Below are 72089 nucleotides of genomic sequence, written 5' to 3'. Positions count from 1 at the left end.
ATTGCTCTCAAAAGGTAGATTTGGTGCCCTTTACTGGCAAAAAAGAAGAGGCATGAGAGATGGTTCAGTGCTTAAGAGCATTACCTGCCCTTAGAACCTCCTGAAATCAATTGCAGGCAACCACATAATGATTCACAACCATCTGCAATGAGGTCTTGTGCCCTCTTTTGGCTACAGTAAGAAAAGCTGGAGAGATAGGTCAGTGGTTAAGAACATTGGCTGCCCTTCCGAAGGTCAGAAGTTCGATTCCTGGCTACCAAATAATTGCTCTCAAAGAGGTTTGGCGCCCTCTAGTGGCACCACAAGGAAGAGGCAAGAGAGATGGCTCCTTGGTAAAGAGCTTTGCCTGCTGAGTTTGATGAGACCACATACAGACATAGAGTCAGGGCCAAGGGCCAGGGCCCGCGTTGTTGTGACTGAATGAGGCAAAAGCTTTTGTTAGGATGTTAAAGGCTCACAGCTCTATCACCACGAGCCAGCGTGCTTCAGAGACAACACCAAGGAGAGTAAGGCAAGATGACTAGAAGAAGAAAATACAGGCATGTTCATGTTCCTGAAGAAGAACTCACATCCAAGACATCCAAAGGACGACAAACACCAGCAAAAGGTGTACCAATTTTAAGCCAGAGAAACAATTTATCTAGACCTCCTCTATGAGGTACACGAACGGCCAATAGGTCCACGGAGACCCCTGTACTCCACATGTTAGGGAAATGGAGATGTGATCCACACACCACATTGAGTAAACCTGGTTTAGTAAAAGAAGTTGAAAAACGGGTTGGAGAGATGGCTCAGTGGTTAAGAGCATTGCCTGCTCTTCCAAAGTTCAGAAGTTCGATTCCTGGAAATCACATAGTTGCTCTCAAAATGAGGTTTGGTGCCCTCTACTGGCAACAGAGGGGAGAGGCAGGGGAGATGGCTCAGTGGTTAAGAGCATTGCCTGCTCTTCCAAAGTTCAGAAGTTCGATTCCTGGAAATCACATAATTGCTCTCAAAATGAGGTTTGGTGCCCTCTACTGGCAACAGAAGGAAGAGGCAGGAGAGATGGCTCAGTGGTTAAGAGCATTGCCTGCTGAGGTTGATGAGGCATAGTGGACACATACAGCCAGGGCCCCCGTTGTTGTCTCAGAATCAGGCAAAACATTTTGTTAGGATAATAAAGACTCACAGCTCTATCAGCATGAGCCTGCATGCTTCAGGGACACCACCAAGCAGAATGAGGAAAGATGGTTAGAAGAAGAAAATACAGGCATGTTCATGTTCCTTAAGAAGATCTCACATCCAAGACATCCAAAGGACGACAAACACCAGCAAAAGGTTTACCAATTTAAAGCCAGACAAACAATTTATCTAGACTTCATCTATGAGGTACGCGAACGGCCAATATGTCCATGGAGACCCCTGTACTCCACATGTTAGTGGAATGCAGATATGATCCACACACCACATAGAGTAAACCTGGTTTAGTTCAAGAAGTTGAAAAACGGGTTGGAGAGATGGCTCAGTGGTTAAGAACATTGCCTGCTCTTCCAACCTCCTGAACTGAATTCCAGCCATCCACATAATGGCTCACAACCATCTGCAATGAGGTCTTGTGCCCTCTTTTGGATACAGAAAGAAGAGCTGGGGAGATAGCTCAGAGGTTAAGAGCTTTGCCTGCCCTTCCAAAGGTCAGAAGTTCGATTCCAGGCAACCACATAATTGCTCTCAAAAGGAGGTTTGGTGCCCTCTACTGGCAACAGAAGGAAGATGCAAGAGAGATGGCTCAATGGTTAAGAGAATTGCCTGCTCTTCCAACCTCCTGAATTCAATTCCAGGCGACCACATAATGGGTCACAACCATCTGCCATGAGGTCTTGTGCCCTCTTTTGGCTACAGTAAGAAGAGCTGGAGAGACAGCTCAGTGGTTAAGAGCATTGGTTGCCCTTCCAAAGGTCAGAAGTTCGATTCCTGGGAACCACGTAATTGCTCTCAAAAGGAGGTTTGGCGCCCTCTAGTGGCACCACAAGGAAGAGGCAGGAAAGATGGCTCTGTGGTAAAGAGCTCTGCCTGCTGAGTTTGATGAGGCCAAGAACAGACATAGAGTCGGGGCACAGGGCCAGGGCCCACGTTGTTGTGACTGAATGAGGCAAAAGCTCTTGTTAGGATGTTAAAGACTCACAGCTCTATCACCATGAGCCAGCGTGCTTCAGAGACAACACCAAGGAGAGTAAGGCATGATGGCTAGAAGAAGAAAATATTGGCATGTTCATGTGCCTGAAGAAGAAGAACTCATATCCAAGACAATCTAAGGACTACAAACACCAGCAAAATGTTAACCTATTTAAAGCCAGAGAAACAATTTATCTAGACCTCCTCTATGAGGTACATGAATGGCCAATAGGTCCACGCAGACCCCTGTACTCCACACGTCAGGGAAATGGAGATGTGATCCACACACCACATTGACTAAAGCTGGTTTAGTAAAAGAAGTTGAAAAACGGGTTGGAGAGATGGCTCAGTGGTTAAGAGCATTGCCTGCTCTTCCAAAGGTCAGAAGTTCGATTCCTGGAAATCACATAATTGCTCTCAAAAGGAGGTTTGGTGCCCTCTACTGGCAACATAAGGAAGAGGCATGAGAGATGGCTCCGTGGTTAAGATCATTGCCTCCTCTTCCAACCTCCTGAATTCTATTCCAGGCAACCACATAATGGCTCACAACCATCTGCAATGAGGTCTTGTGCCCTCTTTTGGATACAAAAATAAGAGCTGGGGTGTTAGCTCAGTGGATAAGAGCTTTGGCTGTCCTTCCAAAGGTCAGAAGTTCCATTCCTGGCAATCCCATAATTGCTCTCAAAAGGTAGATTTGGTGCCCTTTACTGGCAAAAAAGAAGAGGCATGAGAGATGGTTCAGTGCTTAAGAGCATTGCCTGCCCTTAGAACCTCCTGAAATCAATTGCAGGCAACCACATAATGATTCACAACCATCTGCCATGAGGTCTTGTGCCCTCTTTTGGCTACAGTAAGAAAAGCTGGAGAGATAGGTCAGTGGTTAAGAACATTGGCTGCCCTTCCGAAGGTCAGAAGTTCGATTCCTGGCTACCAAATAATTGCTCTCAAAAGGAGGTTTGGCGCCCTCTAGTGGCACCACAAGGAAGAGGCAAGAGAGATGGCTCTGTGGTAAAGAGCATTGCCTGCTGAGTTTGATGAGACCACATACAGACATAGAGTCAGGGCCAAGGGCCAGGGCCAGCGTTGTTGTGACTGAATGAGGCAAAAGCTTTTGTTAGGATGTTAAAGGCTCACAGCTCTATCACCACGAGCCAGCGTGCTTCAAGGACAACACCAAGGAGAGTAAGGCAAGATGACTAGAAGAAGAAAATACAGGCATGTTCATGTTCCTGAAGAAGAACTCACATCCAAGACATCCAAAGGACGACAAACACCAGCAAAAGGTGTACCAATTTTAAGCCAGAGAAACAATTTATCTAGACCTCCTCTATGAGGTACACGAACGGCCAATAGGTCCACGGAGACCCCTGTACTCCACATGTTAGGGAAATGGAGATGTGATCCACACACCACATTGAGTAAACCTGGTTTAGCAAAAGAAGTTGAAAAACGGGTTGGAGAGATGGCTCAGTGGTTAAGTGCATTGCCTGCTCTTCCAAAGTTCAGAAGTTCGATTCCTGGGAATCACATAGTTGCTCTCAAAATGAGGTTTGGTGCCCTCTACTGGCAACAGAGGGGAGAGGCAGGAGAGATGGCTCAGTGGTTAAGAGCATTGCCTGCTCTTCCAAAGTTCAGAAGTTCGATTCCTGGAAATCACATAATTGCTCTCAAAATGAGGTTTGGTGCCCTCTACTGGCAACAGAAGGAAGAGGCAGGAGAGATGGCTCAGTGATTAAGAGCATTGCCTGCTGAGGTTGATGAGGCCAAGTGGACACATACAGCCAGGGCCCACGTTGTTGTCTCAGAATCAGGCAACACATTTTGTTAGGATAATAAAGACTCACAGCTCTATCAGCATGAGCCTGCATGCTTCAGGGACACCACCAAGCAGAATGAGGAAAGATGGTTAGAAGAAGAAAATACAGGCATGTTCATGTTCCTCAAGAAAAACTCACATCCAAGACATCCAAAGGATGACAAACACCAGCAAAAGGTTTACCAATTTAAAGCCAGACAAACAATTTATCTAGAATTCATCTATGAGGTACGCGAACGGCCAATATGTCCATGGAGACCCCTGTACTCCACATGTTAGTGGAATGCAGATATGATCCACACACCACATTGAGTAAACCTGGTTTAGTTCAAGAAGTTGAAAAACGGGTTGGAGAGATGGCTCAGTGGTTAAGAACATTTCCTGCTCTTCCAACCTACTGAACTGAATTCCAGGCAACCACATAATGGCTCACAACCATCTGCAATGAGGTCTTGTGCCCTCTTTTGGATACAGAAAGAAGAGCTGGGGAGATAGCTCAGTGGTTAAGAGCTTTGCCTGCCCTTCCAGAGGTCAGAAGTTCGATTCCTGGCAACCACATAATTGCTCTCAAAAGGAGGTTTGGTGCCCTCTACTGGCAACAGAAGGAAGATGCAAGAGAGATGGCTAAATGGTTAAGAGAATTGCCTGCTCTTCCAACCTCCTGAATTCAATTCCAGGCGACCACATAATGGGTCACAACCATCTGCCATGAGGTCTTGTGCCCTCTTTTGCCTACAGTAAGAAGAGCTGGAGAGACAGCTCAGTGGTTAAGAGCATTGGTTGCCCTTCCAAAGGTCAGAAGTTCGATTCCTGGGAACCACGTAATTGCTCTGAAAAGGAGGTTTGGCGCCCTCTATTGGCAACAGAAGGAAGAGGCAGGAAAGATGGCTCTGTGATAAAGAGCTTTGCCTGCTGAGTTTGAAGAGGCCAAGAACAGACATAGAGTCGGGGTACAGGGCCAGGGCCCACGTTGTTGTGACTGAATGAGGAAAAGCTCTTGTTAGGATGTTAAAGACTCACAGCTCTATCACCATGAGCCAGCGTGCTTCAGAGACAACACCAAGGAGAGTAAGGCAAGATGGCTAGAAGAAGAAAATATTGGCATGTTCATGTGCCTGAAGAAGAACTCATATACAAGACAATCAAAGGACTACAAACACCAGCAAAATGTTAACCTATTTAAAGCCAGAGAAACAATTTATCTAGACCTCCTCTATGAGGTACATGAATGGCCAATAGGTCCACGCAGACCCCTGTACTCCACACGTCAGGGAAATGGAGATGTGATCCACACACCACATTGACTAAAGCTGGTTTAGTAAAAGAAGTTGAAAAACGGGTTGGAGAGATGGCTCAGTGGTTAAGAGCATTGCCTGCTCTTCCAAAGGTCAGAAGTTCGATTCCTGAAAATCACATAATTGCTCTCAAAAGGAGGTTTGGTGCCCTCTACTGGCAACAAAAAGAAGAGGCATGAGAGATGGCTCCGTGGTTAAGATCATTGCCTCCTCTTCCAACCTCCTAAATTCAATTCTAGGCAACCACATAATGGCTCACAACCATCTGCAATGAGGTCTTGTGCCCTCTTTTGGATACAAAAATAAGAGCTGGGGTGTTAGCTCATTGGATAAGAGCTTTGGCTGCCCTTCCAAAGGTCAGAAGTTCCATTCCTGGCAATCCCATAATTGCTCTCAAAAGGTAGATTTGGTGCCCTTTACTGGCAAAAAAGAAGAGGCATGAGAGATGGTTCAGTGCTTAAGAGCATTGCCTGCTCTTAGAACCTCCTGAAATCAATTGCAGGCAACCACATAATGATTCACAACCATCTGCCATGAGGTCTTGTGCCCTCTTTTGGCTACAGTAAGAAAAGCTGGAGAGATAGGTCAGTGTTTAAGAACATTGGCTGCCCTTCCGAGGTCAGAAGTTCGATTCCTGGCTACCAAATAATTGCTCTCAAAAGGAGGTTTGGCGCGCTCTAGTGGCACCACAAGGAAGAGGCAAGAGAGATGGCTCTGTGGTAAAGAGCATTGCCTGCTGAGTTTGATGAGACCACATACAGACATAGAGTCAGGGCCAAAGGCCAGGGCCCGCGTTGTTGTGACTGAATGAGGCAAAAGCTTTTGTTAGGATGTTAAAGGCTCACAGCTCTATCACCACGAGCCAGCGTGCTTCAGAGACAACACCAAGGAGAGTAAGGCAAGATGACTAGAAGAAGAAAATACAGGCATGTTCATGTTCCTGAAGAAGAACTCACATCCAAGACATATAAAAGACGACAAACACCAGGAAAATGTTTACCAATTTAAAGCCAGACAAACAATTTATCTAGACTTCATCTATGAGGTACGCGAACGGCCAATATGTCCATGGAGACCCCTGTAATCCACATGTTAGTGGAATGCAGATATGATCCACACACCACATTGAGTAAACCTGGTTTAGTTCAAGAAGTTGAAAAACGGGTTGGAGAGATGGCTCAGTGGTTAAGAACATTGCCTGCTCTTACAACCTCCTGAACTGAATTCCAGGCAACCACATAATGGCTCACAACCATCTGCAATGAGGTCTTTTGCCCTCTTTTGCATACAGAAAGAAGAGCTGGGGAGATAGCTCAGTGGTTAAGAGCTTTGCCTGCTCTTCCAGAGGTCAGAAGTTCGATTCCTGCCAACCATATAATTGCTCTCAAAAGGAGGTTTGGTGCCCTCTACTGGCAACAGAATGAAGATGCAAGAGAGATGGCTCAATGGTTAAGAGAATTGCCTGCTCTTCCAACCTCCTGAATTCAATTCCAGGCGACCACATAATGGGTCACAACCATCTGCCATGAGGTCTTGTGCCCTCTTTTGCCTACAGTAAGAAGAGCTGGAGAGACAGCTCAGTGTTTAAGAGCATTGGTTGCCCTTCCAAAGGTCAGAAGTTCGATTCCTGGGAACCACGTAATTGCTCTGAAAAGGAGGTTTGGCGCCCTCTATTGGCAACAGAAGGAAGAGGCAGGAAAGATGGCTCTGTGATAAAGAGCTTTGCCTGCTGAGTTTGATGAGGCCAAGAACAGACATAGAGTCGGGGCACAGGGCCAGGGCCCACGTTGTTGTGACTGAATGAGGCAAAAGCTCTTGTTAGGATGTTAAAGATTCACAGCTCTATCACCATGAGCCAGCGTGCTTCAGAGACAACACCAAGGAGAGTAAGGCAAGATGGCTAGAAGAAGAAAATATTGGCATGTTCATGTGCCTGAAGAAGAACTCATATACAAGACAATCAAAGGACTACAAACACCAGCAAAATGTTAACCTATTTAAAGCCAGAGAAACAATTTATCTAGACCTCCTCTATGAGGTACATGAATGGCCAATAGGTCCACGCAGACCCCTGTACTCCACACGTCAGGGAAATGGAGATGTGATCCACACACCACATTGACTAAAGCTGGTTTAGTAAAAGAAGTTGAAAAACGGGTTGGAGAGATGGCTCAGTGGTTAAGAGCATTGCCTGCTCTTCCAAAGGTCAGAAGTTCGATTCCTGGAAATCACATAATTGCTCTCAAAAGGAGGTTTGGTGCCCTCTACTGGTAACATAAGGAAGAGGCATGAGAGATGGCTCCGTGGTTAAGATCATTGCCTCCTCTTCCAACCTCCTGAATTCAATACCAGGCAACCACATAATGGCTCACAACCATCTGCAATGAGGTCTTGTGCCCTCTTTTGGATAGAAAAATAAGAGCTGAGTTGTTATCTCAGTGGATAAGAGCTTTGGCTGCCCTTCCAAAGGTCAGAAGTTCCATTCCTGGCAATCCCATAATTGCTCTCAAAAGGTAGATTTGGTGCCCTTTACTGGCAAAAAAGAAGAGGCATGAGAGATGGTTCAGTGCTTAAGAGCATTACCTGCTCTTAGAACCTCCTGAAATCAATTGCAGGCAACCACATAATGATTCACAACCATCTGCAATGAGGTCTTGTGCCCTCTTTTGGCTACAGTAAGAAAAGCTGGAGAGATAGGTCAGTGGTTAAGAACATTGGCTGCCCTTCCGAAGGTCAGAAGTTCGATTCCTGGCTACCAAATAATTGCTCTCAAAGAGGTTTGGCGCCCTCTAGTGGCACCACAAGGAAGAGGCAAGAGAGATGGCTCCTTGGTAAAGAGCTTTGCCTGCTGAGTTTGATGAGACCACATACAGACATAGAGTCAGGGCCAAGGGCCAGGGCCCGCGTTGTTGTGACTGAATGAGGCAAAAGCTTTTGTTAGGATGTTAAAGGCTCACAGCTCTATCACCACGAGCCAGCGTGCTTCAGAGACAACACCAAGGAGAGTAAGGCAAGATGACTAGAAGAAGAAAATACAGGCATGTTCATGTTCCTGAAGAAGAACTCACATCCAAGACATCCAAAGGACGACAAACACCAGCAAAAGGTGTACCAATTTTAAGCCAGAGAAACAATTTATCTAGACCTCCTCTATGAGGTACACGAACGGCCAATAGGTCCACGGAGACCCCTGTACTCCACATGTTAGGGAAATGGAGATGTGATCCACACACCACATTGAGTAAACCTGGTTTAGTAAAAGAAGTTGAAAAACGGGTTGGAGAGATGGCTCAGTGGTTAAGAGCATTGCCTGCTCTTCCAAAGTTCAGAAGTTCGATTCCTGGGAATCACATAGTTGCTCTCAAAATGAGGTTTGGTGCCCTCTACTGGCAACAGAGGGGAGAGGCAGGAGAGATGGCTCAGTGGTTAAGAGCATTGCCTGCTCTTCCAAAGTTCAGAAGTTCGATTCCTGGAAATCACATAATTGCTCACAAAATGAGGTTTGGTGCCCTCTACTGGCAACAGAAGGAAGAGGCAGGAGAGATGGCTCAGTGATTAAGAGCATTGCCTGCTGAGGTTGATGAGGCCAAGTGGACACATACAGCCAGGGTCCACGTTGTTGTCTCAGAATCAGGCAACACATTTTGTTAGGATAATAAAGACTCACAGCTCTATCAGCATGAGCCTGCATGCTTCAGGGACACCACCAAGCAGAATGAGGAAAGATGGTTAGAAGAAGAAAATACAGGCATGTTCATGTTCCTTAAGAAGAACTCATATCCAAGACATCCAAAGGATGACAAACACCAGCAAAAGGTTTACCAATTTAAAGCCAGACAAACAATTTATCTAGACTTCATCTATGAGGTACGCGAACGGCCAATATGTCCATGGAAACCCCTGTACTCCACATGTTAGTGGAATGCAGATATGATCCACACACCACATAGAGTAAACCTGGTTTAGTTCAAGAAGTTGAAAAACGGGTTGGAGAGATGGCTCAGTGGTTAAGAACATTGCCTGCTCTTCCAACCTCCTGAACTGAATTCCAGGCAACCACATAATGGCTCACAACCATCTGCAATGAGGTCTTGTGCCCTCTTTTGGATACAGAAAGAAGAGCTGGGGAGATAGCTCAGTGGTTAAGAGCTTTGCCTGCCCTTCCAGAGGTAAGAAGTTCGATTCCTGGCAACCATATAATTGCTCTCAAAAGGAGGTTTGGTGCCCTCTACTGGCAACAGAATGAAGATGCAAGAGAGATGGCTCAATGGTTAAGAGAATTGCCTGCTCTTCCAACCTCCTGAATTCAATTCCAGGCGACCACATAATGGGTCACAACCATCTGCCATGAGGTCTTGTGCCCTCTTTTGCCTACAGTAAGAAGAGCTGGAGAGACAGCTCAGTGTTTAAGAGCATTGGTTGCCCTTCCAAAGGTCAGAAGTTCGATTCCTGGGAACCACGTAATTGCTCTGAAAAGGAGGTTTGGCGCCCTCTATTGGCAACAGAAGGAAGAGGCAGGAAAGATGGCTCTGTGATAAAGAGCTTTGCCTGCTGAGTTTGATGAGGCCAAGAACAGACATAGAGTCGGGGCACAGGGCCAGGGCCCACGTTGTTGTGACTGAATGAGGCAAAAGCTCTTGTTAGGATGTTAAAGATTCACAGCTCTATCACCATGAGCCAGCGTGCTTCAGAGACAACACCAAGGAGAGTAAGGCAAGATGGCTAGAAGAAGAAAATATTGGCATGTTCATGTGCCTGAAGAAGAACTCATATACAAGACAATCAAAGGACTACAAACACCAGCAAAATGTTAACCTATTTAAAGCCAGAGAAACAATTTATCTAGACCTCCTCTATGAGGTACATGAATGGCCAATAGGTCCACGCAGACCCCTGTACTCCACACGTCAGGGAAATGGAGATGTGATCCACACACCACATTGACTAAAGCTGGTTTAGTAAAAGAAGTTGAAAAACGGGTTGGAGTGATGGCTCAGTGGTTAAGAGCATTGCCTGCTCTTCCAAAGGTCAGAAGTTCGATTCCTGGAAATCACATAATTGCTCTCAAAAGGAGGTTTGGTGCCCTCTACTGGTAACATAAGGAAGAGGCATGAGAGATGGCTCCGTGGTTAAGATCATTGCCTCCTCTTCCAACCTCCTGAATTCAATACCAGGCAACCACATAATGGCTCACAACCATCTGCAATGAGGTCTTGTGCCCTCTTTTGGATAGAAAAATAAGAGCTGGGTTGTTATCTCAGTGGATAAGAGCTTTGGCTGCCCTTCCAAAGGTCAGAAGTTCCATTCCTGGCAATCCCATAATTGCTCTCAAAAGGTAGATTTGGTGCCCTTTACTGGCAAAAAAGAAGAGGCATGAGAGATGGTTCAGTGCTTAAGAGCATTACCTGCTCTTAGAACCTCCTGAAATCAATTGCAGGCAACCACATAATGATTCACAACCATCTGCAATGAGGTCTTGTGCCCTCTTTTGGCTACAGTAAGAAAAGCTGGAGAGATAGGTCAGTGGTTAAGAACATTGGCTGCCCTTCCGAAGGTCAGAAGTTCGATTCCTGGCTACCAAATAATTGTTCTCAAAGAGGTTTGGCGCCCTCTAGTGGCACCACAAGGAAGAGGCAAGAGAGATGGCTCCTTGGTAAAGAGCTTTGCCTGCTGAGTTTGATGAGACCACATACAGACATAGAGTCAGGGCCAAGGGCCAGGGCCCGCGTTGTTGTGACTGAATGAGGCAAAAGCTTTTGTTAGGATGTTAAAGGCTCACAGCTCTATCACCACGAGCCAGCGTGCTTCAGAGACAACACCAAGGAGAGTAAGGCAAGATGACTAGAAGAAGAAAATACAGGCATGTTCATGTTCCTGAAGAAGAACTCACATCCAAGACATCCAAAGGACGACAAACACCAGCAAAAGGTGTACCAATTTTAAGCCAGAGAAACAATTTATCTAGACCTCCTCTATGAGGTACACGAACGGCCAATAGGTCCACGGAGACCCCTGTACTCCACATGTTAGGGAAATGGAGATGTGATCCACATACCACATTGAGTAAACCTGGTTTAGTAAAAGAAGTTGAAAAACGGGTTGGAGAGATGGCTCAGTGGTTAAGAGCATTGCCTGCTCTTCCAAAGTTCAGAAGTTCGATTCCTGGGAATCACATAGTTGCTCTCAAAATGAGGTTTGGTGCCCTCTACTGGCAACAGAGGGGAGAGGCAGGAGAGATGGCTCAGTGGTTAAGAGCATTGCCTGCTCTTCCAAAGTTCAGAAGTTCGATTCCTGGAAATCACATAATTGCTCTCAAAATGAGGTTTGGTGCCCTCTACTGGCAACAGAAGGAAGAGGCAGGAGAGATGGCTCAGTGATTAAGAGCATTGCCTGCTGAGGTTGATGAGGCCAAGTGGACACATACAGCCAGGGTCCACGTTGTTGTCTCAGAATCAGGCAACACATTTTGTTAGGATAATAAAGACTCACAGCTCTATCAGCATGAGCCTGCATGCTTCAGGGACACCACCAAGCAGAATGAGGAAAGATGGTTAGAAGAAGAAAATACAGGCATGTTCATGTTCCTTAAGAAGAACTCACATCCAAGACATCCAAAGGATGACAAACACCAGCAAAAGGTTTACCAATTTAAAGCCAGACAAACAATTTATCTAGACTTCATCTATGAGGTAAGCGAACGGCCAATATGTCCATGGAAACCCCTGTACTCCACATGTTAGTGGAATGCAGATATGATCCACACACCACATAGAGTAAACCTGGTTTAGTTCAAGAAGTTGAAAAACGGGTTGGAGAGATGGCTCAGTGGTTAAGAACATTGCCTGCTCTTCCAACCTCCTGAACTGAATTCCAGGCAACCACATAATGGCTCACAACCATCTGCAATGAGGTCTTGTGCCCTCTTTTGGATACAGAAAGAAGAGCTGGGGAGATAGCTCAGTGGTTAAGAGCTTTGCCTGCCCTTCCAGAGGTCAGAAGATCGATTCCTGGCAACCACATAATTGCTCTCAAAAGGAGGTTTGGTGCCCTCTACTGGCAACAGAAGGAAGATGCAAGAGAGATGGCTCAATGGTTAAGAGAATTGCCTGCTCTTCCAACCTCCTGAATTCAATTCCAGGCGACCACATAATGGGTTACAACCTTCTGCAATGAGGTCTTGTGCCCTCTTTTGGGTACAGTAAGAAGAGCTGGAGAGATAGCTCAGTGGTTAAGAGCATTGGTTGCCCTTCCAAAGGTCAGAAGTTCGATTCCTGGGAACCACGTAATTGCTCTGAAAAGGAGGTTTTGCGCCCTCTATTGGCAACAGAAGGAAGAGGCAGGAAAGATGGCTCTGTGGTAAAGAGCTTTGCCTGCTGAATTTGATGAGGCCAAGAACAGACATAGAGTCGGGGCACAGGGCCAGGGCCCACGTTGTTGTGACTGAATGAGGCAAAAGCTCTTGTTAGGATGTTAAAGACTCACAGCTCTATCACCATGAGCCAGCGTGCTTCAGAGACAACACCAAGGAGAGTAAGGCAAGATGGCTAGAAGAAGAAAATATTGGCATGTTCATGTGCCTGAAGAAGAACTCATATCCAAGACAATCAAAGGACTACAAACACCAGCAAAATGTTAACCTATTTAAAGCCAGAGAAACAATTTATCTAGACCTCCTCTATGAGGTACATGAATGGCCAATAGGTCCATGCAGACCCCTGTACTCCACATGTCAGGGAAATGGAGATGTGATCCATACACCACATTGACTAAAGCTGGTTTAGTAAAAGAAGTTGAAAAACGGGTTGGAGAGATGGCTCAGTGGTTAAGAGCATTGCCTGCTCTTCCAAAGGTCAGAAGTTCGATTCCTGAAAATCACATAATTGCTCTCAAAAGGAGGTTTGGTGCCCTCTACTGGCAACAAAAAGAAGAGGCATGAGAGATGGCTCCGTGGTTAAGATCATTGCCTCCTCTTCCAACCTCCTAAATTCAATTCTAGGCAACCACATAATGGCTCACAACCATCTGCAATGAGGTCTTGTGCCCTCTTTTGGATACAAAAATAAGAGCTGGGGTGTTAGCTCATTGGATAAGAACTTTGGCTGCCCTTCCAAAGGTCAGAAGTTCCATTCCTGGCAATCCCATAATTGCTCTCAAAAGGTAGATTTGGTGCCCTTTACTGGCAAAAAAGAAGAGGCATGAGAGATGGTTCAGTGCTTAAGAGCATTGCCTGCTCTTAGAACCTCCTGAAATCAATTGCAGGCAACCACATAATGATTCACAACCATCTGCCATGAGGTCTTGTGCCCTCTTTTGGCTACAGTAAGAAAAGCTGGAGAGATAGGTCAGTGTTTAAGAACATTGGCTGCCCTTCCGAGGTCAGAAGTTCGATTCCTGGCTACCAAATAATTGCTCTCAAAAGGAGGTTTGGCGCGCTCTAGTGGCACCACAAGGAAGAGGCAAGAGAGATGGCTCTGTGGTAAAGAGCATTGCCTGCTGAGTTTGATGAGACCACATACAGACATAGAGTCAGGGCCAAAGGCCAGGGCCAGCGTTGTTGTGACTGAATGAGGCAAAAGCATTTGTTAGGATGTTAAAGGCTCACAGCTCTATCACCACGAGCCAGCGTGCTTCAGAGACAACACCAAGGAGAGTAAGGCAAGATGACTAGAAGAAGAAAATACAGGCATGTTCATGTTCCTGAAGAAGAACTCACATCCAAGACATATAAAAGACGACAAACACCAGGAAAATGTTTACCAATTTAAAGCCAGACAAACAATTTATCTAGACTTCATCTATGAGGTACGCGAACGGCCAATATGTCCATGGAGACCCCTGTAATCCACATGTTAGTGGAATGCAGATATGATCCACACACCACATTGAGTAAACCTGGTTTAGTTCAAGAAGTTGAAAAACGGGTTGGAGAGATGGCTCAGTGGTTAAGAACATTGCCTGCTCTTACAACCTCCTGAACTGAATTCCAGGCAACCACATAATGGCTCACAACCATCTGCAATGAGGTCTTTTGCCCTCTTTTGGATACAGAAAGAAGAGCTGGGGAGATAGCTCAGTGGTTAAGAGCTTTGCCTGCCCTTCCAGAGGTCAGAAGTTCGATTCCTGCCAACCACATAATTGCTCTCAAAAGGAGGTTTGGTGCCCTCTACTGGCAACAGAAGGAAGATGCAAGAGAGATGGCTCAATGGTTAAGAGAATTGCCTGCTCTTCCAACCTCCTGAATTCAATTCCAGGCGACCACATAATGGGTCACAACCATCTGCCATGAGGTCTTGTGCCCTCTTTTGGCTACAGTAAGAAGAGCTGGAGAGACAGCTCAGTGGTTAAGAGCATTGGTTGCCCTTCCAAAGGTCAGAAGTTCGATTCCTGGGAACCACGTAATTGCTCTCAAAAGGAGGTTTGGCGCCCTCTAGTGGCACCACAAGGAAGAGGCAGGAAAGATGGCTCTGTGGTACAGAGCTCTGCCTGCTGAGTTTGATGAGGCCAAGAACAGACATAGAGTCGGGGCACAGGGCCAGGGCCCACATTGTTGTGACTGAATGAGGCAAAAGCTCTTGTTAGGATGTTAAAGACTCACAGCTCTATCACCATGAGCCAGCGTGCTTCAGAGACAACACCAAGGAGAGTAAGGCAAGATGGCTAGAAGAAGAAAATATTGGCATGTTCATGTGCCTGAAGAAGAAGAACTCATATCCAAGACAATCTAAGGACTACAAACACCAGCAAAATGTTAACCTATTTAAAGCCAGAGAAACAATTTATCTAGACCTCCTCTATGAGGTACATGAATGGCCAATAGGTCCACGCAGACCCCTGTACTCCACACGTCAGGGAAATGGAGATGTGATCCACACACCACATTGACTAAAGCTGGTTTAGTAAAAGAAGTTGAAAAACGGGTTGGAGAGATGGCTCAGTGGTTAAGAGCATTGCCTGCTCTTCCAAAGGTCAGAAGTTCGATTCCTGGAAATCACATAATTGCTCTCAAAAGGAGGTTTGGTGCCCTCTACTGGCAACATAAGGAAGAGGCATGAGAGATGGCTCCGTGGTTAAGATCATTGCCTCCTCTTCCAACCTCCTGAATTCTATTCCAGGCAACCACATAATGGCTCACAACCATCTGCAATGAGGTCTTGTGCCCTCTTTTGGATACAAAAATAAGAGCTGGGGTGTTAGCTCAGTGGATAAGAGCTTTGGCTGTCCTTCCAAAGGTCAGAAGTTCCATTCCTGGCAATCCCATAATTGCTCTCAAAAGGTAGATTTGGTGCCCTTTACTGGCAAAAAAGAAGAGGCATGAGAGATGGTTCAGTGCTTAAGAGCATTGCCTGCCCTTAGAACCTCCTGAAATCAATTGCAGGCAACCACATAATGATTCACAACCATCTGCCATGAGGTCTTGTGCCCTCTTTTGGCTACAGTATGAAAAGCTGGAGAGATAGGTCAGTGGTTAAGAACATTGGCTGCCCTTCCGAAGGTCAGAAGTTCGATTCCTGGCTACCAAATAATTGCTCTCAAAAGGAGGTTTGGCGCCCTCTAGTGGCACCACAAGGAAGAGGCAAGAGAGATGGCTCTGTGGTAAAGAGCATTGCCTGCTGAGTTTGATGAGACCACATACAGACATAGAGTCAGGGCCAAGGGCCAGGGCCAGCGTTGTTGTGACTGAATGAGGCAAAAGCTTTTGTTAGGATGTTAAAGGCTCACAGCTCTATCACCACGAGCCAGCGTGCTTCAGAGACAACACCAAGGAGAGTAAGGCAAGATGACTAGAAGAAGAAAATACAGGCATGTTCATGTTCCTGAAGAAGAACTCACATCCAAGACATCCAAAGGACGACAAACACCAGCAAAAGGTGTACCAATTTTAAGCCAGAGAAACAATTTATCTAGACCTCCTCTATGAGGTACACGAACGGCCAATAGGTCCACGGAGACCCCTGTACTCCACATGTTAGGGAAATGGAGATGTGATCCACACACCACATTGAGTAAACCTGGTTTAGTAAAAGAAGTTGAAAAACGGGTTGGAGAGATGGCTCAGTGGTTAAGAGCATTGCCTGCTCTTCCAAAGTTCAGAAGTTCGATTCCTGGGAATCACATAGTTGCTCTCAAAATGAGGTTTGGTGCCCTCTACTGGCAACAGAGGGGAGAGGCAGGAGAGATGGCTCAGTGGTTAAGAGCATTGCCTGCTCTTCCAAAGTTCAGAAGTTCGATTCCTGGAAATCACATAATTGCTCTCAAAATGAGGTTTGGTGCCCTCTACTGGCAACAGAAGGAAGAGGCAGGAGAGATGGCTCAGTGATTAAGAGCATTGCCTGCTGAGGTTGATGAGGCCAAGTGGACACATACAGCCAGGGTCCACGTTGTTGTCTCAGAATCAGGCAACACATTTTGTTAGGATAATAAAGACTCACAGCTCTATCAGCATGAGCCTGCATGCTTCAGGGACACCACCAAGCAGAATGAGGAAAGATGGTTAGAAGAAGAAAATACAGGCATGTTCATGTTCCTTAAGAAGAACTCACATCCAAGACATCCAAAGGATGACAAACACCAGCAAAAGGTTTACCAATTTAAAGCCAGACAAACAATTTATCTAGACTTCATCTATGAGGTACGCGAACGGCCAATATGTCCATGGAAACCCCTGTACTCCACATGTTAGTGGAATGCAGATATGATCCACACACCACATAGAGTAAACCTGGTTTAGTTCAAGAAGTTGAAAAACGGGTTGGAGAGATGGCTCAGTGGTTAAGAACATTGCCTGCTCTTCCAACCTCCTGAACTGAATTCCAGGCAACCACATAATGGCTCACAACCATCTGCAATGAGGTCTTGTGCCCTCTTTTGGATACAGAAAGAAGAGCTGGGGAGATAGCTCAGTGGTTAAGAGCTTTGCCTGCCCTTCCAGAGGTCAGAAGATCGATTCCTGGCAACCACATAATTGCTCTCAAAAGGAGGTTTGGTGCCCTCTACTGGCAACAGAAGGAAGATGCAAGAGAGATGGCTCAATGGTTAAGAGAATTGCCTGCTCTTCCAACCTCCTGAATTCAATTCCAGGCGACCACATAATGGGTTACAACCATCTGCAATGATGTCTTGTGCCCTCTTTTGGGTACAGTAAGAAGAGCTGGAGAGATAGCTCAGTGGTTAAGAGCATTGGTTGCCCTTCCAAAGGTCAGAAGTTCGATTCCTGGGAACCACGTAATTGCTCTGAAAAGGAGGTTTTGCGCCCTCTATTGGCAACAGAAGGAAGAGGCAGGAAAGATGGCTCTGTGGTAAAGAGCTTTGCCTGCTGAATTTGATGAGGCCAAGAACAGACATAGAGTCGGGGCACAGGGCCAGGGCCCACGTTGTTGTGACTGAATGAGGCAAAAGCTCTTGTTAGGATGTTAAAGACTCACAGCTCTATCACCATGAGCCAGCGTGCTTCAGAGACAACACCAAGGAGAGTAAGGCAAGATGGCTAGAAGAAGAAAATATTGGCATGTTCATGTGCCTGAAGAAGAACTCATATCCAAGACAATCAAAGGACTACAAACACCAGCAAAATGTTAACCTATTTAAAGCCAGAGAAACAATTTATCTAGACCTCCTCTATGAGGTACATGAATGGCCAATAGGTCCATGCAGACCCCTGTACTCCACATGTCAGGGAAATGGAGATGTGATCCATACACCACATTGACTAAAGCTGGTTTAGTAAAAGAAGTTGAAAAACGGGTTGGAGAGATGGCTCAGTGGTTAAGAGCATTGCCTGCTCTTCCAAAGGTCAGAAGTTCGATTCCTGAAAATCACATAATTGCTCTCAAAAGGAGGTTTGGTGCCCTCTACTGGCAACAAAAAGAAGAGGCATGAGAGATGGCTCCGTGGTTAAGATCATTGCCTCCTCTTCCAACCTCCTAAATTCAATTCTAGGCAACCACATAATGGCTCACAACCATCTGCAATGAGGTCTTGTGCCCTCTTTTGGATACAAAAATAAGAGCTGGGGTGTTAGCTCATTGGATAAGAGCTTTGGCTGCCCTTCCAAAGGTCAGAAGTTCCATTCCTGGCAATCCCATAATTGCTCTCAAAAGGTAGATTTGGTGCCCTTTACTGGCAAAAAAGAAGAGGCATGAGAGATGGTTCAGTGCTTAAGAGCATTGCCTGCTCTTAGAACCTCCTGAAATCAATTGCAGGTAACCACATAATGATTCACAACCATCTGCCATGAGGTCTTGTGCCCTCTTTTGGCTACAGTAAGAAAAGCTGGAGAGATAGGTCAGTGTTTAAGAACATTGGCTGCCCTTCCGAGGTCAGAAGTTCGATTCCTGGCTACCAAATAATTGCTCTCAAAAGGAGGTTTGGTGCGCTCTAGTGGCACCACAAGGAAGAGGCAAGAGAGATGGCTCTGTGGTAAAGAGCATTGCCTGCTGAGTTTGATGAGACCACATACAGACATAGAGTCAGGGCCAAAGGCCAGGGCCCGCGTTGTTGTGACTGAATGAGGCAAAAGCTTTTGTTAGGATGTTAAAGGCTCACAGCTCTATCACCACGAGCCAGCGTGCTTCAGAGACAACACCAAGGAGAGTAAGGCAAGATGACTAGAAGAAGAAAATACAGGCATGTTCATGTTCCTGAAGAAGAACTCACATCCAAGACATATAAAAGACGACAAACACCAGGAAAATGTTTACCAATTTAAAGCCAGACAAACAATTTATCTAGACTTCATCTATGAGGTACGCGAACGGCCAATATGTCCATGGAGACCCCTGTAATCCACATGTTAGTGGAATGCAGATATGATCCACACACCACATTGAGTAAACCTGGTTTAGTTCAAGAAGTTGAAAAACGGGTTGGAGAGATGGCTCAGTGGTTAAGAACATTGCCTGCTCTTACAACCTCCTGAACTGAATTCCAGGCAACCACATAATGGCTCACAACCATCTGCAATGAGGTCTTTTGCCCTCTTTTGGATACAGAAAGAAGAGCTGGGGAGATAGCTCAGTGGTTAAGAGCTTTGCCTGCCCTTCCAGAGGTCAGAAGTTCGATTCCTGCCAACCATATAATTGCTCTCAAAAGGAGGTTTGGTGCCCTCTACTGGCAACAGAATGAAGATGCAAGAGAGATGGCTCAATGGTTAAGAGAATTGCCTGCTCTTCCAACCTCCTGAATTCAATTCCAGGCGACCACATAATGGGTCACAACCATCTGCCATGAGGTCTTGTGCCCTCTTTTGCCTACAGTAAGAAGAGCTGGAGAGACAGCTCAGTGTTTAAGAGCATTGGTTGCCCTTCCAAAGGTCAGAAGTTCGATTCCTGGGAACCACGTAATTGCTCTGAAAAGGAGGTTTGGCGCCCTCTATTGGCAACAGAAGGAAGAGGCAGGAAAGATGGCTCTGTGATAAAGAGCTTTGCCTGCTGAGTTTGATGAGGCCAAGAACAGACATAGAGTCGGGGCACAGGGCCAGGGCCCACGTTGTTGTGACTGAATGAGGCAAAAGCTCTTGTTAGGATGTTAAAGATTCACAGCTCTATCACCATGAGCCAGCGTGCTTCAGAGACAACACCAAGGAGAGTAAGGCAAGATGGCTAGAAGAAGAAAATATTGGCATGTTCATGTGCCTGAAGAAGAACTCATATACAAGACAATCAAAGGACTACAAACACCAGCAAAATGTTAACCTATTTAAAGCCAGAGAAACAATTTATCTAGACCTCCTCTATGAGGTACATGAATGGCCAATAGGTCCACGCAGACCCCTGTACTCCACACGTCAGGGAAATGGAGATGTGATCCACACACCACATTGACTAAAGCTGGTTTAGTAAAAGAAGTTGAAAAACGGGTTGGAGAGATGGCTCAGTGGTTAAGAGCATTGCCTGCTCTTCCAAAGGTCAGAAGTTCGATTCCTGGAAATCACATAATTGCTCTCAAAAGGAGGTTTGGTGCCCTCTACTGGCAACATAAGGAAGAGGCATGAGAGATGGCTCCGTGGTTAAGATCATTGCCTCCTCTTCCAACCTCCTGAATTCTATTCCAGGCAACCACATAATGGCTCACAACCATCTGCAATGAGGTCTTGTGCCCTCTTTTGGATACAAAAATAAGAGCTGGGGTGTTAGCTCAGTGGATAAGAGCTTTGGCTGTCCTTCCAAAGGTCAGAAGTTCCATTCCTGGCAATCCCATAATTGCTCTCAAAAGGTAGATTTGGTGCCCTTTACTGGCAAAAAAGAAGAGGCATGAGAGATGGTTCAGTGCTTAAGAGCATTGCCTGCCCTTAGAACCTCCTGAAATCAATTGCAGGCAACCACATAATGATTCACAACCATCTGCCATGAGGTCTTGTGCCCTCTTTTGGCTACAGTAAGAAAAGCTGGAGAGATAGGTCAGTGGTTAAGAACATTGGCTGCCCTTCCGAAGGTCAGAAGTTCGATTCCTGGCTACCAAATAATTGCTCTCAAAGAGGTTTGGCGCCCTCTAGTGGCACCACAAGGAAGAGGCAAGAGAGATGGCTCCTTGGTAAAGAGCTTTGCCTGCTGAGTTTGATGAGACCACATACAGACATAGAGTCAGGGCCAAGGGCCAGGGCCCGCGTTGTTGTGACTGAATGAGGCAAAAGCTTTTGTTAGGATGTTAAAGGCTCACAGCTCTATCACCACGAGCCAGCGTGCTTCAGAGACAACACCAAGGAGAGTAAGGCAAGATGACTAGAAGAAGAAAATACAGGCATGTTCATGTTCCTGAAGAAGAACTCACATCCAAGACATCCAAAGGACGACAAACACCAGCAAAAGGTGTACCAATTTTAAGCCAGAGAAACAATTTATCTAGACCTCCTCTATGAGGTACACGAACGGCCAATAGGTCCACGGAGACCCCTGTACTCCACATGTTAGGGAAATGGAGATGTGATCCACACACCACATTGAGTAAACCTGGTTTAGTAAAAGAAGTTGAAAAACGGGTTGGAGAGATGGCTCAGTGGTTAAGAGCATTGCCTGCTCTTCCAAAGTTCAGAAGTTCGATTCCTGGGAATCACATAGTTGCTCTCAAAATGAGGTTTGGTGCCCTCTACTGGCAACAGAGGGGAGAGGCAGGAGAGATGGCTCAGTGGTTAAGAGCATTGCCTGCTCTTCCAAAGTTCAGAAGTTCGATTCCTGGAAATCACATAGTTGCTCTCAAAATGAGGTTTGGTGCCCTCTACTGGCAACAGAGGGGAGAGGCAGGGGAGATGGCTCAGTGGTTAAGAGCATTGCCTGCTCTTCCAAAGTTCAGAAGTTCGATTCCTGGAAATCACATAATTGCTCTCAAAATGAGGTTTGGTGCCCTCTACTGGCAACAGAAGGAAGAGGCAGGAGAGATGGCTCAGTGGTTAAGAGCATTGCCTGCTGAGGTTGATGAGGCCAAGTGGACACATACAGCCAGGGCCCCCGTTGTTGTCTCAGAATCAGGCAAAACATTTTGTTAGGATAATAAAGACTCACAGCTCTATCAGCATGAGCCTGCATGCTTCAGGGACACCACCAAGCAGAATGAGGAAAGATGGTTAGAAGAAGAAAATACAGGCATGTTCATGTTCCTTAAGAAGAACTCACATCCAAGACATCCAAAGGACGACAAACACCAGCAAAAGGTTTACCAATTTAAAGCCAGACAAACAATTTATCTAGACTTCATCTATGAGGTACGCGAACGGCCAATATGTCCATGGAGACCCCTGTACTCCACATGTTAGTGGAATGCAGATATGATCCACACACCACATTGAGTAAACCTGGTTTAGTTCAAGAAGTTGAAAAACGGGTTGGAGAGATGGCTCAGTGGTTAAGAACATTGCCTGCTCTTCCAACCTCCTGAACTGAATTCCAGGCAACCACATAATGGCTCACAACCATCTGCAATGAGGTCTTGTGCCCTCTTTTGGATACAGAAAGAAGAGCTGGGGAGATAGCTCAGTGGTTAAGAGCTTTGCCTGCCCTTCCAAAGGTCAGAAGTTCGATTCCTGGCAACCACATAATTGCTCTCAAAAGGAGGTTTGGTGCCCTCTACTGGCAACAGAAGGAAGATGCAAGAGAGATGGCTCAATGGTTAAGAGAATTGCCTGCTCTTCCAACCTCCTGAATTCAATTCCAGGCGACCACATAATGGGTCACAACCATCTGCCATGAGGTCTTGTGCCCTCTTTTGGCTACAGTAAGAAGAGCTGGAGAGACAGCTCAGTGGTTAAGAGCATTGGTTGCCCTTCCAAAGGTCAGAAGTTCGATTCCTGGGAACCACGTAATTGCTCTCAAAAGGAGGTTTGGCGCCCTCTAGTGGCACCACAAGGAAGAGGCAGGAAAGATGGCTCTGTGGTAAAGAGCTCTGCCTGCTGAGTTTGATGAGGCCAAGAACAGACATAGAGTCGGGGCACAGGGCCAGGGCCCACGTTGTTGTGACTGAATGAGGCAAAAGCTCTTGTTAGGATGTTAAAGACTCACAGCTCTATCACCATGAGCCAGCGTGCTTCAGAGACAACACCAAGGAGAGTAAGGCAAGATGGCTAGAAGAAGAAAATATTGGCATGTTCATGTGCCTGAAGAAGAAGAACTCATATCCAAGACAATCTAAGGACTACAAACACCAGCAAAATGTTAACCTATTTAAAGCCAGAGAAACAATTTATCTAGACCTCCTCTATGAGGTACATGAATGGCCAATAGGTCCACGCAGACCCCTGTACTCCACACGTCAGGGAAATGGAGATGTGATCCACACACCACATTGACTAAAGCTGGTTTAGTAAAAGAAGTTGAAAAACGGGTTGGAGAGATGGCTCAGTGGTTAAGAGCATTGCCTGCTCTTCCAAAGGTCAGAAGTTCGATTCCTGGAAATCACATAATTGCTCTCAAAAGGAGGTTTGGTGCCCTCTACTGGCAACATAAGGAAGAGGCATGAGAGATGGCTCCGTGGTTAAGATCATTGCCTCCTCTTCCAACCTCCTGAATTCTATTCCAGGCAACCACATAATGGCTCACAACCATCTGCAATGAGGTCTTGTGCCCTCTTTTGGATACAAAAATAAGAGCTGGGGTGTTAGCTCAGTGGATAAGAGCTTTGGCTGTCCTTCCAAAGGTCAGAAGTTCCATTCCTGGCAATCCCATAATTGCTCTCAAAAGGTAGATTTGGTGCCCTTTACTGGCAAAAAAGAAGAGGCATGAGAGATGGTTCAGTGCTTAAGAGCATTGCCTGCCCTTAGAACCTCCTGAAATCAATTGCAGGCAACCACATAATGATTCACAACCATCTGCCATGAGGTCTTGTGCCCTCTTTTGACTACAGTATGAAAAGCTGGAGAGATAGGTCAGTGGTTAAGAACATTGGCTGCCCTTCCGAAGGTCAGAAGTTCGATTCCTGGCTACCAAATAATTGCTCTCAAAAGGAGGTTTGGCGCCCTCTAGTGGCACCACAAGGAAGAGGCAAGAGAGATGGCTCTGTGGTAAAGAGCATTGCCTGCTGAGTTTGATGAGACCACATACAGACATAGAGTCAGGGCCAAGGGCCAGGGCCAGCGTTGTTGTGACTGAATGAGGCAAAAGCTTTTGTTAGGATGTTAAAGGCTCACAGCTCTATCACCACGAGCCAGCGTGCTTCAGAGACAACACCAAGGAGAGTAAGGCAAGATGACTAGAAGAAGAAAATACAGGCATGTTCATGTTCCTGAAGAAGAACTCACATCCAAGACATCCAAAGGACGACAAACACCAGCAAAAGGTGTACCAATTTTAAGCCAGAGAAACAATTTATCTAGACCTCCTCTATGAGGTACACGAACGGCCAATAGGTCCACGGAGACCCCTGTACTCCACATGTTAGGGAAATGGAGATGTGATCCACACACCACATTGAGTAAACCTGGTTTAGTAAAAGAAGTTGAAAAACGGGTTGGAGAGATGGCTCAGTGGTTAAGAGCATTGCCTGCTCTTCCAAAGTTCAGAAGTTCGATTCCTGGGAATCACATAGTTGCTCTCAAAATGAGGTTTGGTGCCCTCTACTGGCAACAGAGGGGAGAGGCAGGAGAGATGGCTCAGTGGTTAAGAGCATTGCCTGCTCTTCCAAAGTTCAGAAGTTCGATTCCTGGAAATCACATAGTTGCTCTCAAAATGAGGTTTGGTGCCCTCTACTGGCAACAGAGGGGAGAGGCAGGGGAGATGGCTCAGTGGTTAAGAGCATTGCCTGCTCTTCCAAAGTTCAGAAGTTCGATTCCTGGAAATCACATAATTGCTCTCAAAATGAGGTTTGGTGCCCTCTACTGGCAACAGAAGGAAGAGGCAGGAGAGATGGCTCAGTGGTTAAGAGCATTGCCTGCTGAGGTTGATGAGGCCAAGTGGACACATACAGCCAGGGCCCCCGTTGTTGTCTCAGAATCAGGCAAAACATTTTGTTAGGATAATAAAGACTCACAGCTCTATCAGCATGAGCCTGCATGCTTCAGGGACACCACCAAGCAGAATGAGGAAAGATGGTTAGAAGAAGAAAATACAGGCATGTTCATGTTCCTTAAGAAGAACTCACATCCAAGACATCCAAAGGACGACAAACACCAGCAAAAGGTTTACCAATTTAAAGCCAGACAAACAATTTATCTAGACTTCATCTATGAGGTACGCGAACGGCCAATATGTCCATGGAGACCCCTGTACTCCACATGTTAGTGGAATGCAGATATGATCCACACACCACATTGAGTAAACCTGGTTTAGTTCAAGAAGTTGAAAAACGGGTTGGAGAGATGGCTCAGTGGTTAAGAACATTGCCTGCTCTTCCAACCTCCTGAACTGAATTCCAGGCAACCACATAATGGCTCACAACCATCTGCAATGAGGTCTTGTGCCCTCTTTTGGATACAGAAAGAAGAGCTGGGGAGATAGCTCAGTGGTTAAGAGCTTTGCCTGCCCTTCCAAAGGTCAGAAGTTCGATTCCTGGCAACCACATAATTGCTCTCAAAAGGAGGTTTGGTGCCCTCTACTGGCAACAGAAGGAAGATGCAAGAGAGATGGCTCAATGGTTAAGAGAATTGCCTGCTCTTCCAACCTCCTGAATTCAATTCCAGGCGACCACATAATGGGTCACAACCATCTGCCATGAGGTCTTGTGCCCTCTTTTGGCTACAGTAAGAAGAGCTGGAGAGACAGCTCAGTGGTTAAGAGCATTGGTTGCCCTTCCAAAGGTCAGAAGTTCGATTCCTGGGAACCACGTAATTGCTCTCAAAAGGAGGTTTGGCGCCCTCTAGTGGCACCACAAGGAAGAGGCAGGAAAGATGGCTCTGTGGTACAGAGCTCTGCCTGCTGAGTTTGATGAGGCCAAGAACAGACATAGAGTCGGGGCACAGGGCCAGGGCCCACATTGTTGTGACTGAATGAGGCAAAAGCTCTTGTTAGGATGTTAAAGACTCACAGCTCTATCACCATGAGCCAGCGTGCTTCAGAGACAACACCAAGGAGAGTAAGGCAAGATGGCTAGAAGAAGAAAATATTGGCATGTTCATGTGCCTGAAGAAGAAGAACTCATATCCAAGACAATCTAAGGACTACAAACACCAGCAAAATGTTAACCTATTTAAAGCCAGAGAAACAATTTATCTAGACCTCCTCTATGAGGTACATGAATGGCCAATAGGTCCACGCAGACCCCTGTACTCCACACGTCAGGGAAATGGAGATGTGATCCACACACCACATTGACTAAAGCTGGTTTAGTAAAAGAAGTTGAAAAACGGGTTGGAGAGATGGCTCAGTGGTTAAGAGCATTGCCTGCTCTTCCAAAGGTCAGAAGTTCGATTCCTGGAAATCACATAATTGCTCTCAAAAGGAGGTTTGGTGCCCTCTACTGGCAACATAAGGAAGAGGCATGAGAGATGGCTCCGTGGTTAAGATCATTGCCTCCTCTTCCAACCTCCTGAATTCTATTCCAGGCAACCACATAATGGCTCACAACCATCTGCAATGAGGTCTTGTGCCCTCTTTTGGATACAAAAATAAGAGCTGGGGTGTTAGCTCAGTGGATAAGAGCTTTGGCTGTCCTTCCAAAGGTCAGAAGTTCCATTCCTGGCAATCCCATAATTGCTCTCAAAAGGTAGATTTGGTGCCCTTTACTGGCAAAAAAGAAGAGGCATGAGAGATGGTTCAGTGCTTAAGAGCATTGCCTGCCCTTAGAACCTCCTGAAATCAATTGCAGGCAACCACATAATGATTCACAACCATCTGCCATGAGGTCTTGTGCCCTCTTTTGGCTACAGTATGAAAAGCTGGAGAGATAGGTCAGTGGTTAAGAACATTGGCTGCCCTTCCGAAGGTCAGAAGTTCGATTCCTGGCTACCAAATAATTGCTCTCAAAAGGAGGTTTGGCGCCCTCTAGTGGCACCACAAGGAAGAGGCAAGAGAGATGGCTCTGTGGTAAAGAGCATTGCCTGCTGAGTTTGATGAGACCACATACAGACATAGAGTCAGGGCCAAGGGCCAGGGCCAGCGTTGTTGTGACTGAATGAGGCAAAAGCTTTTGTTAGGATGTTAAAGGCTCACAGCTCTATCACCACGAGCCAGCGTGCTTCAGAGACAACACCAAGGAGAGTAAGGCAAGATGACTAGAAGAAGAAAATACAGGCATGTTCATGTTCCTGAAGAAGAACTCACATCCAAGACATCCAAAGGACGACAAACACCAGCAAAAGGTGTACCAATTTTAAGCCAGAGAAACAATTTATCTAGACCTCCTCTATGAGGTACACGAACGGCCAATAGGTCCACGGAGACCCCTGTACTCCACATGTTAGGGAAATGGAGATGTGATCCACACACCACATTGAGTAAACCTGGTTTAGTAAAAGAAGTTGAAAAACGGGTTGGAGAGATGGCTCAGTGGTTAAGAGCATTGCCTGCTCTTCCAAAGTTCAGAAGTTCGATTCCTGGGAATCACATAGTTGCTCTCAAAATGAGGTTTGGTGCCCTCTACTGGCAACAGAGGGGAGAGGCAGGAGAGATGGCTCAGTGGTTAAGAGCATTGCCTGCTCTTCCAAAGTTCAGAAGTTCGATTCCTGGAAATCACATAATTGCTCTCAAAATGAGGTTTGGTGCCCTCTACTGGCAACAGAAGGAAGAGGCAGGAGAGATGGCTCAGTGATTAAGAGCATTGCCTGCTGAGGTTGATGAGGCCAAGTGGACACATACAGCCAGGGTCCACGTTGTTGTCTCAGAATCAGGCAACACATTTTGTTAGGATAATAAAGACTCACAGCTCTATCAGCATGAGCCTGCATGCTTCAGGGACACCACCAAGCAGAATGAGGAAAGATGGTTAGAAGAAGAAAATACAGGCATGTTCATGTTCCTTAAGAAGAACTCACATCCAAGACATCCAAAGGATGACAAACACCAGCAAAAGGTTTACCAATTTAAAGCCAGACAAACAATTTATCTAGACTTCATCTATGAGGTACGCGAACGGCCAATATGTCCATGGAAACCCCTGTACTCCACATGTTAGTGGAATGCAGATATGATCCACACACCACATAGAGTAAACCTGGTTTAGTTCAAGAAGTTGAAAAACGGGTTGGAGAGATGGCTCAGTGGTTAAGAACATTGCCTGCTCTTCCAACCTCCTGAACTGAATTCCAGGCAACCACATAATGGCTCACAACCATCTGCAATGAGGTCTTGTGCCCTCTTTTGGATACAGAAAGAAGAGCTGGGGAGATAGCTCAGTGGTTAAGAGCTTTGCCTGCCCTTCCAGAGGTCAGAAGTTCGATTCCTGGCAACCACATAATTGCTCTCAAAAGGAGGTTTGGTGCCCTCTACTGGCAACAGAAGGAAGATGCAAGAGAGATGGCTCAATGGTTAAGAGAATTGCCTGCTCTTCCAACCTCCTGAATTCAATTCCAGGCGACCACATAATGGGTTACAACCATCTGCAATGATGTCTTGTGCCCTCTTTTGGGTACAGTAAGAAGAGCTGGAGAGATAGCTCAGTGGTTAAGAGCATTGGTTGCCCTTCCAAAGGTCAGAAGTTCGATTCCTGGGAACCACGTAATTGCTCTGAAAAGGAGGTTTTGCGCCCTCTATTGGCAACAGAAGGAAGAGGCAGGAAAGATGGCTCTGTGGTAAAGAGCTTTGCCTGCTGAATTTGATGAGGCCAAGAACAGACATAGAGTCGGGGCACAGGGCCAGGGCCCACGTTGTTGTGACTGAATGAGGCAAAAGCTCTTGTTAGGATGTTAAAGACTCACAGCTCTATCACCATGAGCCAGCGTGCTTCAGAGACAACACCAAGGAGAGTAAGGCAAGATGGCTAGAAGAAGAAAATATTGGCATGTTCATGTGCCTGAAGAAGAACTCATATCCAAGACAATCAAAGGACTACAAACACCAGCAAAATGTTAACCTATTTAAAGCCAGAGAAACAATTTATCTAGACCTCCTCTATGAGGTACATGAATGGCCAATAGGTCCATGCAGACCCCTGTACTCCACATGTCAGGGAAATGGAGATGTGATCCATACACCACATTGACTAAAGCTGGTTTAGTAAAAGAAGTTGAAAAACGGGTTGGAGAGATGGCTCAGTGGTTAAGAGCATTGCCTGCTCTTCCAAAGGTCAGAAGTTCGATTCCTGAAAATCACATAATTGCTCTCAAAAGGAGGTTTGGTGCCCTCTACTGGCAACAAAAAGAAGAGGCATGAGAGATGGCTCCGTGGTTAAGATCATTGCCTCCTCTTCCAACCTCCTAAATTCAATTCTAGGCAACCACATAATGGCTCACAACCATCTGCAATGAGGTCTTGTGCCCTCTTTTGGATACAAAAATAAGAGCTGGGGTGTTAGCTCATTGGATAAGAGCTTTGGCTGCCCTTCCAAAGGTCAGAAGTTCCATTCCTGGCAATCCCATAATTGCTCTCAAAAGGTAGATTTGGTGCCCTTTACTGGCAAAAAAGAAGAGGCATGAGAGATGGTTCAGTGCTTAAGAGCATTGCCTGCTCTTAGAACCTCCTGAAATCAATTGCAGGTAACCACATAATGATTCACAACCATCTGCCATGAGGTCTTGTGCCCTCTTTTGGCTACAGTAAGAAAAGCTGGAGAGATAGGTCAGTGTTTAAGAACATTGGCTGCCCTTCCGAGGTCAGAAGTTCGATTCCTGGCTACCAAATAATTGCTCTCAAAAGGAGGTTTGGTGCGCTCTAGTGGCACCACAAGGAAGAGGCAAGAGAGATGGCTCTGTGGTAAAGAGCATTGCCTGCTGAGTTTGATGAGACCACATACAGACATAGAGTCAGGGCCAAAGGCCAGGGCCCGCGTTGTTGTGACTGAATGAGGCAAAAGCTTTTGTTAGGATGTTAAAGGCTCACAGCTCTATCACCACGAGCCAGCGTGCTTCAGAGACAACACCAAGGAGAGTAAGGCAAGATGACTAGAAGAAGAAAATACAGGCATGTTCATGTTCCTGAAGAAGAACTCACATCCAAGACATATAAAAGACGACAAACACCAGGAAAATGTTTACCAATTTAAAGCCAGACAAACAATTTATCTAGACTTCATCTATGAGGTACGCGAACGGCCAATATGTCCATGGAGACCCCTGTAATCCACATGTTAGTGGAATGCAGATATGATCCACACACCACATTGAGTAAACCTGGTTTAGTTCAAGAAGTTGAAAAACGGGTTGGAGAGATGGCTCAGTGGTTAAGAACATTGCCTGCTCTTACAACCTCCTGAACTGAATTCCAGGCAACCACATAATGGCTCACAACCATCTGCAATGAGGTCTTTTGCCCTCTTTTGGATACAGAAAGAAGAGCTGGGGAGATAGCTCAGTGGTTAAGAGCTTTGCCTGCCCTTCCAGAGGTCAGAAGTTCGATTCCTGCCAACCATATAATTGCTCTCAAAAGGAGGTTTGGTGCCCTCTACTGGCAACAGAATGAAGATGCAAGAGAGATGGCTCAATGGTTAAGAGAATTGCCTGCTCTTCCAACCTCCTGAATTCAATTCCAGGCGACCACATAATGGGTCACAACCATCTGCCATGAGGTCTTGTGCCCTCTTTTGCCTACAGTAAGAAGAGCTGGAGAGACAGCTCAGTGTTTAAGAGCATTGGTTGCCCTTCCAAAGGTCAGAAGTTCGATTCCTGGGAACCACGTAATTGCTCTGAAAAGGAGGTTTGGCGCCCTCTATTGGCAACAGAAGGAAGAGGCAGGAAAGATGGCTCTGTGATAAAGAGCTTTGCCTGCTGAGTTTGATGAGGCCAAGAACAGACATAGAGTCGGGGCACAGGGCCAGGGCCCACGTTGTTGTGACTGAATGAGGCAAAAGCTCTTGTTAGGATGTTAAAGATTCACAGCTCTATCACCATGAGCCAGCGTGCTTCAGAGACAACACCAAGGAGAGTAAGGCAAGATGGCTAGAAGAAGAAAATATTGGCATGTTCATGTGCCTGAAGAAGAACTCATATACAAGACAATCAAAGGACTACAAACACCAGCAAAATGTTAACCTATTTAAAGCCAGAGAAACAATTTATCTAGACCTCCTCTATGAGGTACATGAATGGCCAATAGGTCCACGCAGACCCCTGTACTCCACACGTCAGGGAAATGGAGATGTGATCCACACACCACATTGACTAAAGCTGGTTTAGTAAAAGAAGTTGAAAAACGGGTTGGAGAGATGGCTCAGTGGTTAAGAGCATTGCCTGCTCTTCCAAAGGTCAGAAGTTCGATTCCTGGAAATCACATAATTGCTCTCAAAAGGAGGTTTGGTGCCCTCTACTGGCAACATAAGGAAGAGGCATGAGAGATGGCTCCGTGGTTAAGATCATTGCCTCCTCTTCCAACCTCCTGAATTCTATTCCAGGCAACCACATAATGGCTCACAACCATCTGCAATGAGGTCTTGTGCCCTCTTTTGGATACAAAAATAAGAGCTGGGGTGTTAGCTCAGTGGATAAGAGCTTTGGCTGTCCTTCCAAAGGTCAGAAGTTCCATTCCTGGCAATCCCATAATTGCTCTCAAAAGGTAGATTTGGTGCCCTTTACTGGCAAAAAAGAAGAGGCATGAGAGATGGTTCAGTGCTTAAGAGCATTGCCTGCCCTTAGAACCTCCTGAAATCAATTGCAGGCAACCACATAATGATTCACAACCATCTGCCATGAGGTCTTGTGCCCTCTTTTGGCTACAGTAAGAAAAGCTGGAGAGATAGGTCAGTGGTTAAGAACATTGGCTGCCCTTCCGAAGGTCAGAAGTTCGATTCCTGGCTACCAAATAATTGCTCTCAAAGAGGTTTGGCGCCCTCTAGTGGCACCACAAGGAAGAGGCAAGAGAGATGGCTCCTTGGTAAAGAGCTTTGCCTGCTGAGTTTGATGAGACCACATACAGACATAGAGTCAGGGCCAAGGGCCAGGGCCCGCGTTGTTGTGACTGAATGAGGCAAAAGCTTTTGTTAGGATGTTAAAGGCTCACAGCTCTATCACCACGAGCCAGCGTGCTTCAGAGACAACACCAAGGAGAGTAAGGCAAGATGACTAGAAGAAGAAAATACAGGCATGTTCATGTTCCTGAAGAAGAACTCACATCCAAGACATCCAAAGGACGACAAACACCAGCAAAAGGTGTACCAATTTTAAGCCAGAGAAACAATTTATCTAGACCTCCTCTATGAGGTACACGAACGGCCAATAGGTCCACGGAGACCCCTGTACTCCACATGTTAGGGAAATGGAGATGTGATCCACACACCACATTGAGTAAACCTGGTTTAGTAAAAGAAGTTGAAAAACGGGTTGGAGAGATGGCTCAGTGGTTAAGAGCATTGCCTGCTCTTCCAAAGTTCAGAAGTTCGATTCCTGGGAATCACATAGTTGCTCTCAAAATGAGGTTTGGTGCCCTCTACTGGCAACAGAGGGGAGAGGCAGGAGAGATGGCTCAGTGGTTAAGAGCATTGCCTGCTCTTCCAAAGTTCAGAAGTTCGATTCCTGGAAATCACATAGTTGCTCTCAAAATGAGGTTTGGTGCCCTCTACTGGCAACAGAGGGGAGAGGCAGGGGAGATGGCTCAGTGGTTAAGAGCATTGCCTGCTCTTCCAAAGTTCAGAAGTTCGATTCCTGGAAATCACATAATTGCTCTCAAAATGAGGTTTGGTGCCCTCTACTGGCAACAGAAGGAAGAGGCAGGAGAGATGGCTCAGTGGTTAAGAGCATTGCCTGCTGAGGTTGATGAGGCCAAGTGGACACATACAGCCAGGGCCCCCGTTGTTGTCTCAGAATCAGGCAAAACATTTTGTTAGGATAATAAAGACTCACAGCTCTATCAGCATGAGCCTGCATGCTTCAGGGACACCACCAAGCAGAATGAGGAAAGATGGTTAGAAGAAGAAAATACAGGCATGTTCATGTTCCTTAAGAAGAACTCACATCCAAGACATCCAAAGGACGACAAACACCAGCAAAAGGTTTACCAATTTAAAGCCAGACAAACAATTTATCTAGACTTCATCTATGAGGTACGCGAACGGCCAATATGTCCATGGAGACCCCTGTACTCCACATGTTAGTGGAATGCAGATATGATCCACACACCACATTGAGTAAACCTGGTTTAGTTCAAGAAGTTGAAAAACGGGTTGGAGAGATGGCTCAGTGGTTAAGAACATTGCCTGCTCTTCCAACCTCCTGAACTGAATTCCAGGCAACCACATAATGGCTCACAACCATCTGCAATGAGGTCTTGTGCCCTCTTTTGGATACAGAAAGAAGAGCTGGGGAGATAGCTCAGTGGTTAAGAGCTTTGCCTGCCCTTCCAAAGGTCAGAAGTTCGATTCCTGGCAACCACATAATTGCTCTCAAAAGGAGGTTTGGTGCCCTCTACTGGCAACAGAAGGAAGATGCAAGAGAGATGGCTCAATGGTTAAGAGAATTGCCTGCTCTTCCAACCTCCTGAATTCAATTCCAGGCGACCACATAATGGGTCACAACCATCTGCCATGAGGTCTTGTGCCCTCTTTTGGCTACAGTAAGAAGAGCTGGAGAGACAGCTCAGTGGTTAAGAGCATTGGTTGCCCTTCCAAAGGTCAGAAGTTCGATTCCTGGGAACCACGTAATTGCTCTCAAAAGGAGGTTTGGCGCCCTCTAGTGGCACCACAAGGAAGAGGCAGGAAAGATGGCTCTGTGGTACAGAGCTCTGCCTGCTGAGTTTGATGAGGCCAAGAACAGACATAGAGTCGGGGCACAGGGCCAGGGCCCACGTTGTTGTGACTGAATGAGGCAAAAGCTCTTGTTAGGATGTTAAAGACTCACAGCTCTATCACCATGAGCCAGCGTGCTTCAGAGACAACACCAAGGAGAGTAAGGCAAGATGGCTAGAAGAAGAAAATATTGGCATGTTCATGTGCCTGAAGAAGAAGAACTCATATCCAAGACAATCTAAGGACTACAAACACCAGCAAAATGTTAACCTATTTAAAGCCAGAGAAACAATTTATCTAGACCTCCTCTATGAGGTACATGAATGGCCAATAGGTCCACGCAGACCCCTGTACTCCACACGTCAGGGAAATGGAGATGTGATCCACACACCACATTGACTAAAGCTGGTTTAGTAAAAGAAGTTGAAAAACGGGTTGGAGAGATGGCTCAGTGGTTAAGAGCATTGCCTGCTCTTCCAAAGGTCAGAAGTTCGATTCCTGGAAATCACATAATTGCTCTCAAAAGGAGGTTTGGTGCCCTCTACTGGCAACATAAGGAAGAGGCATGAGAGATGGCTCCGTGGTTAAGATCATTGCCTCCTCTTCCAACCTCCTGAATTCTATTCCAGGCAACCACATAATGGCTCACAACCATCTGCAATGAGGTCTTGTGCCCTCTTTTGGATACAAAAATAAGAGCTGGGGTGTTAGCTCAGTGGATAAGAGCTTTGGCTGTCCTTCCAAAGGTCAGAAGTTCCATTCCTGGCAATCCCATAATTGCTCTCAAAAGGTAGATTTGGTGCCCTTTACTGGCAAAAAAGAAGAGGCATGAGAGATGGTTCAGTGCTTAAGAGCATTGCCTGCCCTTAGAACCTCCTGAAATCAATTGCAGGCAACCACATAATGATTCACAACCATCTGCCATGAGGTCTTGTGCCCTCTTTTGACTACAGTATGAAAAGCTGGAGAGATAGGTCAGTGGTTAAGAACATTGGCTGCCCTTCCGAAGGTCAGAAGTTCGATTCCTGGCTACCAAATAATTGCTCTCAAAAGGAGGTTTGGCGCCCTCTAGTGGCACCACAAGGAAGAGGCAAGAGAGATGGCTCTGTGGTAAAGAGCATTGCCTGCTGAGTTTGATGAGACCACATACAGACATAGAGTCAGGGCCAAGGGCCAGGGCCAGCGTTGTTGTGACTGAATGAGGCAAAAGCTTTTGTTAGGATGTTAAAGGCTCACAGCTCTATCACCACGAGCCAGCGTGCTTCAGAGACAACACAAAGGAGAGTAAGGCAAGATGACTAGAAGAAGAAAATACAGGCATGTTCATGTTCCTGAAGAAGAACTCACATCCAAGACATCCAAAGGACGACAAACACCAGCAAAAGGTGTACCAATTTTAAGCCAGAGAAACAATTTATCTAGACCTCCTCTATGAGGTACACGAACGGCCAATAGGTCCACGGAGACCCCTGTACTCCACATGTTAGGGAAATGGAGATGTGATCCACACACCACATTGAGTAAACCTGGTTTAGTAAAAGAAGTTGAAAAACGGGTTGGAGAGATGGCTCAGTGGTTAAGAGCATTGCCTGCTCTTCCAAAGTTCAGAAGTTCGATTCCTGGGAATCACATAGTTGCTCTCAAAATGAGGTTTGGTGCCCTCTACTGGCAACAGAGGGGAGAGGCAGGAGAGATGGCTCAGTGGTTAAGAGCATTGCCTGCTCTTCCAAAGTTCAGAAGTTCGATTCCTGGAAATCACATAGTTGCTCTCAAAATGAGGTTTGGTGCCCTCTACTGGCAACAGAGGGGAGAGGCAGGGGAGATGGCTCAGTGGTTAAGAGCATTGCCTGCTCTTCCAAAGTTCAGAAGTTCGATTCCTGGAAATCACATAATTGCTCTCAAAATGAGGTTTGGTGCCCTCTACTGGCAACAGAAGGAAGAGGCAGGAGAGATGGCTCAGTGGTTAAGAGCATTGCCTGCTGAGGTTGATGAGGCCAAGTGGACACATACAGCCAGGGCCCCCGTTGTTGTCTCAGAATCAGGCAAAACATTTTGTTAGGATAATAAAGACTCACAGCTCTATCAGCATGAGCCTGCATGCTTCAGGGACACCACCAAGCAGAATGAGGAAAGATGGTTAGAAGAAGAAAATACAGGATGTTCATGTTCCTTAAGAAGAACTCACATCCAAGACATCCAAAGGACGACAAACACCAGCAAAAGGTTTACCAATTTAAAGCCAGACAAACAATTTATCTAGACTTCATCTATGAGGTACGCGAACGGCCAATATGTCCATGGAGACCCCTGTACTCCACATGTTAGTGGAATGCAGATATGATCCACACACCACATTGAGTAAACCTGGTTTAGTTCAAGAAGTTGAAAAACGGGTTGGAGAGATGGCTCAGTGGTTAAGAACATTGCCTGCTCTTCCAACCTCCTGAACTGAATTCCAGGCAACCACATAATGGCTCACAACCATCTGCAATGAGGTCTTGTGCCCTCTTTTGGATACAGAAAGAAGAGCTGGGGAGATAGCTCAGTGGTTAAGAGCTTTGCCTGCCCTTCCAAAGGTCAGAAGTTCGATTCCTGGCAACCACATAATTGCTCTCAAAAGGAGGTTTGGTGCCCTCTACTGGCAACAGAAGGAAGATGCAAGAGAGATGGCTCAATGGTTAAGAGAATTGCCTGCTCTTCCAACCTCCTGAATTCAATTCCAGGCGACCACATAATGGGTCACAACCATCTGCCATGAGGTCTTGTGCCCTCTTTTGGCTACAGTAAGAAGAGCTGGAGAGACAGCTCAGTGGTTAAGAGCATTGGTTGCCCTTCCAAAGGTCAGAAGTTCGATTCCTGGGAACCACGTAATTGCTCTCAAAAGGAGGTTTGGCGCCCTCTAGTGGCACCACAAGGAAGAGGCAGGAAAGATGGCTCTGTGGTACAGAGCTCTGCCTGCTGAGTTTGATGAGGCCAAGAACAGACATAGAGTCGGGGCACAGGGCCAGGGCCCACATTGTTGTGACTGAATGAGGCAAAAGCTCTTGTTAGGATGTTAAAGACTCACAGCTCTATCACCATGAGCCAGCGTGCTTCAGAGACAACACCAAGGAGAGTAAGGCAAGATGGCTAGAAGAAGAAAATATTGGCATGTTCATGTGCCTGAAGAAGAAGAACTCATATCCAAGACAATCTAAGGACTACAAACACCAGCAAAATGTTAACCTATTTAAAGCCAGAGAAACAATTTATCTAGACCTCCTCTATGAGGTACATGAATGGCCAATAGGTCCACGCAGACCCCTGTACTCCACACGTCAGGGAAATGGAGATGTGATCCACACACCACATTGACTAAAGCTGGTTTAGTAAAAGAAGTTGAAAAACGGGTTGGAGAGATGGCTCAGTGGTTAAGAGCATTGCCTGCTCTTCCAAAGGTCAGAAGTTCGATTCCTGGAAATCACATAATTGCTCTCAAAAGGAGGTTTGGTGCCCTCTACTGGCAACATAAGGAAGAGGCATGAGAGATGGCTCCGTGGTTAAGATCATTGCCTCCTCTTCCAACCTCCTGAATTCTATTCCAGGCAACCACATAATGGCTCAAAACCATCTGCAATGAGGTCTTGTGCCCTCTTTTGGATACAAAAATAAGAGCTGGGGTGTTAGCTCAGTGGATAAGAGCTTTGGCTGTCCTTCCAAAGGTCAGAAGTTCCATTCCTGGCAATCCCATAATTGCTCTCAAAAGGTAGATTTGGTGCCCTTTACTGGCAAAAAAGAAGAGGCATGAGAGATGGTTCAGTGCTTAAGAGCATTGCCTGCCCTTAGAACCTCCTGAAATCAATTGCAGGCAACCACATAATGATTCACAACCATCTGCCATGAGGTCTTGTGCCCTCTTTTGGCTACAGTATGAAAAGCTGGAGAGATAGGTCAGTGGTTAAGAACATTGGCTGCCCTTCCGAAGGTCAGAAGTTCGATTCCTGGCTACCAAATAATTGCTCTCAAAAGGAGGTTTGGCGCCCTCTAGTGGCACCACAAGGAAGAGGCAAGAGAGATGGCTCTGTGGTAAAGAGCATTGCCTGCTGAGTTTGATGAGACCACATACAGACATAGAGTCAGGGCCAAGGGCCAGGGCCAGCGTTGTTGTGACTGAATGAGGCAAAAGCTTTTGTTAGGATGTTAAAGGCTCACAGCTCTATCACCACGAGCCAGCGTGCTTCAGAGACAACACCAAGGAGAGTAAGGCAAGATGACTAGAAGAAGAAAATACAGGCATGTTCATGTTCCTGAAGAAGAACTCACATCCAAGACATCCAAAGGACGACAAACACCAGCAAAAGGTGTACCAATTTTAAGCCAGAGAAACAATTTATCTAGACCTCCTCTATGAGGTACACGAACGGCCAATAGGTCCACGGAGACCCCTGTACTCCACATGTTAGGGAAATGGAGATGTGATCCACACACCACATTGAGTAAACCTGGTTTAGTAAAAGAAGTTGAAAAACGGGTTGGAGAGATGGCTCAGTGGTTAAGAGCATTGCCTGCTCTTCCAAAGTTCAGAAGTTCGATTCCTGGGAATCACATAGTTGCTCTCAAAATGAGGTTTGGTGCCCTCTACTGGCAACAGAGGGGAGAGGCAGGAGAGATGGCTCAGTGGTTAAGAGCATTGCCTGCTCTTCCAAAGTTCAGAAGTTCGATTCCTGGAAATCACATAATTGCTCTCAAAATGAGGTTTGGTGCCCTCTACTGGCAACAGAAGGAAGAGGCAGGAGAGATGGCTCAGTGATTAAGAGCATTGCCTGCTGAGGTTGATGAGGCCAAGTGGACACATACAGCCAGGGTCCACGTTGTTGTCTCAGAATCAGGCAACACATTTTGTTAGGATAATAAAGACTCACAGCTCTATCAGCATGAGCCTGCATGCTTCAGGGACACCACCAAGCAGAATGAGGAAAGATGGTTAGAAGAAGAAAATACAGGCATGTTCATGTTCCTTAAGAAGAACTCACATCCAAGACATCCAAAGGATGACAAACACCAGCAAAAGGTTTACCAATTTAAAGCCAGACAAACAATTTATCTAGACTTCATCTATGAGGTACGCGAACGGCCAATATGTCCATGGAAACCCCTGTACTCCACATGTTAGTGGAATGCAGATATGATCCACACACCACATAGAGTAAACCTGGTTTAGTTCAAGAAGTTGAAAAACGGGTTGGAGAGATGGCTCAGTGGTTAAGAACATTGCCTGCTCTTCCAACCTCCTGAACTGAATTCCAGGCAACCACATAATGGCTCACAACCATCTGCAATGAGGTCTTGTGCCCTCTTTTGGATACAGAAAGAAGAGCTGGGGAGATAGCTCAGTGGTTAAGAGCTTTGCCTGCCCTTCCAGAGGTCAGAAGATCGATTCCTGGCAACCACATAATTGCTCTCAAAAGGAGGTTTGGTGCCCTCTACTGGCAACAGAAGGAAGATGCAAGAGAGATGGCTCAATGGTTAAGAGAATTGCCTGCTCTTCCAACCTCCTGAATTCAATTCCAGGCGACCACATAATGGGTTACAACCATCTGCAATGATGTCTTGTGCCCTCTTTTGGGTACAGTAAGAAGAGCTGGAGAGATAGCTCAGTGGTTAAGAGCATTGGTTGCCCTTCCAAAGGTCAGAAGTTCGATTCCTGGGAACCACGTAATTGCTCTGAAAAGGAGGTTTTGCGCCCTCTATTGGCAACAGAAGGAAGAGGCAGGAAAGATGGCTCTGTGGTAAAGAGCTTTGCCTGCTGAATTTGATGAGGCCAAGAACAGACATAGAGTCGGGGCACAGGGCCAGGGCCCACGTTGTTGTGACTGAATGAGGCAAAAGCTCTTGTTAGGATGTTAAAGACTCACAGCTCTATCACCATGAGCCAGCGTGCTTCAGAGACAACACCAAGGAGAGTAAGGCAAGATGGCTAGAAGAAGAAAATATTGGCATGTTCATGTGCCTGAAGAAGAACTCATATCCAAGACAATCAAAGGACTACAAACACCAGCAAAATGTTAACCTATTTAAAGCCAGAGAAACAATTTATCTAGACCTCCTCTATGAGGTACATGAATGGCCAATAGGTCCATGCAGACCCCTGTACTCCACATGTCAGGGAAATGGAGATGTGATCCATACACCACATTGACTAAAGCTGGTTTAGTAAAAGAAGTTGAAAAACGGGTTGGAGAGATGGCTCAGTGGTTAAGAGCATTGCCTGCTCTTCCAAAGGTCAGAAGTTCGATTCCTGAAAATCACATAATTGCTCTCAAAAGGAGGTTTGGTGCCCTCTACTGGCAACAAAAAGAAGAGGCATGAGAGATGGCTCCGTGGTTAAGATCATTGCCTCCTCTTCCAACCTCCTAAATTCAATTCTAGGCAACCACATAATGGCTCACAACCATCTGCAATGAGGTCTTGTGCCCTCTTTTGGATACAAAAATAAGAGCTGGGGTGTTAGCTCATTGGATAAGAGCTTTGGCTGCCCTTCCAAAGGTCAGAAGTTCCATTCCTGGCAATCCCATAATTGCTCTCAAAAGGTAGATTTGGTGCCCTTTACTGGCAAAAAAGAAGAGGCATGAGAGATGGTTCAGTGCTTAAGAGCATTGCCTGCTCTTAGAACCTCCTGAAATCAATTGCAGGTAACCACATAATGATTCACAACCATCTGCCATGAGGTCTTGTGCCCTCTTTTGGCTACAGTAAGAAAAGCTGGAGAGATAGGTCAGTGTTTAAGAACATTGGCTGCCCTTCCGAGGTCAGAAGTTCGATTCCTGGCTACCAAATAATTGCTCTCAAAAGGAGGTTTGGTGCGCTCTAGTGGCACCACAAGGAAGAGGCAAGAGAGATGGCTCTGTGGTAAAGAGCATTGCCTGCTGAGTTTGATGAGACCACATACAGACATAGAGTCAGGGCCAAAGGCCAGGGCCCGCGTTGTTGTGACTGAATGAGGCAAAAGCTTTTGTTAGGATGTTAAAGGCTCACAGCTCTATCACCACGAGCCAGCGTGCTTCAGAGACAACACCAAGGAGAGTAAGGCAAGATGACTAGAAGAAGAAAATACAGGCATGTTCATGTTCCTGAAGAAGAACTCACATCCAAGACATATAAAAGACGACAAACACCAGGAAAATGTTTACCAATTTAAAGCCAGACAAACAATTTATCTAGACTTCATCTATGAGGTACGCGAACGGCCAATATGTCCATGGAGACCCCTGTAATCCACATGTTAGTGGAATGCAGATATGATCCACACACCACATTGAGTAAACCTGGTTTAGTTCAAGAAGTTGAAAAACGGGTTGGAGAGATGGCTCAGTGGTTAAGAACATTGCCTGCTCTTACAACCTCCTGAACTGAATTCCAGGCAACCACATAATGGCTCACAACCATCTGCAATGAGGTCTTTTGCCCACTTTTGGATACAGAAAGAAGAGCTGGGGAGATAGCTCAGTGGTTAAGAGCTTTGCCTGCCCTTCCAGAGGTCAGAAGTTCGATTCCTGCCAACCATATAATTGCTCTCAAAAGGAGGTTTGGTGCCCTCTACTGGCAACAGAATGAAGATGCAAGAGAGATGGCTCAATGGTTAAGAGAATTGCCTGCTCTTCCAACCTCCTGAATTCAATTCCAGGCGACCACATAATGGGTCACAACCATCTGCCATGAGGTCTTGTGCCCTCTTTTGCCTACAGTAAGAAGAGCTGGAGAGACAGCTCAGTGTTTAAGAGCATTGGTTGCCCTTCCAAAGGTCAGAAGTTCGATTCCTGGGAACCACGTAATTGCTCTGAAAAGGAGGTTTGGCGCCCTCTATTGGCAACAGAAGGAAGAGGCAGGAAAGATGGCTCTGTGATAAAGAGCTTTGCCTGCTGAGTTTGATGAGGCCAAGAACAGACATAGAGTCGGGGCACAGGGCCAGGGCCCACGTTGTTGTGACTGAATGAGGCAAAAGCTCTTGTTAGGATGTTAAAGATTCACAGCTCTATCACCATGAGCCAGCGTGCTTCAGAGACAACACCAAGGAGAGTAAGGCAAGATGGCTAGAAGAAGAAAATATTGGCATGTTCATGTGCCTGAAGAAGAACTCATATACAAGACAATCAAAGGACTACAAACACCAGCAAAATGTTAACCTATTTAAAGCCAGAGAAACAATTTATCTAGACCTCCTCTATGAGGTACATGAATGGCCAATAGGTCCACGCAGACCCCTGTACTCCACACGTCAGGGAAATGGAGATGTGATCCACACACCACATTGACTAAAGCTGGTTTAGTAAAAGAAGTTGAAAAACGGGTTGGAGAGATGGCTCAGTGGTTAAGAGCATTGCCTGCTCTTCCAAAGGTCAGAAGTTCGATTCCTGGAAATCACATAATTGCTCTCAAAAGGAGGTTTGGTGCCCTCTACTGGCAACATAAGGAAGAGGCATGAGAGATGGCTCCGTGGTTAAGATCATTGCCTCCTCTTCCAACCTCCTGAATTCTATTCCAGGCAACCACATAATGGCTCACAACCATCTGCAATGAGGTCTTGTGCCCTCTTTTGGATACAAAAATAAGAGCTGGGGTGTTAGCTCAGTGGATAAGAGCTTTGGCTGTCCTTCCAAAGGTCAGAAGTTCCATTCCTGGCAATCCCATAATTGCTCTCAAAAGGTAGATTTGGTGCCCTTTACTGGCAAAAAAGAAGAGGCATGAGAGATGGTTCAGTGCTTAAGAGCATTGCCTGCCCTTAGAACCTCCTGAAATCAATTGCAGGCAACCACATAATGATTCACAACCATCTGCCATGAGGTCTTGTGCCCTCTTTTGGCTACAGTAAGAAAAGCTGGAGAGATAGGTCAGTGGTTAAGAACATTGGCTGCCCTTCCGAAGGTCAGAAGTTCGATTCCTGGCTACCAAATAATTGCTCTCAAAGAGGTTTGGCGCCCTCTAGTGGCACCACAAGGAAGAGGCAAGAGAGATGGCTCCTTGGTAAAGAGCTTTGCCTGCTGAGTTTGATGAGACCACATACAGACATAGAGTCAGGGCCAAGGGCCAGGGCCCGCGTTGTTGTGACTGAATGAGGCAAAAGCTTTTGTTAGGATGTTAAAGGCTCACAGCTCTATCACCACGAGCCAGCGTGCTTCAGAGACAACACCAAGGAGAGTAAGGCAAGATGACTAGAAGAAGAAAATACAGGCATGTTCATGTTCCTTAAGAAGAACTCACATCCAAGACATCCAAAGGACGACAAACACCAGCAAAAGGTGTACCAATTTTAAGCCAGAGAAACAATTTATCTAGACCTCCTCTATGAGGTACACGAACGGCCAATAGGTCCACGGAGACCCCTGTACTCCACATGTTAGGGAAATGGAGATGTGATCCACACACCACATTGAGTAAACCTGGTTTAGTAAAAGAAGTTGAAAAACGGGTTGGAGAGATGGCTCAGTGGTTAAGAGCATTGCCTGCTCTTCCAAAGTTCAGAAGTTCGATTCCTGGGAATCACATAGTTGCTCTCAAAATGAGGTTTGGTGCCCTCTACTGGCAACAGAGGGGAGAGGCAGGAGAGATGGCTCAGTGGTTAAGAGCATTGCCTGCTCTTCCAAAGTTCAGAAGTTCGATTCCTGGAAATCACATAGTTGCTCTCAAAATGAGGTTTGGTGCCCTCTACTGGCAACAGAGGGGAGAGGCAGGGGAGATGGCTCAGTGGTTAAGAGCATTGCCTGCTCTTCCAAAGTTCAGAAGTTCGATTCCTGGAAATCACATAATTGCTCTCAAAATGAGGTTTGGTGCCCTCTACTGGCAACAGAAGGAAGAGGCAGGAGAGATGGCTCAGTGGTTAAGAGCATTGCCTGCTGAGGTTGATGAGGCCAAGTGGACACATACAGCCAGGGCCCCCGTTGTTGTCTCAGAATCAGGCAAAACATTTTGTTAGGATAATAAAGACTCACAGCTCTATCAGCATGAGCCTGCATGCTTCAGGGACACCACCAAGCAGAATGAGGAAAGATGGTTAGAAGAAGAAAATACAGGCATGTTCATGTTCCTTAAGAAGAACTCACATCCAAGACATCCAAAGGACGACAAACACCAGCAAAAGGTTTACCAATTTAAAGCCAGACAAACAATTTATCTAGACTTCATCTATGAGGTACGCGAACGGCCAATATGTCCATGGAGACCCCTGTACTCCACATGTTAGTGGAATGCAGATATGATCCACACACCACATTGAGTAAACCTGGTTTAGTTCAAGAAGTTGAAAAACGGGTTGGAGAGATGGCTCAGTGGTTAAGAACATTGCCTGCTCTTCCAACCTCCTGAACTGAATTCCAGGCAACCACATAATGGCTCACAACCATCTGCAATGAGGTCTTGTGCCCTCTTTTGGATACAGAAAGAAGAGCTGGGGAGATAGCTCAGTGGTTAAGAGCTTTGCCTGCCCTTCCAAAGGTCAGAAGTTCGATTCCTGGCAACCACATAATTGCTCTCAAAAGGAGGTTTGGTGCCCTCTACTGGCAACAGAAGGAAGATGCAAGAGAGATGGCTCAATGGTTAAGAGAATTGCCTGCTCTTCCAACCTCCTGAATTCAATTCCAGGCGACCACATAATGGGTCACAACCATCTGCCATGAGGTCTTGTGCCCTCTTTTGGCTACAGTAAGAAGAGCTGGAGAGACAGCTCAGTGGTTAAGAGCATTGGTTGCCCTTCCAAAGGTCAGAAGTTCGATTCCTGGGAACCACGTAATTGCTCTCAAAAGGAGGTTTGGCGCCCTCTAGTGGCACCACAAGGAAGAGGCAGGAAAGATGGCTCTGTGGTACAGAGCTCTGCCTGCTGAGTTTGATGAGGCCAAGAACAGACATAGAGTCGGGGCACAGGGCCAGGGCCCACGTTGTTGTGACTGAATGAGGCAAAAGCTCTTGTTAGGATGTTAAAGACTCACAGCTCTATCACCATGAGCCAGCGTGCTTCAGAGACAACACCAAGGAGAGTAAGGCAAGATGGCTAGAAGAAGAAAATATTGGCATGTTCATGTGCCTGAAGAAGAAGAACTCATATCCAAGACAATCTAAGGACTACAAACACCAGCAAAATGTTAACCTATTTAAAGCCAGAGAAACAATTTATCTAGACCTCCTCTATGAGGTACATGAATGGCCAATAGGTCCACGCAGACCCCTGTACTCCACACGTCAGGGAAATGGAGATGTGATCCACACACCACATTGACTAAAGCTGGTTTAGTAAAAGAAGTTGAAAAACGGGTTGGAGAGATGGCTCAGTGGTTAAGAGCATTGCCTGCTCTTCCAAAGGTCAGAAGTTCGATTCCTGGAAATCACATAATTGCTCTCAAAAGGAGGTTTGGTGCCCTCTACTGGCAACATAAGGAAGAGGCATGAGAGATGGCTCCGTGGTTAAGATCATTGCCTCCTCTTCCAACCTCCTGAATTCTATTCCAGGCAACCACATAATGGCTCACAACCATCTGCAATGAGGTCTTGTGCCCTCTTTTGGATACAAAAATAAGAGCTGGGGTGTTAGCTCAGTGGATAAGAGCTTTGGCTGTCCTTCCAAAGGTCAGAAGTTCCATTCCTGGCAATCCCATAATTGCTCTCAAAAGGTAGATTTGGTGCCCTTTACTGGCAAAAAAGAAGAGGCATGAGAGATGGTTCAGTGCTTAAGAGCATTGCCTGCCCTTAGAACCTCCTGAAATCAATTGCAGGCAACCACATAATGATTCACAACCATCTGCCATGAGGTCTTGTGCCCTCTTTTGACTACAGTATGAAAAGCTGGAGAGATAGGTCAGTGGTTAAGAACATTGGCTGCCCTTCCGAAGGTCAGAAGTTCGATTCCTGGCTACCAAATAATTGCTCTCAAAAGGAGGTTTGGCGCCCTCTAGTGGCACCACAAGGAAGAGGCAAGAGAGATGGCTCTGTGGTAAAGAGCATTGCCTGCTGAGTTTGATGAGACCACATACAGACATAGAGTCAGGGCCAAGGGCCAGGGCCAGCGTTGTTGTGACTGAATGAGGCAAAAGCTTTTGTTAGGATGTTAAAGGCTCACAGCTCTATCACCACGAGCCAGCGTGCTTCAGAGACAACACCAAGGAGAGTAAGGCAAGATGACTAGAAGAAGAAAATACAGGCATGTTCATGTTCCTGAAGAAGAACTCACATCCAAGACATCCAAAGGACGACAAACACCAGCAAAAGGTGTACCAATTTTAAGCCAGAGAAACAATTTATCTAGACCTCCTCTATGAGGTACACGAACGGCCAATAGGTCCACGGAGACCCCTGTACTCCACATGTTAGGGAAATGGAGATGTGATCCACACACCACATTGAGTAAACCTGGTTTAGTAAAAGAAGTTGAAAAACGGGTTGGAGAGATGGCTCAGTGGTTAAGAGCATTGCCTGCTCTTCCAAAGTTCAGAAGTTCGATTCCTGGGAATCACATAGTTGCTCTCAAAATGAGGTTTGGTGCCCTCTACTGGCAACAGAGGGGAGAGGCAGGAGAGATGGCTCAGTGGTTAAGAGCATTGCCTGCTCTTCCAAAGTTCAGAAGTTCGATTCCTGGAAATCACATAATTGCTCTCAAAATGAGGTTTGGTGCCCTCTACTGGCAACAGAAGGAAGAGGCAGGAGAGATGGCTCAGTGATTAAGAGCATTGCCTGCTGAGGTTGATGAGGCCAAGTGGACACATACAGCCAGGGTCCACGTTGTTGTCTCAGAATCAGGCAACACATTTTGTTAGGATAATAAAGACTCACAGCTCTATCAGCATGAGCCTGCATGCTTCAGGGACACCACCAAGCAGAATGAGGAAAGATGGTTAGAAGAAGAAAATACAGGCATGTTCATGTTCCTTAAGAAGAACTCACATCCAAGACATCCAAAGGATGACAAACACCAGCAAAAGGTTTACCAATTTAAAGCCAGACAAACAATTTATCTAGACTTCATCTATGAGGTACGCGAACGGCCAATATGTCCATGGAAACCCCTGTACTCCACATGTTAGTGGAATGCAGATATGATCCACACACCACATAGAGTAAACCTGGTTTAGTTCAAGAAGTTGAAAAACGGGTTGGAGAGATGGCTCAGTGGTTAAGAACATTGCCTGCTCTTCCAACCTCCTGAACTGAATTCCAGGCAACCACATAATGGCTCACAACCATCTGCAATGAGGTCTTGTGCCCTCTTTTGGATACAGAAAGAAGAGCTGGGGAGATAGCTCAGTGGTTAAGAGCTTTGCCTGCCCTTCCAGAGGTCAGAAGATCGATTCCAGGCAACCACATAATTGCTCTCAAAAGGAGGTTTGGTGCCCTCTACTGGCAACAGAAGGAAGATGCAAGAGAGATGGCTCAATGGTTAAGAGAATTGCCTGCTCTTCCAACCTCCTGAATTCAATTCCAGGCGACCACATAATGGGTTACAACCATCTGCAATGAGGTCTTGTGCCCTCTTTTGGGTACAGTAAGAAGAGCTGGAGAGATAGCTCAGTGGTTAAGAGCATTGGTTGCCCTTCCAAAGGTCAGAAGTTCGATTCCTGGGAACCACGTAATTGCTCTGAAAAGGAGGTTTTGCGCCCTCTATTGGCAACAGAAGGAAGAGGCAGGAAAGATGGCTCTGTGGTAAAGAGCTTTGCCTGCTGAATTTGATGAGGCCAAGAACAGACATAGAGTCGGGGCACAGGGCCAGGGCCCACGTTGTTGTGACTGAATGAGGCAAAAGCTCTTGTTAGGATGTTAAAGACTCACAGCTCTATCACCATGAGCCAGCGTGCTTCAGAGACAACACCAAGGAGAGTAAGGCAAGATGGCTAGAAGAAGAAAATATTGGCATGTTCATGTGCCTGAAGAAGAACTCATATCCAAGACAATCAAAGGACTACAAACACCAGCAAAATGTTAACCTATTTAAAGCCAGAGAAACAATTTATCTAGACCTCCTCTATGAGGTACATGAATGGCCAATAGGTCCATGCAGACCCCTGTACTCCACATGTCAGGGAAATGGAGATGTGATCCATACACCACATTGACTAAAGCTGGTTTAGTAAAAGAAGTTGAAAAACGGGTTGGAGAGATGGCTCAGTGGTTAAGAGCATTGCCTGCTCTTCCAAAGGTCAGAAGTTCGATTCCTGAAAATCACATAATTGCTCTCAAAAGGAGGTTTGGTGCCCTCTACTGGCAACAAAAAGAAGAGGCATGAGAGATGGCTCCGTGGTTAAGATCATTGCCTCCTCTTCCAACCTCCTAAATTCATTTCTAGGCAACCACATAATGGCTCACAACCATCTGCAATGAGGTCTTGTGCCCTCTTTTGGATACAAAAATAAGAGCTGGGGTGTTAGCTCATTGGATAAGAGCTTTGGCTGCCCTTCCAAAGGTCAGAAGTTCCATTCCTGGCAATCCCATAATTGCTCTCAAAAGGTAGATTTGGTGCCCTTTACTGGCAAAAAAGAAGAGGCATGAGAGATGGTTCAGTGCTTAAGAGCATTGCCTGCTCTTAGAACCTCCTGAAATCAATTGCAGGCAACCACATAATGATTCACAACCATCTGCCATGAGGTCTTGTGCCCTCTTTTGGCTACAGTAAGAAAAGCTGGAGAGATAGGTCAGTGTTTAAGAACATTGGCTGCCCTTCCGAGGTCAGAAGTTCGATTCCTGGCTACCAAATAATTGCTCTCAAAAGGAGGTTTGGCGCGCTCTAGTGGCACCACAAGGAAGAGGCAAGAGAGATGGCTCTGTGGTAAAGAGCATTGCCTGCTGAGTTTGATGAGACCACATACAGACATAGAGTCAGGGCCAAAGGCCAGGGCCCGCGTTGTTGTGACTGAATGAGGCAAAAGCTTTTGTTAGGATGTTAAAGGCTCACAGCTCTATCACCACGAGCCAGCGTGCTTCAGAGACAACACCAAGGAGAGTAAGGCAAGATGACTAGAAGAAGAAAATACAGGCATGTTCATGTTCCTGAAGAAGAACTCACATCCAAGACATATAAAAGACGACAAACACCAGGAAAATGTTTACCAATTTAAAGCCAGACAAACAATTTATCTAGACTTCATCTATGAGGTACGCGAACGGCCAATATGTCCATGGAGACCCCTGTAATCCACATGTTAGTGGAATGCAGATATGATCCACACACCACATTGAGTAAACCTGGTTTAGTTCAAGAAGTTGAAAAACGGGTTGGAGAGATGGCTCAGTGGTTAAGAACATTGCCTGCTCTTACAACCTCCTGAACTGAATTCCAGGCAACCACATAATGGCTCACAACCATCTGCAATGAGGTCTTTTGCCCACTTTTGGATACAGAAAGAAGAGCTGGGGAGATAGCTCAGTGGTTAAGAGCTTTGCCTGCCCTTCCAGAGGTCAGAAGTTCGATTCCTGCCAACCATATAATTGCTCTCAAAAGGAGGTTTGGTGCCCTCTACTGGCAACAGAATGAAGATGCAAGAGAGATGGCTCAATGGTTAAGAGAATTGCCTGCTCTTCCAACCTCCTGAATTCAATTCCAGGCGACCACATAATGGGTCACAACCATCTGCCATGAGGTCTTGTGCCCTCTTTTGCCTACAGTAAGAAGAGCTGGAGAGACAGCTCAGTGTTTAAGAGCATTGGTTGCCCTTCCAAAGGTCAGAAGTTCGATTCCTGGGAACCACGTAATTGCTCTGAAAAGGAGGTTTGGCGCCCTCTATTGGCAACAGAAGGAAGAGGCAGGAAAGATGGCTCTGTGATAAAGAGCTTTGCCTGCTGAGTTTGATGAGGCCAAGAACAGACATAGAGTCGGGGCACAGGGCCAGGGCCCACGTTGTTGTGACTGAATGAGGCAAAAGCTCTTGTTAGGATGTTAAAGATTCACAGCTCTATCACCATGAGCCAGCGTGCTTCAGAGACAACACCAAGGAGAGTAAGGCAAGATGGCTAGAAGAAGAAAATATTGGCATGTTCATGTGCCTGAAGAAGAACTAATATACAAGACAATCAAAGGACTACAAACACCAGCAAAATGTTAACCTATTTAAAGCCAGAGAAACAATTTATCTAGACCTCCTCTATGAGGTACATGAATGGCCAATAGGTCCACGCAGACCCCTGTACTCCACACGTCAGGGAAATGGAGATGTGATCCACACACCACATTGACTAAAGCTGGTTTAGTAAAAGAAGTTGAAAAACGGGTTGGAGAGATGGCTCAGTGGTTAAGAGCATTGCCTGCTCTTCCAAAGGTCAGAAGTTCGATTCCTGGAAATCACATAATTGCTCTCAAAAGGAGGTTTGGTGCCCTCTACTGGTAACATAAGGAAGAGGCATGAGAGATGGCTCCGTGGTTAAGATCATTGCCTCCTCTTCCAACCTCCTGAATTCAATACCAGGCAACCACATAATGGATCACAACCATCTGCAATGAGGTCTTGTGCCCTCTTTTGGATACAAAAATAAGAGCTGGGTTGTTATCTCAGTGGATAAGAGCTTTGGCTGCCCTTCCAAAGGTCAGAAGTTCCATTCCTGGCAATCCCATAATTGCTCTCAAAAGGTAGATTTGGTGCCCTTTACTGGCAAAAAAGAAGAGGCATGAGAGATGGTTCAGTGCTTAAGAGCATTACCTGCTCTTAGAACCTCCTGAAATCAATTGCAGGCAACCACATAATGATTCACAACCATCTGCAATGAGGTCTTGTGCCCTCTTTTGGCTACAGTAAGAAAAGCTGGAGAGATAGGTCAGTGGTTAAGAACATTGGCTGCCCTTCCGAAGGTCAGAAGTTCGATTCCTGTCTACCAAATAATTGCTCTCAAAGAGGTTTGGCGCCCTCTAGTGGCACCACAAGGAAGAGGCAAGAGAAATGGCTCCTTGGTAAAGAGCATTGCCTGCTGAGTTTGATGAGACCACATACAGACATAGAGTCAGGGCCAAGGGCCAGGGCCCGCGTTGTTGTGACTGAATGAGGCAAAAGCTTTTGTTAGGATGTTAAAGGCTCACAGCTCTATCACCACGAGCCAGCGTGCTTCAGAGACAACACCAAGGAGAGTAAGGCAAGATGACTAGAAGAAGAAAATACAGGCATGTTCATGTTCCTGAAGAAGAACTCACATCCAAGACATCCAAAGGACGACAAACACCAGCAAAAGGTGTACCAATTTTAAGCCAGAGAAACAATTTATCTAGACCTCCTCTATGAGGTACACGAACGGCCAATAGGTCCACGGAGACCCCTGTACTCCACATGTTAGGGAAATGGAGATGTGATCCACACACCACATTGAGTAAACCTGGTTTAGTAAAAGAAGTTGAAAAACGGGTTGGAGAGATGGCTCAGTGGTTAAGAGCATTGCCTGCTCTTCCAAAGTTCAGAAGTTCGATTCCTGGAAATCACATAGTTGCTCTCAAAATGAGGTTTGGTGCCCTCTACTGGCAACAGAGGGGAGAGGCAGGGGAGATGGCTCAGTGGTTAAGAGCATTGCCTGCTCTTCCAAAGTTCAGAAGTTCGATTCCTGGAAATCACATAATTGCTCTCAAAATGAGGTTTGGTGCCCTCTACTGGCAACAGAAGGAAGAGGCAGGAGAGATGGCTCAGTGGTTAAGAGCATTGCCTGCTGAGGTTGATGAGGCCAAGTGGACACATACAGCCAGGGCCCCCGTTGTTGTCTCAGAATCAGGCAAAACATTTTGTTAGGATAATAAAGACTCACAGCTCTATCAGCATGAGCCTGCATGCTTCAGGGACACCACCAAGCAGAATGAGGAAAGATGGTTAGAAGAAGAAAATACAGGCATGTTCATGTTCCTTAAGAAGAACTCACATCCAAGACATCCAAAGGACGACAAACACCAGCAAAAGGTTTACCAATTTAAAGCCAGACAAACAATTTATCTAGACTTCATCTATGAGGTACGCGAACGGCCAATATGTCCATGGAGACCCCTGTACTCCACATGTTAGTGGAATGCAGATATGATCCACACACCACATTGAGTAAACCTGGTTTAGTTCAAGAATTTGAAAAACGGGTTGGAGAGATGGCTCAGTGGTTAAGAACATTGCCTGCTCTTACAACCTCCTGAACTGAATTCCAGGCAACCACATAATGGCTCACAACCATCTGCAATGAGGTCTTGTGCCCTCTTTTGGATACAGAAAGAAGAGCTGGGGAGATAGCTCAGTGGTTAAGAGCTTTGCCTGCCCTTCCAAAGGTCAGAAGTTCGATTCCTGGCAACCACATAATTGCTCTCAAAAGGAGGTTTGGTGCCCTCTACTGGCAACAGAAGGAAGATGCAAGAGAGATGGCTCAATGGTTAAGAGAATTGCCTGCTCTTCCAACCTCCTGAATTCAATTCCAGGCGACCACATAATGGGTCACAACCATCTGCCATGAGGTCTTGTGCCCTCTTTTGGCTACAGTAAGAAGAGCTGGAGAGACAGCTCAGTGGTTAAGAGCATTGGTTGCCCTTCCAAAGGTCAGAAGTTCGATTCCTGGGAACCACGTAATTGCTCTCAAAAGGAGGTTTGGCGCCCTCTAGTGGCACCACAAGGAAGAGGCAGGAAAGATGGCTCTGTGGTAAAGAGCTCTGCCTGCTGAGTTTGATGAGGCCAAGAACAGACATAGAGTCGGGGCACAGGGCCAGGGCCCACGTTGTTGTGACTGAATGAGGCAAAAGCTCTTGTTAGGATGTTAAAGACTCACAGCTCTATCACCATGAGCCAGCGTGCTTCAGAGACAACACCAAGGAGAGTAAGGCATGATGGCTAGAAGAAGAAAATATTGGCATGTTCATGTGCCTGAAGAAGAAGAACTCATATCCAAGACAATCTAAGGACTACAAACACCAGCAAAATGTTAACCTATTTAAAGCCAGAGAAACAATTTATCTAGACCTCCTCTATGAGGTACATGAATGGCCAATAGGTCCACGCAGACCCCTGTACTCCACACGTCAGGGAAAGGGAGATGTGATCCACACACCACATTGACTAAAGCTGGTTTAGTAAAAGAAGTTGAAAAACGGGTTGGAGAGATGGCTCAGTGGTTAAGAGCATTGCCTGCTCTTCCAAAGGTCAGAAGTTCGATTCCTGGAAATCACATAATTGCTCTCAAAAGGAGGTTTGGTGCCCTCTACTGGCAACATAAGGAAGAGGCATGAGAGATGGCTCCGTGGTTAAGATCATTGCCTCCTCTTCCAACCTCCTGAATTCTATTCCAGGCAACCACATAATGGCTCACAACCATCTGCAATGAGGTCTTGTGCCCTCTTTTGGATACAAAAATAAGAGCTGGGGTGTTAGCTCAGTGGATAAGAGCTTTGGCTGTCCTTCCAAAGGTCAGAAGTTCCATTCCTGGCAATCCCATAATTGCTCTCAAAAGGTAGATTTGGTGCCCTTTACTGGCAAAAAAGAAGAGGCATGAGAGATGGTTCAGTGCTTAAGAGCATTGCCTGCCCTTAGAACCTCCTGAAATCAATTGCAGGCAACCACATAATGATTCACAACCATCTGCCATGAGGTCTTGTGCCCTCTTTTGGCTACAGTAAGAAAAGCTGGAGAGATAGGTCAGTGGTTAAGAACATTGGCTGCCCTTCCGAAGGTCAGAAGTTCGATTCCTGGCTACCAAATAATTGCTCTCAAAAGGAGGTTTGGCGCCCTCTAGTGGCACCACAAGGAAGAGGCAAGAGAGATGGCTCTGTGGTAAAGAGCATTGCCTGCTGAGTTTGATGAGACCACATACAGACATAGAGTCAGGGCCAAGGGCCAGGGCCAGCGTTGTTGTGACTGAATGAGGCAAAAGCTTTTGTTAGGATGTTAAAGGCTCACAGCTCTATCACCACGAGCCAGCGTGCTTCAGAGACAACACCAAGGAGAGTAAGGCAAGATGACTAGAAGAAGAAAATACAGGCATGTTCATGTTCCTGAAGAAGAACTCACATCCAAGACATCCAAAGGACGACAAACACCAGCAAAAGGTGTACCAATTTTAAGCCAGAGAAACAATTTATCTAGACCTCCTCTATGAGGTACACGAACGGCCAATAGGTCCACGGAGACCCCTGTACTCCACATGTTAGGGAAATGGAGATGTGATCCACACACCACATTGAGTAAACCTGGTTTAGTAAAAGAAGTTGAAAAACGGGTTGGAGAGATGGCTCAGTGGTTAAGAGCATTGCCTGCTCTTCCAAAGTTCAGAAGTTCGATTCCTGGGAATCACATAGTTGCTCTCAAAATGAGGTTTGGTGCCCTCTACTGGCAACAGAGGGGAGAGGCAGGAGAGATGGCTCAGTGGTTAAGAGCATTGCCTGCTCTTCCAAAGTTCAGAAGTTCGATTCCTGGAAATCACATAATTGCTCTCAAAATGAGGTTTGGTGCCCTCTACTGGCAACAGAAGGAAGAGGCAGGAGAGATGGCTCAGTGATTAAGAGCATTGCCTGCTGAGGTTGATGAGGCCAAGTGGACACATACAGCCAGGGCCCACGTTGTTGTCTCAGAATCAGGCAACACATTTTGTTAGGATAATAAAGACTCACAGCTCTATCAGCATGAGCCTGCATGCTTCAGGGACACCACCAAGCAGAATGAGGAAAGATGGTTAGAAGAAGAAAATACAGGCATGTTCATGTTCCTTAAGAAGAACTCACATCCAAGACATCCAAAGGACGACAAACACCAGCAAAAGGTTTACCAATTTAAAGCCAGACAAACAATTTATCTAGACTTCATCTATGAGGTACGCGAACGGCCAATATGTCCATGGAGACCCCTTAACTCCACATGTTAGTGGAATGCAGATATGATCCACACACCACATTGAGTAAACCTGGTTTAGTTCAAGAAGTTGAAAAACGGGTTGGAGAGATGGCTCAGTGGTTAAGAACATTGCCTGCTCTTCCAACCTACGGAACTGAATTCCAGGCAACCACATAATGGCTCACAACCATCTGCAATGAGGTCTTGTGCCCTCTTTTGGATACAGAAAGAAGAGCTGGGGAGATAGCTCAGTGGTTAAGAGCTTTGCCTGCCCTTCCAGAGGTCAGAAGTTCGATTCCTGGCAACCACATAATTGCTCTCAAAAGGAGGTTTGGTGCCCTCTACTGGCAAGAGAAGGAAGATGCAAGAGAGATGGCTCAATGGTTAAGAGAATTGCCTACTCTTCCAACCTCCTGAATTCAATTCCAGGCGACCACATAATGGGTCACAACCATCTGCCATGAGGTCTTGTGCCCTCTTTTGGCTACAGTAAGAAGAGCTGGAGAGACAGCTCAGTGGTTAAGAGCATTGGTTGCCCTTCCAAAGGTCAGAAGTTCGATTCCTGGGAACCACGTAATTGCTCTCAAAAGGAGGTTTGGCGCCCTCTAGTGGCACCACAAGGAAGAGGCAGGAAAGATGGCTCTGTGGTAAAGAGCTCTGCCTGCTGAGTTTGATGAGGCCAAGAACAGACATAGAGTCGGGGCACAGGGCCAGGGCCCACGTTGTTGTGACTGAATGAGGCAAAAGCTCTTGTTAGGATGTTAAAGACTCACAGCTCTATCACCATGAGCCAGCGTGCTTCAGAGACAACACCAAGGAGAGTAAGGCATGATGGCTAGAAGAAGAAAATATTGGCATGTTCATGTGCCTGAAGAAGAAGAACTCATATCCAAGACAATCTAAGGACTACAAACACCAGCAAAATGTTAACCTATTTAAAGCCAGAGAAACAATTTATCTAGACCTCCTCTATGAGGTACATGAATGGCCAATAGGTCCACGCAGACCCCTGTACTCCACACGTCAGGGAAATGGAGATGTGATCCACACACCACATTGACTAAAGCTGGTTTAGTAAAAGAAGTTGAAAAACGGGTTGGAGAGATGGCTCAGTGGTTAAGAGCATTGCCTGCTCTTCCAAAGGTCAGAAGTTCGATTCCTGGAAATCACATAATTGCTCTCAAAAGGAGGTTTGGTGCCCTCTACTGGCAACATAAGGAAGAGGCATGAGAGATGGCTCCGTGGTTAAGATCATTGCCTCCTCTTCCAACCTCCTGAATTCTATTCCAGGCAACCACATAATGGCTCACAACCATCTGCAATGAGGTCTTGTGCCCTCTTTTGGATACAAAAATAAGAGCTGGGGTGTTAGCTCAGTGGATAAGAGCTTTGGCTGTCCTTCCAAAGGTCAGAAGTTCCATTCCTGGCAATCCCATAATTGCTCTCAAAAGGTAGATTTGGTGCCCTTTACTGGCAAAAAAGAAGAGGCATGAGAGATGGTTCAGTGCTTAAGAGCATTGCCTGCCCTTAGAAACTCCTGAAATCAATTGCAGGCAACCACATAATGATTCACAACCATCTGCCATGAGGTCTTGTGCCCTCTTTTGGCTACAGTAAGAAAAGCTGGAGAGATAGGTCAGTGGTTAAGAACATTGGCTGCCCTTCCGAAGGTCAGAAGTTCGATTCCTGGCTACCAAATAATTGCTCTCAAAAGGAGGTTTGGCGCCCTCTAGTGGCACCACAAGGAAGAGGCAAGAGAGATGGCTCTGTGGTAAAGAGCATTGCCTGCTGAGTTTGATGAGACCACATACAGACATAGAGTCAGGGCCAAGGGCCAGAGCCAGCGTTGTTGTGACTGAATGAGGCAAAAGCTTTTGTTAGGATGTTAAAGGCTCACAGCTCTATCACCACGAGCCAGCGTGCTTCAGAGACAACACCAAGGAGAGTAAGGCAAGATGACTAGAAGAAGAAAATACAGGCATGTTCATGTTCCTGAAGAAGAACTCACATCCAAGACATCCAAAGGACGACAAACACCAGCAAAAGGTGTACCAATTTTAAGCCAGAGAAACAATTTATCTAGACCTCCTCTATGAGGTACACGAACGGCCAATAGGTCCACGGAGACCCCTGTACTCCACATGTTAGGGAAATGGAGATGTGATCCACACACCACATTGAGTAAACCTGGTTTAGTAAAAGAAGTTGAAAAACGGGTTGGAGAGATGGCTCAGTGGTTAAGAGCATTGCCTGCTCTTCCAAAGTTCAGAAGTTCGATTCCTGGAAATCACATAGTTGCTCTCAAAATGAGGTTTGGTGCCCTCTACTGGCAACAGAGGGGAGAGGCAGGAGAGATGGCTCAGTGGTTAAGAGCATTGCCTGCTCTTCCAAAGTTCAGAAGTTCGATTCCTGGAAATCACATAATTGCTCTCAAAATGAGGTTTGGTGCCCTCTACTGGCAACAGAAGGAAGAGGCAGGAGAGATGGCTCAGTGGTTAAGAGCATTGCCTGCTGAGGTTGATGAGGCCAAGTGGACACATACAGCCAGGGCCCACGTTGTTGTCTCAGAATCAGGCAACACATTTTGTTAGGATAATAAAGACTCACAGCTCTATCAGCATGAGCCTGCATGCTTCAGGGACACCACCAAGCAGAATGAGGAAAGATGGTTAGAAGAAGAAAATACAGGCATGTTCATGTTCCTTAAGAAGAACTCACATCCAAGACATCCAAAGGACGACAAACACCAGCAAAAGGTTTACCAATTTAAAGCCAGACAAACAATTTATCTAGACTTCATCTATGAGGTACGCGAACGGCCAATATGTCCATGGAGACCGCTGTACTCCACATGTTAGTGGAATGCAGATATGATCCACACACCACATTGAGTAAACCTGGTTTAGTTCAAGAAGTTGAAAAACGGGTTGGAGAGATGGCTCAGTGGTTAAGAACATTGCCTGCTCTTCCAACCTCCTGAACTGAATTCCAGGCAACCACATAATGGCTCACAACCATCTGCAATGAGGTCTTGTGCCCTCTTTTGGATACAGAAAGAAGAGCTGGGGAGATAGCTCAGTGGTTAAGAGCTTTGCCTGCCCTTCCAAAGGTCAGAAGTTCGATTCCTGGCAACCACATAATTGCTCTCAAAAGGAGGTTTGGTGCCCTCTACTGGCAACAGAAGGAAGATGCAAGAGAGATGGCTCAATGGTTAAGAGAATTGCCTGCTCTTCCAACCTCCTGAATTCAATTCCAGGCGACCACATAATGGGTCACAACCATCTGCCATGAGGTCTTGTGCCCTCTTTTGGCTACAGTAAGAAGAGCTGGAGAGACAGCCCAGTGGTTAAGAGCATTGGTTGCCCTTCCAAATGTCAGAAGTTCGATTCCTGGGAACCACGTAATTGCTCTCAAAAGGAGGTTTGGCGCCCTCTAGTGGCACCACAAGGAAGAGGCAGGAAAGATGTCTCTTTGGTAAAGAGCTCTGCCTGCTGAGTTTGATGAGGCCAAGAACAGACATAGAGTCGGGGCACAGGGCCAGGGCCCACGTTGTTGTGACTGAATGAGGCAAAAGCTCTTGTTAGGATGTTAAAGACTCACAGCTCTATCACCATGAGCCAGCGTGCTTCAGAGACAACACCAAGGAGAGTAAGGCATGATGGCTAGAAGAAGAAAATATTGGCATGTTCATGTGCCTGAAGAAGAAGAACTCATATCCAAGACAATCTAAGGACTACAAACACCAGCAAAATGTTAACCTATTTAAAGCCAGAGAAACAATTTATCTAGACCTCCTCTATGAGGTACATGAATGGCCAATAGGTCCACGCAGACCCCTGTACTCCACACGTCAGGGAAATGGAGATGTGATCCACACACCACATTGACTAAAGCTGGTTTAGTAAAAGAAGTTGAAAAACGGGTTGGAGAGATGGCTCAGTGGTTAAGAGCATTGCCTGCTCTTCCAAAGGTCAGAAGTTCGATTCCTGGAAATCACATAATTGCTCTCAAAAGGAGGTTTGGTGCCCTCTACTGGCAACATAAGGAAGAGGCATGAGAGATGGCTCCGTGGTTAAGATCATTGCCTCCTCTTCCAACCTCCTGAATTCTATTCCAGGCAACCACATAATGGCTCACAACCATCTGCAATGAGGTCTTGTGCCCTCTTTTGGATACAAAAATAAGAGCTGGGGTGTTAGCTCAGTGGATAAGAGCTTTGGCTGTCCTTCCAAAGGTCAGAAGTTCCATTCCTGGCAATCCCATAATTGCTCTCAAACGGTAGATTTGGTGCCCTTTACTGGCAAAAAAGAAGAGGCATGAGAGATGGTTCAGTGCTTAAGAGCATTGCCTGCCCTTAGAAACTCCTGAAATCAATTGCAGGCAACCACATAATGATTCACAACCATCTGCCATGAGGTCTTGTGCCCTCTTTTGGCTACAGTAAGAAAAGCTGGAGAGATAGGTCAGTGGTTAAGAACATTGGCTGCCCTTCCGAAGGTCAGAAGTTCGATTCCTGGCTACCAAATAATTGCTCTCAAAAGGAGGTTTGGCGCCCTCTAGTGGCACCACAAGGAAGAGGCAAGAGAGATGGCTCTGTGGTAAAGAGCATTGCCTGCTGAGTTTGATGAGACCACATTCAGACATAGAGTCAGGGCCAAGGGCCAGAGCCAGCGTTGTTGTGACTGAATGAGGCAAAAGCTTTTGTTAGGATGTTAAAGGCTCACAGCTCTATCACCACGAGCCAGCGTGCTTCAGAGACAACACCAAGGAGAGTAAGGCAAGATGACTAGAAGAAGAAAATACAGGCATGTTCATGTTCCTGAAGAAGAACTCACATCCAAGACATCCAAAGGACGACAAACACCAGCAAAAGGTGTACCAATTTTAAGCCAGAGAAACAATTTATCTAGACCTCCTCTATGAGGTACACGAACGGCCAATAGGTCCACGGAGACCCCTGTACTCCACATGTTAGGGAAATGGAGATGTGATCCACACACCACATTGAGTAAACCTGGTTTAGTAAAAGAAGTTGAAAAACGGGTTGGAGAGATGGCTCAGTGGTTAAGAGCATTGCCTGCTCTTCCAAAGTTCAGAAGTTCGATTCCTGGAAATCACATAGTTGCTCTCAAAATGAGGTTTGGTGCCCTCTACTGGCAACAGAGGGGAGAGGCAGGAGAGATGGCTCAGTGGTTAAGAGCATTGCCTGCTCTTCCAAAGTTCAGAAGTTCGATTCCTGGAAATCACATAATTGCTCTCAAAATGAGGTTTGGTGCCCTCTACTGGCAACAGAAGGAAGAGGCAGGAGAGATGGCTCAGTGGTTAAGAGCATTGCCTGCTGAGGTTGATGAGGCCAAGTGGACACATACAGCCAGGGCCCCCGTTGTTGTCTCAGAATCAGGCAACACATTTTGTTAGGATAATAAAGACTCACAGCTCTATCAGCATGAGCCTGCATGCTTCAGGGACACCACCAAGCAGAATGAGGAAAGATGGTTAGAAGAAGAAAATACAGGCATGTTCATGTTCCTTAAGAAGAACTCACATCCAAGACATCCAAAGGACGACAAACACCAGCAAAAGGTTTACCAATTTAAAGCCAGACAAACAATTTATCTAGACTTCATCTATGAGGTACGCGAACGGCCAATATGTCCATGGAGACCGCTGTACTCCACATGTTAGTGGAATGCAGATATGATCCACACACCACATTGAGTAAACCTGGTTTAGTTCAAGAAGTTGAAAAACGGGTTGGAGAGATGGCTCAGTGGTTAAGAACATTGCCTGCTCTTCCAACCTCCTGAACTGAATTCCAGGCAACCACATAATGGCTCACAACCATCTGCAATGAGGTCTTGTGCCCTCTTTTGGATACAGAAAGAAGAGCTGGGGAGATAGCTCAGTGGTTAAGAGCTTTGCCTGCCCTTCCAAAGGTCAGAAGTTCGATTCCTGGCAACCACATAATTGCTCTCAAAAGGAGGTTTGGTGCCCTCTACTGGCAACAGAAGGAAGATGCAAGAGAGATGGCTCAATGGTTAAGAGAATTGCCTGCTCTTCCAACCTCCTGAATTCAATTCCAGGCGACCACATAATGGGTCACAACCATCTGCCATGAGGTCTTGTGCCCTCTTTTGGCTACAGTAAGAAGAGCTGGAGAGACAGCTCAGTGGTTAAGAGCATTGGTTGCCCTTCCAAAGGTCAGAAGTTCGATTCCTGGGAACCACGTAATTGCTCTCAAAAGGAGGTTTGGCGCCCTCTAGTGGCACCACAAGGAAGAGGCAGGAAAGATGGCTCTGTGGTAAAGAGCTCTGCCTGCTGAGTTTGATGAGGCCAAGAACAGACATAGAGTCGGGGCACAGGGCCAGGGCCCACGTTGTTGTGACTGAATGAGGCAAAAGCTCTTGTTAGGATGTTAAAGACTCACAGCTCTATCACCATGAGCCAGCGTGCTTCAGAGACAACACCAAGGAGAGTAAGGCATGATGGCTAGAAGAAGAAAATATTGGCATGTTCATGTGCCTGAAGAAGAACTCATATCCAAGACAATCAAAGGACTACTAACACCAGCAAAATGTTAACCTATTTAAAGCCAGAGAAACAATTTATCTAGACCTCCTCTATGAGGTACATGAATGGCCAATAGGTCCATGCAGACCCCTGTACTCCACACGTCAGGGAAATGGAGATGTGATCCACACACCACATTGACTAAAGCTGGTTTAGTAAAAGAAGTTGAAAAACGGGTTGGAGAGATGGCTCAGTGGTTAAGAGCATTGCCTGCTCTTCCAAAGGTCAGAAGTTCGATTCCTGGAAATCACATAATTGCTCTCAAAAGGAGGTTTGGTGCCCTCTACTGGCAACATAAGGAAGAGGCATGAGAGATGGCTCCGTGGTTAAGATCATTGCCTCCTCTTCCAACCTCCTGAATTCTATTCCAGGCAACCACATAATGGCTCACAACCATCTGCAATGAGGTCTTGTGCCCTCTTTTGGATACAAAAATAAGAGCTGGGGTGTTAGCTCAGTGGATAAGAGCTTTGGCTGTCCTTCCAAAGGTCAGAAGTTCCATTCCTGGCAATCCCATAATTGCTCTCAAAAGGTAGATTTGGTGCCCTTTACTGGCAAAAAAGAAGAGGCATGAGAGATGGTTCAGTGCTTAAGAGCATTGCCTGCCCTTAGAACCTCCTGAAATCAATTGCAGGCAACCACATAATGATTCACAACCATCTGCCATGAGGTCTTGTGCCCTCTTTTGGCTACAGTAAGAAAAGCTGGAGAGATAGGTCAGTGGTTAAGAACATTGGCTGCCCTTCCGAAGGTCAGAAGTTCGATTCCTGGCTACCAAATAATTGCTCTCAAAAGGAGGTTTGGCGCCCTCTAGTGGCACCACAAGGAAGAGGCAAGAGAGATGGCTCTGTGGTAAAGAGCATTGCCTGCTGAGTTTGATGAGACCACATACAGACATAGAGTCAGGGCCAAGGGCCAGGGCCCGCGTTGTTGTGACTGAATGAGGCAAAAGCTTTTGTTAGGATGTTAAAGGCTCACAGCTCTATCACCACGAGCCAGCGTGCTTCAGAGACAACACCAAGGAGAGTAAGGCAAGATGACTAGAAGAAGAAAATACAGGCATGTTCATGTTCCTGAAGAAGAACTCACATCCAAGACATCCAAAGGACGACAAACACCAGCAAAAGGTGTACCAATTTTAAGCCAGAGAAACAATTTATCTAGACCTCCTCTATGAGGTACACGAACGGCCAATAGGTCCACGGAGACCCCTGTACTCCACATGTTAGGGAAATGGAGATGTGATCCACACACCACATTGAGTAAACCTGGTTTAGTAAAAGAAGTTGAAAAACGGGTTGGAGAGATGGCTCAGTGGTTAAGAGCATTGCCTGCTCTTCCAAAGTTCAGAAGTTCGATTCCTGGAAATCACATAGTTGCTCTCAAAATGAGGTTTGGTGCCCTCTACTGGCAACAGAGGGGAGAGGCAGGAGAGATGGCTCAGTGTTTAAGAGCATTGCCTGCTCTTCCAAAGTTCAGAAGTTCGATTCCTGGAAATCACATAATTGCTCTCAAAATGAGGTTTGGTGCCCTCTACTGGCAACAGAAGGAAGAGGCAGGAGAGATGGCTCAGTGGTTAAGAGCATTGCCTGCTGAGGTTGATGAGGCCAAGTGGACACATACAGCCAGGGCCCCCGTTGTTGTCTCAGAATCAGGCAAAACATTTTGTTAGGATAATAAAGACTCACAGCTCTATCAGCATGAGCCTGCATGCTTCAGGGACACCACCAAGCAGAATGAGGAAAGATGGTTAGAAGAAGAAAATACAGGCATGTTCATGTTCCTTAAGAAGAACTCACATCCAAGACATCCAAAGGACGACAAACACCAGCAAAAGGTTTACCAATTTAAAGCCAGACAAACAATTTATCTAGACTTCATCTATGAGGTACGCGAACGGCCAATATGTCCATGGAGACCCCTGTACTCCACATGTTAGTGGAATGCAGATATGATCCACACACCACATTGAGTAAACCTGGTTTAGTTCAAGAAGTTGAAAAACGGGTTGGAGAGATGGCTCAGTGGTTAAGAACATTGCCTGCTCTCCAACCTCCTGAACTGAATTCCAGGCAACCACATAATGGCTCACAACCATCTGCAATGAGGTCTTGTGCCCTCTTTTGGATACAGAAAGAAGAGCTGGGGAGATAGCTCAGTGGTTAAGAGCTTTGCCTGCCCTTCCAGAGGTCAGAAGATCGATTCCTGGCAACCACATAATTGCTCTCAAAAGGAGGTTTGGTGCCCTCTACTGGCAACAGAAGGAAGATGCAAGAGAGATGGCTCAATGGTTAAGAGAATTGCCTGCTCTTCCAACCTCCTGAATTCAATTCCAGGCGACCACATAATGGGTTACAACCATCTGCAATGAGGTCTTGTGCCCTCTTTTGGGTACAGTAAGAAGAGCTGGAGAGATAGCTCAGTGGTTAAGAGCATTGGTTGCCCTTCCAAAGGTCAGAAGTTCGATTCCTGGGAACCACGTAATTGCTCTGAAAAGGAGGTTTGGCGCCCTCTATTGGCAACAGAAGGAAGAGGCAGTAAAGATGGCTCTGTGGTAAAGAGCTCTGCCTGCTGAATTTGATGAGGCCAAGAACAGACATAGAGTCGGGGCACAGGGCCAGGGCCCACGTTGTTGTGACTGAATGAGGCAAAAGCTCTTGTTAGGATGTTAAAGACTCACAGCTCTATCACCATGAGCCAGCGTGCTTCAGAGACAACACCAAGGAGAGTAAGGCAAGATGGCTAGAAGAAGAAAATATTGGCATGTTCATGTGCCTGAAGAAGAAATCATATCCAAGACAATCAAAGGACTACAAACACCAGCAAAATGTTAACCTATTTAAAGCCAGAGAAACAATTTATCTAGACCTCCTCTATGAGGTACATGAATGGCGAATAGGTCCATGCAGACCCCTGTACTCCACACGTCAGGGAAATGGAGATGTGATCCCCACACCACATTGACTAAAGCTGGTTTAGTAAAAGAAGTTGAAAAACGGGTTGGAGAGATGGCTCAGTGGTTAAGAGCATTGCCTGCTCTTCCAAAGGTCAGAAGTTCGATTCCTGGAAATCACATAATTGCTCTCAAAAGGAGGTTTGATGCCCTCTACTGGTAACATAAGGAAGAGGCATGAGAGATGGCTCCGTGGTTAAGATCATTGCCTCCTCTTCCAACCTCCTGAATTCAATTCCAGGCAACCACATAATGGCTCACAACCATCTGCAATGAGGTCTTGTGCCCTCTTTTGGATACAAAAATAAGAGCTGGGGTGTTATCTCAGTGGATAAGAGCTTTGGCTGCCCTTCCAAAGGTCAGAAGTTCCATTCCTGGTAATCCCATAATTGCTCTCAAAAGGTAGATTTGGTGCCCTTTACTGGCAAAAAAGAAGAGGCATGAGAGATGGTTCAGTGCTTAAGAGCATTACCTGCTCTTAGAACCTCCTGAAATCAATTGCAGGCAACCACATAATGATTCACAACCATCTGCCATGAGGTCTTGTGCCCTCTTTTGGCTACAGTAAGAAAAGCTGGAGAGATAGGTCAGTGGTTAAGAACATTGGCTGCCCTTCCGAAGGTCAGAAGTTCGATTCCTGGCTACCAAATAATTGCTCTCAAAGAGGTTTGGCGCCCTCTAGTGGCACCACAAGGAAGAGGCAAGAGAGATGGCTCCTTGGTAAAGAGCTTTGCCTGCTGAGTTTGATGAGACCACATACAGACATAGAGTCAGGGCCAAGGGCCAGGGCCCGCGTTGTTGTGACTGAATGAGGCAAAAGCTTTTGTTAGGATGTTAAAGGCTCACAGCTCTATCACCACGAGCCAGCGTGCTTCAGAGACAACACCAAGGAGAGTAAGGCAAGATGACTAGAAGAAGAAAATACAGGCATGTTCATGTTCCTGAAGAAGAACTCACATCCAAGACATCCAAAGGACGACAAACACCAGCAAAAGGTGTACCAATTTTAAGCCAGAGAAACAATTTATCTAGACCTCCTCTATGAGGTACACGAACGGCCAATAGGTCCACGGAGACCCCTGTACTCCACATGTTAGGGAAATGGAGATGTGATCCACACACCACATTGAGTAAACCTGGTTTAGTAAAAGAAGTTGAAAAACGGGTTGGAGAGATGGCTCAGTGGTTAAGAGCATTGCCTGCTCTTCCAAAGTTCAGAAGTTCGATTCCTGGAAATCACATAGTTGCTCTCAAAATGAGGTTTGGTGCCCTCTACTGGCAACAGAGGGGAGAGGCAGGGGAGATGGCTCAGTGGTTAAGAGCATTGCCTGCTCTTCCAAAGTTCAGAAGTTCGATTCCTGGAAATCACATAATTGCTCTCAAAATGAGGTTTGGTGCCCTCTACTGGCAACAGAAGGAAGAGGCAGGAGAGATGGCTCAGTGGTTAAGAGCATTGCCTGCTGAGGTTGATGAGGCCAAGTGGACACATACAGCCAGGGCCCCCGTTGTTGTCTCAGAATCAGGCAAAACATTTTGTTAGGATAATAAAGACTCACAGCTCTATCAGCATGAGCCTGCATGCTTCAGGGACACCACCAAGCAGAATGAGGAAAGATGGTTAGAAGAAGAAAATACAGGCATGTTCATGTTCCTTAAGAAGAACTCACATCCAAGACATCCAAAGGACGACAAACACCAGCAAAAGGTTTACCAATTTAAAGCCAGACAAACAATTTATCTAGACTTCATCTATGAGGTACGCGAACGGCCAATATGTCCATGGAGACCCCTGTACTCCACATGTTAGTGGAATGCAGATATGATCCACACACCACATTGAGTAAACCTGGTTTAGTTCAAGAAGTTGAAAAACGGGTTGGAGAGATGGCTCAGTGGTTAAGAACATTGCCTGTTCTTCCAACCTCCTGAACTGAATTCCAGGCATCCACATAATGGCTCACAACCATCTGCAATGAGGTCTTGTGCCCTCTTTTGGATACAGAAAGAAGAGCTGGGGAGATAGCTCAGAGGTTAAGAGCTTTGCCTGCCCTTCCAAAGGTCAGAAGTTCGATTCCAGGCAACCACATAATTGCTCTCAAAAGGAGGTTTGGTGCCCTCTACTGGCAACAGAAGGAAGATGCAAGAGAGATGGCTCAATGGTTAAGAGAATTGCCTGCTCTTCCAACCTCCTGAATTCAATTCCAGGCGACCACATAATGGGTCACAACCATCTGCCATGAGGTCTTGTGCCCTCTTTTGCCTACAGTAAGAAGAGCTGGAGAGACAGCTCAGTGTTTAAGAGCATTGGTTGCCCTTCCAAAGGTCAGAAGTTCGATTCCTGGGAACCACGTAATTGCTCTGAAAAGGAGGTTTGGCGCCCTCTATTGGCAACAGAAGGAAGAGGCAGGAAAGATGGCTCTGTGATAAAGAGCTTTGCCTGCTGAGTTTGATGAGGCCAAGAACAGACATAGAGTCGGGGCACAGGGCCAGGGCCCACGTTGTTGTGACTGAATGAGGCAAAAGCTCTTGTTAGGATGTTAAAGACTCACAGCTCTATCACCATGAGCCAGCGTGCTTCAGAGACAACACCAAGGAGAGTAAGGCAAGATGGCTAGAAGAAGAAAATATTGGCATGTTCATGTGCCTGAAGAAGAACTCATATACAAGACAATCAAAGGACTACAAACACCAGCAAAATGTTAACCTATTTAAAGCCAGAGAAACAATTTATCTAGACCTCCTCTATGAGGTACATGAATGGCGAATAGGTCCATGCAGACCCCTGTACTCCACACGTCAGGGAAATGGAGATGTGATCCACACACCACATTGACTAAAGCTGGTTTAGTAAAAGAAGTTGAAAAACGGGTTGGAGAGATGGCTCAGTGGTTAAGAGCATTGCCTGCTCTTCCAAAGTTCAGAAGTTCGATTCCTGGAAATCACATAGTTGCTCTCAAAATGAGGTTTGGTGCCCTCTACTGGCAACAGAGGGGAGAGGCAGGGGAGATGGCTCAGTGGTTAAGAGCATTGCCTGCTCTTCCAAAGTTCAGAAGTTCGATTCCTGGAAATCACATAATTGCTCTCAAAATGAGGTTTGGTGCCCTCTACTGGCAACAGAAGGAAGAGGCAGGAGAGATGGCTCAGTGGTTAAGAGCATTGCCTGCTGAGGTTGATGAGGCCAAGTGGACACATACAGCCAGGGCCCCCGTTGTTGTCTCAGAATCAGGCAAAACATTTTGTTAGGATAATAAAGACTCACAGCTCTATCAGCATGAGCCTGCATGCTTCAGGGACACCACCAAGCAGAATGAGGAAAGATGGTTAGAAGAAGAAAATACAGGCATGTTCATGTTCCTTAAGAAGAACTCACATCCAAGACATCCAAAGGACGACAAACACCAGCAAAAGGTTTACCAATTTAAAGCCAGACAAACAATTTATCTAGACTTCATCTATGAGGTACGCGAACGGCCAATATGTCCATGGAGACCCCTGTACTCCACATGTTAGTGGAATGCAGATATGATCCACACACCACATTGAGTAAACCTGGTTTAGTTCAAGAAGTTGAAAAACGGGTTGGAGAGATGGCTCAGTGGTTAAGAACATTGCCTGTTCTTCCAACCTCCTGAACTGAATTCCAGGCATCCACATAATGGCTCACAACCATCTGCAATGAGGTCTTGTGCCCTCTTTTGGATACAGAAAGAAGAGCTGGGGAGATAGCTCAGAGGTTAAGAGCTTTGCCTGCCCTTCCAAAGGTCAGAAGTTCGATTCCAGGCAACCACATAATTGCTCTCAAAAGGAGGTTTGGTGCCCTCTACTGGCAACAGAAGGAAGATGCAAGAGAGATGGCTCAATGGTTAAGAGAATTGCCTGCTCTTCCAACCTCCTGAATTCAATTCCAGGCGACCACATAATGGGTCACAACCATCTGCCATGAGGTCTTGTGCCCTCTTTTGCCTACAGTAAGAAGAGCTGGAGAGACAGCTCAGTGTTTAAGAGCATTGGTTGCCCTTCCAAAGGTCAGAAGTTCGATTCCTGGGAACCACGTAATTGCTCTGAAAAGGAGGTTTGGCGCCCTCTATTGGCAACAGAAGGAAGAGGCAGGAAAGATGGCTCTGTGATAAAGAGCTTTGCCTGCTGAGTTTGATGAGGCCAAGAACAGACATAGAGTCGGGGCACAGGGCCAGGGCCCACGCTGTTGTGACTGAATGAGGCAAAAGCTCTTGTTAGGATGTTAAAGACTCACAGCTCTATCACCATGAGCCAGCGTGCTTCAGAGACAACACCAAGGAGAGTAAGGCAAGATGGCTAGAAGAAGAAAATATTGGCATGTTCATGTGCCTGAAGAAGAACTCATATACAAGACAATCAAAGGACTACAAACACCAGCAAAATGTTAACCTATTTAAAGCCAGAGAAACAATTTATCTAGACCTCCTCTATGAGGTACATGAATGGCGAATAGGTCCATGCAGACCCCTGTACTCCACACGTCAGGGAAATGGAGATGTGATCCCCACACCACATTGACTAAAGCTGGTTTAGTAAAAGAAGTTGAAAAACGGGTTGGAGAGATGGCTCAGTGGTTAAGAGCATTGCCTGCTCTTCCAAAGGTCAGAAGTTCGATTCCTGGAAATCACATAATTGCTCTCAAAAGGAGGTTTGATGCCCTCTACTGGTAACATAAGGAAGAGGCATGAGAGATGGCTCCGTGGTTAAGATCATTGCCTCCTCTTCCAACCTCCTGAATTCAATTCCAGGCAACCACATAATGGCTCACAACCATCTGCAATGAGGTCTTGTGCCCTCTTTTGGATACAAAAATAAGAGCTGGGGTGTTATCTCAGTGGATAAGAGCTTTGGCTGCCCTTCCAAAGGTCAGAAGTTCCATTCCTGGCAATCCCATAATTGCTCTCAAAAGGTAGATTTGGTGCCCTTTACTGGCAAAAAAGAAGAGGCATGAGAGATGGTTCAGTGCTTAAGAGCATTACCTGCTCTTAGAACCTCCTGAAATCAATTGCAGGCAACCACATAATGATTCACAACCATCTGCAATGAGGTCTTGTGCCCTCTTTTGGCTACAGTAAGAAAAGCTGGAGAGATAGGTCAGTGGTTAAGAACATTGGCTGCCCTTCCGAAGGTCAGAAGTTCGATTCCTGGCTACCAAATAATTGCTCTCAAAGAGGTTTGGCGCCCTCTAGTGGCACCACAAGGAAGAGGCAAGAGAGATGGCTCCTTGGTAAAGAGCTTTGCCTGCTGAGTTTGATGAGACCACATACAGACATAGAGTCAGGGCCAAGGGCCAGGGCCCGCGTTGTTGTGACTGAATGAGGCAAAAGCTTTTGTTAGGATGTTAAAGGCTCACAGCTCTATCACCACGAGCCAGCGTGCTTCAGAGACAACACCAAGGAGAGTAAGGCAAGATGACTAGAAGAAGAAAATACAGGCATGTTCATGTTCCTGAAGAAGAACTCACATCCAAGACATCCAAAGGACGACAAACACCAGCAAAAGGTGTACCAATTTTAAGCCAGAGAAACAATTTATCTAGACCTCCTCTATGAGGTACACGAACGGCCAATAGGTCCACGGAGACCCCTGTACTCCACATGTTAGGGAAATGGAGATGTGATCCACACACCACATTGAGTAAACCTGGTTTAGTAAAAGAAGTTGAAAAACGGGTTGGAGAGATGGCTCAGTGGTTAAGAGCATTGCCTGCTCTTCCAAAGTTCAGAAGTTCGATTCCTGGAAATCACATAGTTGCTCTCAAAATGAGGTTTGGTGCCCTCTACTGGCAACAGAGGGGAGAGGCAGGGGAGATGGCTCAGTGGTTAAGAGCATTGCCTGCTCTTCCAAAGGTCAGAAGTTCGATTCCTGGAAATCACATAATTGCTCTCAAAATGAGGTTTGGTGCCCTCTACTGGCAACAGAAGGAAGAGGCAGGAGAGATGGCTCAGTGGTTAAGAGCATTGCCTGCTGAGGTTGATGAGGCCAAGTGGACACATACAGCCAGGGCCCCCGTTGTTGTCTCAGAATCAGGCAAAACATTTTGTTAGGATAATAAAGACTCACAGCTCTATCAGCATGAGCCTGCATGCTTCAGGGACACCACCAAGCAGAATGAGGAAAGATGGTTAGAAGAAGAAAATACAGGCATGTTCATGTTCCTTAAGAAGAACTCACATCCAAGACATCCAAAGGACGACAAACACCAGCAAAAGGTTTACCAATTTAAAGCCAGACAAACAATTTATCTAGACTTCATCTATGAGGTACGCGAACGGCCAATATGTCCATGGAGACCCCTGTACTCCACATGTTAGTGGAATGCAGATATGATCCACACACCACATTGAGTAAACCTGGTTTAGTTCAAGAAGTTGAAAAACGGGTTGGAGAGATGGCTCAGTGGTTAAGAACATTGCCTGCTCTTCCACCCTCCTGAACTGAATTCCAGGCATCCACATAATGGCTCACAACCATCTGCAATGAGGTCTTGTGCCCTCTTTTGGATACAGAAAGAAGAGCTGGGGAGATAGCTCAGAGGTTAAGAGCTTTGCCTGCCCTTCCAGAGGTCAGAAGTTCGATTCCAGGCAACCACATAATTGCTCTCAAAAGGAGGTTTGGTGCCCTCTACTGGCAACAGAAGGAAGATGCAAGAGAGATGGCTCAATGGTTAAGAGAATTGCCTGCTCTTCCAACCTCCTGAATTCAATTCCAGGCGACCACATAATGGGTCACAACCATCTGCCATGAGGTCTTGTGCCCTCTTTTGGCTACAGTAAGAAGAGCTGGAGAGACAGCCCAGTGGTTAAGAGCATTGGTTGCCCTTCCAAAGGTCAGAAGTTCGATTCCTGGGAACCACGTAATTGCTCTCAAAAGGAGGTTTGGCGCCCTCTAGTGGCACCACAAGGAAGAGGCAGGAAAGATGGCTCTGTGGTAAAGAGCTCTGCCTGCTGAGTTTGATGAGGCCAAGAACAGACATAGAGTCGGGGCACAGGGCCAGGGCCCACGTTGTTGTGACTGAATGAGGCAAAAGCTCTTGTTAGGATGTTAAAGACTCACAGCTCTATCACCATGAGCCAGCGTGCTTCAGAGACAACACCAAGGAGAGTAAGGCATGATGGCTAGAAGAAGAAAATATTGGCATGTTCATGTGCCTGAAGAAGAAGAACTCATATCCAAGACAATCTAAGGACTACAAACACCAGCAAAATGTTAACCTATTTAAAGCCAGAGAAACAATTTATCTAGACCTCCTCTATGAGGTACATGAATGGCCAATATGTCCATGCAGACCCCTGTACTCCACACGTCAGGGAAATGGAGATGTGATCCACACACCACATTGACTAAAGCTGGTTTAGTAAAAGAAGTTGAAAAACGGGTTGGAGAGATGGCTCAGTGGTTAAGAGCATTGCCTGCTCTTCCAAAGGTCAGAAGTTCGATTCCTGGAAATCACATAATTGCTCTCAAAAGGAGGTTTGGTGCCCTCTACTGGCAACATAAGGAAGAGGCATGAGAGATGGCTCCGTGGTTAAGATCATTGCCTCCTCTTCCAACCTCCTGAATTCTATTCCAGGCAACCACATAATGGCTCACAACCATCTGCAATGAGGTCTTGTGCCCTCTTTTGGATACAAAAATAAGAGCTGGGGTGTTATCTCAGTGGATAAGAGCTTTGGCTGCCCTTCCAAAGGTCAGAAGTTCCATTCCTGGCAATCCCATAATTGCTCTCAAAAGGTAGATTTGGTGCCCTTTACTGGCAAAAAAGAAGAGGCATGAGAGATGGTTCAGTGCTTAAGAGCATTGCCTGCCCTTAGAACCTCCTGAAATCAATTGCAGGCAACCACATAATGATTCACAACCATCTGCCATGAGGTCTTGTGCCCTCTTTTGGCTACAGTAAGAAAAGCTGGAGAGATAGGTCAGTGGTTAAGAACATTGGCTGCCCTTCCGAAGGTCAGAAGTTCGATTCCTGGCTACCAAATAATTGCTCTCAAAAGGAGGTTTGGCGCCCTCTAGTGGCACCACAAGGAAGAGGCAAGAGAGATGGCTCTGTGGTAAAGAGCATTGCCTGCTGAGTTTGATGAGACCACATACAGACATAGAGTCAGGGCCAAGGGCCAGGGCCAGCGTTGTTGTGACTGAATGAGGCAAAAGCTTTTGTTAGGATGTTAAAGGCTCACAGCTCTATCACCACGAGCCAGCGTGCTTCAGAGACAACACCAAGGAGAGTAAGGCAAGATGACTAGAAGAAGAAAATACAGGCATGTTCATGTTCCTGAAGAAGAACTCAC

Source organism: Chionomys nivalis, chromosome 1, assembly GCF_950005125.1.
Source record: "Chionomys nivalis chromosome 1, mChiNiv1.1, whole genome shotgun sequence".
Classification (NCBI taxonomy): Eukaryota; Metazoa; Chordata; class Mammalia; order Rodentia; family Cricetidae; genus Chionomys; species Chionomys nivalis.
The sequence above is the reverse complement of the archived record's forward strand: the minus strand, read 5'-3'. Positions refer to the sequence as shown.